Genomic DNA, 72,089 nt, shown 5'->3' with positions numbered 1-72,089 from the left:
CATCTTCAGTCACCATTGCATCTTTGTTGAACCTTGAACACATGCTCCAGTCTCAGGGACTGTGTTCTAGATTCTTACTTTTCTGGAGTGCTCTTCCCATAATATGTCCTTGGCCAACTCCAGGTCTTTCTAGGACGGTCTTCTTCTCAATAAGGCAGCACTTGGGAAAATCAAACTCACCAGCAATACGGGAGGGGAAAGAACTGGTTATCTTTTTCCATTGAAATTACAACCAAAAACACTATAAAGCAAGTCTAATCTGTATCACATCAGACGAAATGGAGTCAAAGCCAACTAACAACAGCAGCAGCAATAGCAAAATCCAGTGAATGTAATGGGCCCATTAGCCACCTAGACTTCCTCAGGTATTGTTAATCTACTATGTCTACTTCGACATAATCTACTTTACCTTAAAAATAAAGCAAACAAAAAAAATTCTTAAAACATTCTAACACACTATACTACTTATTCTTTGTCATATATTGTTTCTCTCTCTTGGAGTGTGCATTTACTTAAAGAAGGGAGTTTAGCCCTTGTCCCTTTGGCCTTCTAGTTTTTCCTCACTCATTACTCGTTATTGTATTACAAGAAAGAATAAAAAATATAAAGTAGGAAAATATGCTTATTCATTTACCCACTGCTTTTTTACTGTGGAACAGTGGTTGCATGTTTGGCTGCTAACTGGAAGGTCAGCCATTTGAAATCACTCACTGGTCCTCAGGAGAAAGAGGAGGCTTTCCACTCCCATAAAGAGTTCCAGTTTCAGAACCCATGAGAGCAGTTCTGCTCTGGCCTCTGGGACAATATGAGTCAGCGTTGACTTATGGCAGGGGAACTTTACAAACAGAAGCCATTGTGGTGTACTAGAAAGTTCAATGTCAGCAGTTCTAAACAACCAGTTACAATTTGTGAGAAAGAGAAGGTGTTCTATTGCCATAAAGAATTCTGGTCTTAGAAATCTGCAAGAGCATTTCTATTTTATCCTACAGAGTTTCTATGAGTCAGAATTGACTCCATGACAGTGGAGTTTTTTTGGTTTTGTTTTTTAAAAAATATTACAAAGCACCCAGAAGAGATAGAGCTAGCCACATAAAAGAACCATGTAAGTGCTCCTTACTGGAACTTTATTGTATATGAAATAAATCTAGAGGAGGGAATACGATGGAAAAGATAGTGGAGGCTCCTTTTTAATCTCCCAACAACTAACCCAATGAAATTGAATAAATCACAGAACTTCAGATGAAACTGAGGTGTCAGAGTCCAGAAGCAGGAGAGGAAGGAAGAATAATGGAATCAGGCATTGCCCTAAACAGAGCATACTGAAAGGGAACCATCTGAGGAAGCTGAACCTGGGCTTCTAAAGGCAGTCCAGACAGTGTGTGGGAGTTTGCAGACCCCCAAATTGAGATGAAGTGAAGGGAGGCCACGGCACTTTGATAGAGCCTTGACGAATCTTGCTGAGGCCTAACGCAGCTGGGCACTAGCATCACAAGGAGTTACAAGGAAGCCAGTGTGAGATGCATAGGTTTGGCAGAAAGCCCAGCAAGAGGGGAGGGATCCTCTCCTACTCATAGTAGGACATGATGGGAACGGTTGTGCTTGAGTGCTCAGGAGAGAGAGACATAGAGAGCCTGCCTAATGGTACTGCTGGCAAACAGCGAACACATCCCACACGGAGACTGGTGCTCATATAAATTGATTGCAAGACCAATCATAGAGAATTTCTGAATCAGCATTTGACAGGAAAATCTAGGGATGAGTGTCCTCTAGTGGTTAGCAACAGAAAAACCTGTCCTTGGGTTGATTCTGACTCTGGGATACTGTGGCTTAGAGTGGGGCTGAGGCTTGACATGTCAGGGCTGTGAGTCTTGGTGGAGGTGTACCACTGCATCTTTTTTCCCCATGGACATTAGTGGGTGTAAAGGCTGGTCTTTGGGATGGAAGATAGAAATTTGGCTGCCGCACCACCAAGATACTCAGTAAGAAAAATTACACACACACAGAATTTTGAAAATGTGAAATAGAAATGAAAGTATATATATTAAAAATGGGCCCGCAGCAACAGAATAGTAAAACACAAAATGACAAGATAAGAAAGGTCATTCATAAATAATACATGAAGAAAGATAATTGATCCAATAGAGAATAGGCTAACATAACAAATGATCATTTTCTTACTATGGGACTAAAAACACTTAAAGAAAGCACATATAGAGAGAAAACAAAAAAGCTGAGATAAGTAAATAAATAGATAACAAAATGAGGTTGAAAAGGACAACCAAAATCATCAAAACAAATGTAGAAGAAAGAAAAGAAAACTATTGAAATTGAGGAGTAAAGTTGCTGAATTTTACAAAGTAAGAAAAATTATCAACAATAGAATCAAACAAAATAAAAAGGAAAAAATGATCAAGAAGACAAAATAACTGAACATACCAAAATTTTTAAAACCAGATCAAACCAAAACAGCAACAAAAATCCCCTCACCAAAACAAAATAACAAACAAAAGTGACCAAACTCAAAAGGAAATACCAGATCAATTAAGAAATCTAACATTGAAATTTCACTGCACAGCAACAACCATAAAGTCAGTGAAACGATTGCCAGGATATAATCTGAAGTACTCTCCCACCTCTAAACAGAGAACACAATGGATCCAGAGTCTCTCCTAAGAATCAGTGTGGATTTCTCTTCAGAAACTCTATGCACCAGATTACAGTGGAGAAACATTTCAAAACCGATTTCCTATGTGAAAAGTGAATGGTATATGTTGTTCATATGTTAAGCATTTTCACACCCAAAATTTTGCAACTTAATATATACACTGCTGTTGTAAAGTGCTCTCCAGTCAGTTCTAACTCAAGCAAACCCATAGACAGCAGAACAAAGCATTACCCAATTCAGGCCATCCTAACCATTTCCCTGTATTTGACACCATCCTTGCAGCCATGGTGCCAATCCATCTCATTAGATGGCGTCTTCCATTCCGCTGACCCCCACTTGTCCAAGCTCGGTGTTCTTACCCAGGACCTGGTCCCATCTGACAACATGTCCAAAGTGGAGCCAACAAATTCTCTCCCAGCTAAACGTTCCAGTTGGGCTTCTGCTAAGACAGATGGTTGATTCTTCCAGAAATCCATGGTTTATTCAATCTTCATTGTCAGCACCATAATAGTAATGCATCAGTTCTTCTTCAGCCTTCTGCATTCATTGAGCAGGTTTTTCACGTAAATGAGGTGATTAAATAGACCATAGCTTGAGGCAAGTGCCCCTTAGTCAACAAAGTGACAACAAATCAAATAAAACCAACAAATCCAATTTGAAAAAGCAGATTGATAAGCTGGATAAACTAACTCTACTAAATATTGAGTCATCCTTTTGTGAGATTTGGCCCCAGAGACAAATGAGTGCTTATGAGTGGCATATGCAACTTAGGAAAATAGAGAAGGTATAAAACGCAGGGCCAACCAGGTGCACATCATCTCGGATAGCATCATAAGAGAGCACCTTTATTTCACTATGAGATTACATAATAGCAAAGTATGCAAGTCTCCCGGGGGCATATACACAATAGAGTGGGCAAAGTGTGAATCTGGGAAGTCCTGGCTTCTTTTAGGAGAACACTTCAAAGGAATTGTCTGGCAGTTGAGTAAACCATTTTATCAAATGTCAATCATTTTTTAAATAATGGCAAATAAAGGCAGTGAAAGATACTCTTAGAGACAAGCATCCTTTTAACAGTGTGTGTGAGAATCCAGGCATTTGTAGGAAGCAACATATCATTCTTGAAGAGGTGAAAGGTGAAGAATCTGTTTCCTGGAGCAGTATACGCCTCTGGTGCTTATCCCTTGTCTGGAGACTTGTGGAGATCTTCCTCAACACTGGTGCCAGTTTTCTCACCACTGTATCCATGAGGGTAGAGAATAGACCATTTACAGCTTCCTCGGTGTCTCGCATCCTTTATCATGCAATCTTTATGTTTGAAATATGTATGTAACATTTACTACTTGAAAATATGATACAAGTATCTAAATACAGTAAAATCCAAATGAGGTGGTTAGTTCAGTTAATAGGCATTCAGGGTATCAATTTGCTGGTTTTGTTATCATGGAACAATATGTTATTATCATTAGCAAAGAGAGATAAGGATTAGAAAGAAACTCACTATATACTTTTTATAGGTAGGAACATTGGGGATAGAAGGGATTGTCTCTACCAAATTCCTAAACTTAACAAATATAAGCTGGCCGTGCCACAATAAAGGGGTTGGAAAGATATCAGGCATACATTACACACCTATGGGGACAATCCATTGTTGGGCATGCTCACACCAAGGTCACCTAGAAACAGGTGGAGGTTGATCTGAGAACATGTTAGGCACCATCAACATCAACATCATATCAGAGGAGAGACTGACCCTACCCACAGAATGACCAATGTCTTCAAGCACACCAACTCAAGTAGGGTAGGAAGGGGTAAAAAGCAGGGACTAAGGGCAGTTGCTTTCTTGTTCTGAGCTCTCATTCCAACGCTCTTCCATGTGGATTTTTGTGCTCCCCTGAAGTGACCATCTTCAGCCTCGAACCCTTGTGTAGTCCCTGGCATGACCTTGTATGCTTTCCAGAGAATAGCTTGTACTACCGAAGACTGTAATACCCCAAACTTCCCTTGCACTCATAAAAATTACTTGGATTTACAAAAGTAACTCTGCTGCATGAATTCTTTCCGAGTTGAGAAGCAAGAGCTTAGGAAACTCATCCAAGAAACCTAACAATTTCAACATTGTCCTAAGAGTCTAAATTCAATTCAGCATAAAATCCATAAGGTATGCAAGCTAGATAGAGAGATACTTAGACTCATCAACAGGTAACTCCTCTTGGGTCATGTATTACTCTTCAGAACTCTACTCATAGCAGACAGACGGTGCTCGGGCCTGTACTGTCCTCACGATCACTAGCACATTTGAGTTTATGAGCAAAGCCCTCGCATTGAGGCTCATTTGTACTCACACTCACCTCTATTTTCTGAAATATGTTATATGATGTAGTCTTTATGAATTGATCCGTCCTCATGATGTCTCCAAAGCAAGTGAGGTGGATGATGTTATGCTGTGATTCATGGGTTTGCACTGGGCAATCTTCAGGAGAACATCATCAGTTCTTTCCTCCTACTCTCTGAATCTGAGAGCTCTGAGGAAAATGTCCACAGAGTGACAGTGCTGGTATTGGAGAGACTGGTGGCACAACTTCTGGCATCACAGCAACACACATTCCACCACATTAAACAAAAACAAATCAAAAACCTGAAAGGGTAATGGAAAACCACAAATGTGGCAGACAGTAGATCAGTGGTCCTGGGTGCCAGGAGAATAGGAAAGCGTTGACCAGAGAGCAGCACACTGGATTTGAGGACACTGGTTGAAATATTACATATCTTCACTGTAGTATTTCAAAAATAAATAAATGCTTAGATTACTTCAAATTATAGAAGTGAAACCCAATAAAGTTGAGCTGCTTAATGTGAAAATTCTTCTTAAATAAATCTGGGAAAATAATATTAAGTCAATCATAGTCTCTAATAGGTGAATCTCCTATAATTAGTTATGCTGAGTTAGCTGAGTTTCATTAAAGTCTGACCAAAATATTAGAACCCAAGTTTAGAATTCCTCAAAAATGAAAAATTTTGAATCCACAAAATTAAAGTAAGTCCCCTAAGTAATTTGAAATTAGACTATATATGTGTGTGTTTGGATGTTGTTCTTAATCTCTATTCCTTGATAGACATGGTAGTTCTTACTACTGAGTACAAAATTTTAGTCGGAACCATAAGACTGTCCACCTGTATTTGAGTGTTTGGTCCTTTTTCATTTAGAAACAATTTATCCAGTGCTTACGGTAAAATATGACAAGTTCTGAGCAGCTACACTGTGCTATAAAATCATATATTTTTCTAAACACGTCAGGATTTTGAAAGCAATAGGTATAGAAGGTATAGAACAAACAACACTCATGGAAACAATTATGTAAAATTTCATCCTGTACAATTGATAATGCCTCCAATCTATTGCTGTCAGTCCCCTCTCAGTGACAGTGTACAAATGCCGACAGTGGATTTACCAGACTGTGAACCTTGACTGGACTCATTAACATAGATGTCGTGGTGATTGCACGATTCTCCTTGATGTGATTGAATGATTGAACAATTCAATTATATGACAGAAAAATTACATGCAAATAAAACTGTTGCCAATAAAGAGATGTTCCGTGAAGCTTCCTTAGTTTTTAAAATAAAATGGAAAACTGAAATGAGGAAATATTTAACTTCATCATTTGCAAGCAAAATTTAAAATATCTAAGTGTATCTTTTTCACTTTCCCTTTAATTATGAGTACAATGTATAAATACAACCTTTAATTACATATAAAAATCACTATTGGGAGATTTTGGAAAATAAAATTACCTCTCCTGCAACTTCTGATTCTTCAGGATAGGGGAGCCTCCAGTATTTTCACTTTTGTTAGTTATTCAAGTAAAACATGTCTATGTCATCTTTAAAATCTTCCCCCTTAGATATCAAACATATGCATGAGACACTACCAGTTGTCTATCAAGAACAATTGAATAAGTACAGCATTTGTTAATATTTTATTGTATGAACTGTTTATTTTACATTAATTTTATATGATTAAATATACAATTAGGTACTAGTTTTTTTAAATTGATATGCAATAATTCAACATAGAGAATAAAAACCTTGAAATTACAGGATCTTAAAGTTAAAAAGCATTCACACATGGTTCATTGAGGGACGCAGTGTCCTGTGGTGGGGCCAGCCCTACAATCCTCCCTGTATGTTGTCTGCTTTGAGCAGGAAAAATGTCCTTGGAGCTCTTTCGGCCAGGATGTCCTCTCCTCCCTCTCCATCCCTTTGCGTTTCTCCCGTGTGCTCTAATCTGACACGCCAGTATACCCAAGTTGTAGCCTTAGTGATGTCTTCTGAAGTGCATTCTTCCGCGGGGAAAGGGTGTGTCCACATAGTCGGGATTGGGGCCGGCCCGCAGACATCTCTTATCATTCCCTGGTACACGATACTGCAGGGGACAGCAATGGAGACATCATGCGGGAATAGTGCACCATCTGGCCCCTTCATGCTGGGGCAAGGCACTGAGTGCATCAGCAGAGCATCAGGGGGAGCAGAGTGATGAAATCCCCGGGGAATACCAAAAATAGGCTTGGGAGACAGACTGCAGCACCCCATCCAACTGGACTGGAAAACACTCATAACGGCCAACAAACAGACCTTGGACTATTCATAGGCTTTTCCATTTTTGTCAGTGGCGTTCTTTTTGTTTTTGTCCTTGTTCTCATCTATTGTTGTTATTGTTTGGTTGGGTTTCACTTCATTGGTTCTTTTATTTGGCGTTGCCTGGTTTTTGCACTTATTAATGTATCTGCGTATCTATCTAGATAAGTTTTCAGGACAAATAATTCGGAGATGAAAAGAACAGGACCAATGGTTCTGGGGGGGTATGGAAGAAGGGAAGGTGGGAGAAAGGAAGGGGGTGGGGGTGGGGACCAACCCAGAGACAAGAGAACAACAAGTGAACTAAAATCAATGGAAGGAAGGTCTTAGGATATCTGGTGGGCCTCAATCAAGGGCAATGTAGCAGCTTTGAATTAGTCAACCCTAAATGAAGGCCAAACATGATGATGGAACAAGAGGGACGTAAAAAGGAAATACAGGAAAGAACCAGGAGGCACAGGACATTTATAGAGGCCTAAATACAGTAATGTACATATGTAAATCTATATATAATGAGAGGGGAATAGAACTATGTACTCATATCTATATGTCAAGAATTAAGGTTGCAGATGGACATTGGGTCTCAATTCAAGTACTCCCTTAACAGAAGAACACTTTGTTCTAACAATCCAAGATTCTGTGGTGCTTATCTTATTGACATAACCGCTGAAGACAACATGGGTGCATAAACAAATGTGGTGAAGAAAGTGGATGGTGCCTGGCTATAACAAGATATAGCGTCTAGGTCTAAAAGCTTTATATTAAACAAGCACGCAAGCTTGTGTGATCATGAGGTGTCAATGGAATCAGGTATCAGGCATCTAAGACCCAGACTAAAACCATACCCAAAGTAATGGGGGTGTGGGTATGGAGTGGAGTCCCAATGCCCATGTGTAGACAATTGGATATCCCCTCACATGGGGATCACAGGGAAGACATGAGCCAGTCAGGATGAGTATAACACTGATGAAACACACAACTTTCTTCTAGCACTTCCCCCCCACTGAATTCTACCTTACAAATCAGATTAGACTAGAGCATGGACACTGCTACAGATAAGAGCCCACAACACAGGGAATCCAGGATAGATAAAATTCTCAGGGCCCACAAGGAGAGTTGAGATACCAGGAGGATTATGGGAGGGTTGGGAAAGAATGGGGGAATCAATCACAAGAATCAAACTAGAACCCCTTCCCAGGGGGACGAATAATGGAAAAGTAGGTGAGGGTCCATGGAGGATGATGTAAGATATGGAAAAATAATCTATAACTTATCAAGGGTTCATGAGGGAGGGCGGAGGAGTGAGAGGGAAGAAATGGGGAACTGATATGAGGGGGTCAAGTGGGAAGAGAATGCTTTGAAAATGAAGATGACAGCTGAGTTAGTTTATTGTGCCAACCTGATAGATAAACACTTGTGGAGTTAATTGAAAGGGGGCGAGATAAATGGCTCAGTGAGCCTCGCCTTTGGAGTTCTCAACTCTCTTGCTTTCTGATGGTTGAACCAGGGGGCAGCTGCCTTAGCCAGTTTCCTACTTTAGCTGGCAAGGCTAACTTCCTGCAAGATATCTTTTGGAGAAGCCACATGGACCTACCCCTATGCAACCCTGGGGGCTAGAACACCCATGTGGAGACCCCTGTCAGTGCTGAGATGCTTATACATTCACTGATCCGCCTTTTTTTTTGCTGTAGTCGGCATCATTGAGTCTGTTTTCTGAGATGGAGGAGGTCTTTGTTGATTGGGGTTGGAAATATGGGTTAATATTGGACTTGTGGGCTTGGACAGCACTGGGTGGGATGTTTTCTTGATGTGCACTTAATGCTTAAATAAAACTCTCTCTTATACATGAGTTTCTGTGGATTTGTTTCTCTAATGTACCCAGACTAACACAGCAGCATATATGCAAATGTGATTGGCACATTGGAGGAATGTATGTATTGTGATAAGAGATGTAAGAGCTGACAAAAAAGTATTTTTTTTAAAAAAAGCATTCAAATAGTCAAGGTGTTTTTCATAGAACTGATCATCTCATCATTTATGATTTTAAGGCATAATTATGAGTAGATATATTTTTTGGTAAAATTACCAACAAAATGGGAGAACAATGAAAGCATTTGATATTCAGCTTCGTTGACATTCAGCATCTACCATACGACTTAAAAGCAAATTTGCGATAACTTGCCCTGTAGAGAGAGAAATAGGAAGAAAGAACGGAGAATAAGTCATTGAAAGAACACACTGAACTCAAAGAAGTGCACAAGTGCTTCTGAATGAATTCGGAATTGAAATTTGGGATAATGATCATACCCCAATAGAGGTTGTGCTCTACAGCTCCAAGTTGCTTGGCCTTCCCTACTTGTACATACACTGTCTGTCCACTATGGAGTCACGTCATTCTTCCTATAGGATTAGAACCGAGGATGCTTTAGAGCAGGTTCAGAGAGAACAATAGAATTTTAAGTGGTAACTTAGTTGTTTTTCTGAATCAGATAGCAATTTTCAGATTAAATTCTTACTTATGCGCCATGAGAGTTAATGGAACAGGGGTGTAGAATCACGCATAGTGTGGCTAAACCTTGCATTGGACTGAAAATTCCTTTAGAACTGTGGTTCTCAATCTTCCTAATTCTGAGACCCATTAATACAGTTCCTCGTGTTGTGGTGACTCTTTAACCATAAAAATGTTTTCGTTGCTACTTCATAACTGTAATTTTGTTACTGTTATGAATCGGGCGACCCCTGTGAAAGGGTAATTCTACCCTAAACGGGTTGCAACCCACAGGTTGAGCATCGCTACTTTGGAGTGAGAGGCAAAAACATAGGCTGGGTGAAAGTTCCTTTGAATCCACTCTAAGGAAGTTTTTTGGAAGGCTGCTGGGGAAGTCAGGGGACACATCTGACCATCTGGGGAGCCCCTGCCTAATGCAGGGTCACTGTTCAGCAGTCAATCAGGTCATCGCTGAATTCTGTCAATTATAGTTGGAATTGGCACTACCTCTGGCTCTCATGGATGTCACAGATATCCACTGAGCATCAGGACCTTCAAATTACCTCATATTAATTCATTTTCATAGTTGCATAATATCTATCCTCATTATCTTGAAAAACAGATCCAATATTAGTTTGAAAAATGAGGCATTACTTAAAGAAATACTTTTATTCTCTGTAGACATTCTGTCTAGGTTATCCATGGTACATGTTTTACTATCATTTTGTAACTGATCATGATTACTTTGGAAGTGTAAATGTTTATTAGAGTGTTCTTACCTCTGTTCAAGGCAGAATTCACAGACATTTTGGTATGTTTTCCAATTTGTTGCACAAACTGGATCATATTGGGCAACACAATAATATGAATTATCATCTTTATATTGATTGCAATTTGGTACCTACATGGGGAGAAAATAAGTAATTAGAATGAAACTTTGAAAGAAATGTTTCTCAGTCAACATCAAATGTCACTTATCAATACAGGGTAAATGTAGTCTATATACAGGTTTAAATCTGAATATCTGTACACCGATACTGATAACCCACTTAGAACATAGCACATAATTGATAACTACTTATAAGCCAATTATCACTTATTTTAGAAGGCCACAGCATAGACTCACTGACCTATTATAAATGAGCCACCACTACCCATTTTTCTTCATACTGAGGACACATATTCCTTTTTCCATAATTTCAAGAAAAAAATCATGAAACTGATTTTCTTAGTTTTTTTTCCCAAGACCTTATATTTCGTTGGGATTGAATACACATATCCTATCATTCCATAGTCAATCACATCAAGGAGAGTTGTGTAAGTGCTACCGTGTAAGTTTCCAAATATTCTTTTCGTACGAGGACTCCTTGACATCGTCTCCCCTTTACCACCACCACTGTTTCCCCTTCCCCCTGACCCTTTATTTTACTTGCTGTTCCTATATGTTCATCAATCCTGGGTTTAATATACTGAAAACTGGAAAGGCCTATAACATAGGGATAATGATCATACCCCAGTAGAGGTTGTGCTCTACAGCTCCAAGTTGCTTGGAGAGGGTGACCTCCAATGTCTTTCTTCATAATTCAAGTTCATATATAGTTATAGACAGATATGTATAAGGTTTCTGAGTGCTGTAAACAGTTTGTGTATAACAGTTCATAGACAAAAGGCTAATAATCTGTTTTCACAAAGGATGACGCTAGGAAAACTCAGCATTCTATAACACACGGGACCATCATCACACGATATCTACTCCTCTGAAAAGGTGGTGAAATAGATGTGTGTAATGTGTGTGCATGTGTGTGTCTATGGGTTTCAAAATTTCATGGAGGGATTCTCTTTTCTTTCTTTTGAATCATTTTGTTAGGGCTCATACAACTCTTATCAAAATAATTAAATACATCCATTTGTCAAGCACAATTGTACATTTATTGTCATGATCATTCTCAAAACATTCTTTCTACTTGAGCCCTTGGTATCGCTCCTCATTTTCCACCTCCCTCCCTCACCTGTCCCCCTCCCTCTCTCATGAACCCTTGATAATTTACAAATTATTATTATTTCTTCATGTCTTACACTGTCTGATGTCTCCCATCCCCCACTTTTCTATTGTTCAACCCCCAGTGAGGGGGTTATGTGGAGATCCTTGTGATGGGTTCCCCCTTTCTCTCTCACCCTCCTAGTATCATTAATCTCATTATTGGTCCTGAGGGGTTTATCTGTCCTGGATTCCCTGTGTTTCCAGCTCTTATCTGTACCAGTGCACATGCTGTGTTATAACTGGATTTGTAAGGCAGAATCGGATTCATGATAGTGGGGGTAAAGAAGCATTAAAGAACTAGAGGGACTTTGTATGTTTTATTGGTGCTACACTGCATTCTGACTGGCTGTTACCTCCCTGTGAGCCTTATGTAAGGTGATATCCAATTGCCTACAGATGGGCTTTGATGTCCACTCTGCACTTCCCCTCATTCACAATGATATGATTCTTTGTTCTTTTATGACTGACATCTGATCCTATCAACACATCAAGATCACACAAGTTGGTGTGTGTCTTTGATGCGGGCTATGGTGCTTTTCGACTAGATGGCCCCTTACCTTTCCATTCAAATTTTCTGTAATCATTTGAAGTTCCTTTATGGATATGTGTGTTTCTGTGGATGTATATTTATGTCTGTGTATACATAAATGTTTATAAGCATATATACCTAAACATTTTTAATGTTGGTAGTTTAAAGGTACTAGGAACCTGCACTTCATATTCTTAAACTATAGATATTTTTCTTTTTCTAATTTTCAATTATGCATCATGTACCACTGTATAAAAACATGAAAATTATAATAATTTTAACAAATTTAAGTGAATATTTGCTGCTAAAATTTATCACAAATATTATAGAGTTTAAATTTTTGCATTCTAAATGAATTATTATTAACTTACTGGTCGTGCAGCTTTTTTTTTACTGAAATTTCCTGCAATCAAATGACAAATATGAGTGAAAAATCAGGAGCATTTAAAATAATGCATTGTTTTAGTTAGGATGTGTCCATTTTACTTATTAAAATAAACCAACTGTCAATGGCTTACTGAAGACCCTGCAAAATCTAGAAACATTGATCATTCCTAAGTTAATCTCTCTGTACAACGTAATTTTATGAATTTTAAGAAATTCCCAACACTGTATCTGAATATAGCATAGCGTTATTTAATTTTAAGGATAATGTGCCCTGATCAGAGAAGGCAATGACTTATAGTTTCAGTTCCTATAAAGAAACAAACCACTACTGAGTTAATTCATACTCTGCTCTAATTATGTGACATACCCTTATCACAGGGTAAACGGGTAGCTAACAAATGCTTTACTTTTGACTATTAGTCTAAGTTATGCTGTGACCAAGTTGAGCGGTGGTTTGGCGGGGAGGCAGTGGGCAGGTGGGGGAAGCTGACAGTCTACTTCTGTAAAGATTGCAGCCGGGAAACTCACTATGTGACGCATGAGGGAGCCGTGCAATGGAACTGACCAGAGAACAACAGGTTTAGTTTTATTCAATATCGGACAGCTCTTAATTCTGAAATGCATGGGGCATTTTCAGATTTAAGAATATATTGCTAACCTGAAAGGTACCCATGAATCCTATCCTTAAACCAAACCTTAACTTAAGGGATGTAGAGATGACAAGTGAGCTTGTCAAGAAATACTAGTTTGGGAAAAATCATTCCTGCTCATACTTAGCATTTATTAACCGTGGCACCTGCCCTCCAAAGAGGGCAAAACGTAATCCAGGTAGCACTCTTTATGTGGACGAAGATTGCGCCAAGTTCTACTGCCCATGCCAACCCACCACTCTCTCCTGGGCCCCTCTCAAAGGGGGGAAGTGCGAAAATAATAGCCAGCGATGCCAATCTTGGAAGGTCAATACAGCGTGCCCTCTTCATTTACCGCTTAAGGAATCACTTACTCTCCCCAGTACTCCCAGCATATGGTTTCCAGAATCCTTAAAGTGTTTCCTCTGGGATTGGGAAGTTTACTCACCAGAATAAAAGGGCAATGCCAACACAATGATGCAGATAAGTCTGAGCCATGATGAGCAGAAAAACATTTTATCAGATCTGTTGGAGAAACCCTTGCGAATGAATAAGAAGAGTTACTGGTGAAAACACAATCCATCTTGAAGTGAGAATTCCTGACTGACAAAGAATTTGCTCTGCCTTCTTTCTGGAGGTTAGATATCATCTTGAAGGTTCCAGCACATAGTAAACGCATATACAGTTGAACAACCTGTTGCTGCACTTGTACCAGTTGTGCAGGCACAATGTCAATGCATCTGGTTTAGGGTTGTCTTCCCTTCCACAGACCTTTCTCCTTGCCAGGCAGCACCCCACCTCCACTAGAGACAGCTCCCGGGGCTTCCAGGAAAGGCAGCGGAGCCCAGCACGCACCATCCTGGATCCTAAGGAGCATTCTGAATGAACTTTCAACAAAGAATTGTGGATGGATCTACTGCCTGGATTCGAACTAACAAAGAAAGCTCTTTTTATTTCTCTTTCCTCAATCCCAGAGATTAAACATGACAAAGCACATAACCACACGACCCATCCATGAAAGGGAAACCCTGGAATGAAATAAGGAGCTGCCTATTCTCCCAATTTAGGGGTCAGCCTTCTGATTTAACAAAACGTGTACAATTATTCCTAAGTAATGCTTCCCTCTATAACTAGAAGTAGCTATTTTTGGGAGTCCTATCGTGTGCTACTCACCAGAGCTACCTACCCAAATTCCTTATTTGATCTATTTCACGCAGAGGGCCAAGCAGAATCTGGTGGATCGCTCTGAGACTGTCTCTCTTATATATCGTTTCTCCTCGGCCACTTCACCAATTGAGGAATTATTTTATTCTTTACTCCATGAGGAAACGTGAGGCCCATTGGGGGTAAAATAGATGGCCCAGGGCAGATAGGATACAGACGTAATTTTTGTTCTTCTGGCAGATTTTGAAGTAGCTCATGAATGTGCTTTAGAAAGTATCTTTAAAAGAACTTTTATCAGCAGGAAATTGGATACCATTTCATCTGATTAACCTATAACTATAGGAGGAGAGTAAGCATAAGAATAATTACTGATTCTAAGATTAAGAAGACATGTGAAAATTTTGCAAACAAGTGATTACAAAGAGTCAAGAAAACAAGAGGAGAAAATAAAAACCTATTTCTTCAATGTAAATTTATGGTTTTTGGTCCAATGACTGTGTATTTCTTCTATCATATTTTTATGTTTTCCTCACAACTCAGTATTTTTTTTATAATATCCTTCAGCTTGAAACCTGAATTTAAAAAATCATTATTGGGGATTCTTACATATACTATAACCATTTTTGGATGATCTTCAATGAAATTATACTTGCAGATGATATTAATGACATTGTTTTATAATTCAAACATTCTGTTGGATCACTTTTCTTTGGAATGAGTTCAAATATGGATCTCTCTGAGTCAGGTAGTCAAGTCGATGTCTTTCAAATTTCCTGCCATAGACCAGTGCATGCTGCCAGCGCTTCATCAGCTGGTTGAAACACTTTTGTCGATATTCCTTCAATTCCTGGTGCCTTTTAGTGCATCTTTAACTTCTTCCTTCAGCAATATTGGTTCCTGCTCATAGGCTACCTCCTGAAATGGTAGAATGTTGACTAGTTCTTTTTAGTACAATGACTCTGTCTATTCTTTCCATCATCATTGGATGTATCTTGCATCAATAATTGTCTTTCAAAATGACCCCTGGAGGCTTGACGTTTTTCTGGATATTTTTCTGTGAGATATGCTGAGCAAGTTGGTCCTTTTTGGTTTTATAACTCTAGGTCTTCCTACATTTCACTATAATATTTGACTATCTTCTCCTGCTCCCTATTGGAATTTTCTGTTCAGTGCTTTGCGTTCATCATTTCTTCCACTTAGCTTAGCTACTTTATGATTAAGAGCAAATTTCAGAGTCTCCCCTGACATCCATTATTATCTTTGCTTTTTCTTGCCTATATAATGACCTCTTACTTTTTTCACGGGTGATATTCTTGAAATCCTCTCACACCTTATTGGGTCTCTGTCATTAGAGTTCCAATGAGTCAATTATCTTCTTAAGATTTTCTTGAAATTCAGGTGGGTTAGTGTCAAGATCATATTTGGGCTGCTGTGCACTTGTTTTAATTTCCTTCAAATTTGACCTGAATTTACACATGAGCAGTTGAGGATCTGTTCCACACTCAGCTCTGATTAACTGACATTTTAGCTGTTGACATTGAATTTCTTAATGGTCTCCTCCCATACGTGTCGTCAATTTGATTTCTCTATATTTCATCTGGAGAAGTCCAAATATATAGCCACCATTTGTGTTGTTGAAAAATGTGTTTTGTATGAAGCTGTCATCTTGTAAATTCAATCATTCGTTCTCCAGGATTATTTCTACTACTAAGTCCACACTGTGCAATTACTGTCATTCCTCTTTGTTTCTGACTTTAGCATTTCAATGGTAAATAATTATCACCGTATATTAATTGGTGGATTGATCCATCTCAGAATGAAGATGTGGGGAACTCACTGACTTTGAGTTAATTCTGACTCTTCACTGCGGGTGATTACACCAGCTATCCCGCATCAAGCTGCATCTGAACTGAGGCGAGCGGATGAAAGAAAAAGAAAGAGATATATACAAAGTATGGGATTGGGAGAACTTCAATCTGATGGACTGAAGTACCAAGTACATTCAAAGCTTCTTACACAAGGGAATGGTTACAGAATAAACATCAAAGAATTTGCTTTAAAAAAAACATTTTGAATCTCTTATCTATGCATGTGTTACTTAACTAGGCACACTTTCTAAACACTTGAATAATAACAGCACTGTATTCTAAGATATGTACTAGGACATGCAAGGTTCAAAAGAATCTCAGAGAGGTCTTAAAGAACTGAGTTATCTCACACTGCTTTTAGCTTCAAGGTCATAAAGAAGTGAGTTACTTTGCAATGCTTTTAGCTACAAGGTAAACAGAGGCACAGAGGACTAATTAGTCACCCAGCAAGACACACCTTGACCAGCAGACCTCCTACATCTCCCCCTTCTTTATTACTAGAAATGAGCAAAGCGGGACTGCGCCTGTCTTAGGTTTGGAGAGGTTCTGAGCATCTTACCCATCATTGGGTCTCCTGTTATTTAAAAACAGTTCCTTGTCTTAGGTTGATGCATCTGAACTCAATCCTCTTTCCTGTCATTGACTGCCAGTCCTTCAGACTTTGCGGAGGGTGGGGGGGGTAACTCCACGAACTCGATTCAATTCAAGGCTGTTCAGATGAACTTGTGCCATAATTCATGCGACCATGGTTTGAAGATATTGCAGATAACAAGGTAATAAAATGCAAAAATTTTTTCCTAAAAGTTAATAATAATAATAATATATTCCTTATATCCATGCAGAAACAACCCAGTGTTAATTATCTTATTGTTAAGCAAGCACAGTTGATACACATAGCAACTCTATGTTTTATCAAGATAGACATTTTTGAGAAAATTAAACAAGCTGTTTTTCCAGACCTTGCGTACTTTTTTGTTCTTGACAGTCTGTTCAAAATGTAGAGTCACAGAAGAAATCAGCAAACACTGACACATAGGTCATGAGAATTTTCAGCTGTTTTAAGGCTGAGTCTTATTGGCCTTCAATATCTTTCCCCCTTTTTTAATTTACTGAGACGTCTTTACTCAAAACGTCGGCATATGACTGTGTCTGTCTTAGGTTGTCGAGTCCTGAAATCGCCCTTACCCGTCATCAGTCATAGTCCTCCAGGCAACTATGACCTGTCTTAGGTTGAGAGACTCAGACACGATCTTACTTGTCTTTGACTAACCAACCTCTGCCTTACATCCCTGTTTGGGGAGGGGGCGAAGTGCGCAGGTGCACTTCATGAAGCTTGGTTCTTAAGGCCAATAATTCAACCATAACCTTGTGCAGTATCATAGGAAATATGCATAAGATCAACAATGCACACACTTCTGCTGTGACCATGTCATAAAAAGCATTAACTTTTTGTTCTAACTTTCTGTCTATATTTTCTTAAGTACCCAACACATTAGTCATATTTTTGGATAATTCATTTACAGTGGGCAGTTTGTAATCCACTGGCAGCATAATAAAAGAAGATTGACACAAAATTGCAATGACAATACCTTCAGGGGTCTAGGTAATACAAATAGACAAATTACAATTATTACAAGACATATTAAACTTACAATCATCATGATCTATAGTAATATTCCCTGACAAAAGTACATAAGGCGATGGTACGCAGGGAGTAATGTGTCCTTGCAGTTTCGAGGAAGGGTCCATAAGTTTCACATCACCCAAAGTAGTCTCTATTTCCCACTTGGCAGTATTTTTTGAGTATCATCCTGGTTGCCGGACCAATCGATGATCTATCTCTCTTTGGTGATGTTATATTGCATGGGCTTGTTCATGAAACATGATCTCCACAATATAGTTTTATTATTCTTTCAAGTCTCTAGTCCACAAGAAGAAAAGGACTGCTGAGCAGATATTACATTTTCTTCACCTTGTTCAGGGAAGATGTGAGTCATTAACCCGCACCGTGATTTCCAGAGCTTCCCAGACAACAGGATGTAAGAGTGGTGGATCAGGAACATAACCCTAGTACTGCTCACTGTACAATGTCTCCAGAAGCATTCCAAGGCAAAATTACCACCTGCATGGTTTGAAAACTGCACCAACCATTCTGACAGTCACCTTACTCCATCAGCATCCTGTGGGAAAAACCCAAACATGCCCTCGTCCCCAAATCAGGATAGAAGCTGGCTCTTGCCATTGTCCATTAAGTGGATTTTTCCATTTTACATATGCTTTGTCTTTATGTTTGGGGATCTTTTTACAAAGGTGGTCAGCAGCAGACTGACCGTTTACATACAAATTCAAAAATTTTTAAATAAAAAAGTATGATTAATTAAACTTTGAGGGGTAGAAGGGCATATCTCCCCCTTTTTTGTTTTATCTAATTGTCACTTAATAGTCCCATTGGCACATTGCACAATACCTTGACTTTGAGGATTTTAAGGGATTCCAGTTATATGTTTAATTCAAAACATGATGCAAAATTGAGCAACTGATTTACTAATATAAATGGATCGATTATCTGTCTTTAAGCATTTAGGTATACCAATTATAGCAAAACAACGTAACATGTGTTGGATAACTAAAGATGTTTTTTCTCCAGTCATAGGCGTGGCCACAATAAATCCAGAATAAGTGTCCACCGTAACATGAAAATAACCTAATTTACCAAAGGAAGGAATGTGAGTAACATCCATCTGCCAAAGATGTCCCAGGAGCAGTCCTCTGGGATTAACACCTAAATGAGGAACTGGTAAATCAGTTGCACAATGGGGACAAGGCTTTACTATGTCCCCAGCTGCTTCTTGAGATATGTTATATTGATGTTTTAAAGCCTGGCTATTTTGGTGATGTAGTTGATGAGAATGCCGGGCTAAAGTAATTTGATCTTCAGGTAAACTGGCAAATGCTGCTGCAGCTTGAGTTGCGCAACCAGCTAAATTGTTGCTTCTGCCAAAGCCTCAGGTAGGGAAGAATGAACTCTGATATGTGCTGCAAAGTAAGGATATTTGCGGTTCCAAATTAATTGCTGTAATTCACCAAATAAACCCAAAATAGGTTCCTTTGCTGTATTTCCTTGCAAAGTGGCTGCTATAGCAAGGTCCTAAGGAAAGAAAGGTTCAATGTCTGAGCACAGTCTGATATAATGGGACAGGTTGCCCTCTTTTCTAAAAGGTCAGAAAGGGGAGATATAAGGGGAATGAATTACATTTGCATACAGAAAGACATAAGCTTAAGAGAGTAAATGTAAAACTGACCCTATGAGTAGGTGGTAGCAGAAAAGAAAGTCACTGACTACGGAGCAGGCTTAGAGTCCACAAACCCGGGTGAAGAAAGGCAACATGCAATAAGGTGCAGAGGGCGGCACTACATGACAAAGGCAAAGGGACACAAGGAGAGTCACACAGAGTAAAACACAATACGTGCAAATACCATTGTACGCGTGCATTGCCAGGAATAGCACTGTGCAGATGTGTGCATAGCTAGATTTGCCAGCTGAACAGGTGTGGGAGGAAAATGGAAGTTTGCAAAGGCTTCGAAGCTTTTACATATATTTGTATGAGCTCTAAGTCTGAGACCAAAAGAGAAGAACACACTCCGAAGACCTTAAACTGAAAGAATTACAGAAGAACTCAAGCCTGTAAGTGCAAGTTTGAAAGTCTGTGTGAAAGTCTGGAACGATGCAAGAGGCCCTAAAAGAAGATGGAAAGAATAGGCAGTCCCTGTAGAAAAATAACGAGTTGACCTTGCTCTCGATCAGGAGGAAGCATATGAGCAAGCACACATGCTACTGACGGAAGAAGTTAAATCTGAATGGAAGGCATTAAGCAAAATCAAGGATCCAGCAATTGGCGGGCTATCAATGGAAATGTTTAAACAAGCTGATAAAGCACCAGGAGCACTTACTTAGGCAGATAGTCACTTGGCCAAATGATGGTAAGAGATCTAGCTTTATTCTGATTCCAACGAACAGTGACCCAGCATCATGCTCAGAATACAGAACAATATCAGTTATATCACATGCAAGGAAAATTTTGCCTAATATAAAGCAACAGCGGTTGCAGCAATACATTGCCAGAGAGCTGCCGAATGTTCAGGCTGGATTCAGAAGAGGACGCCTGAATAGGGATATCCCTGCTGGTTTCAGGGAAGTCTTCCCTGAAAGCAGAAATACCAGAAAGATATTGACTAGCGTTTTATTGTCCATGCCAAGCCATTTGATTGTGTGGATCATAACAAAGCATAAATGGAAAAGAATGGGAATTACATAACACTTTATTGTGCTCATGTGGAATTTGTATATGGATAAGAAGCTGATGTGTGACCAGAACACGGACATAAAATCAGGAAAGGTGTGTGTCGGGATCGTATATTCTCCGCATACTTACTCAATCTGCATGCTGAGCAAATCACTAGGGAAGCTGAATTATACGATGAACGTCAAATCAGGATTGGAGAAAGGCTTAGTAGCAATTTGCAACGTTCAAATAACCCAATCTTGCTCGCTGAAAGTGAGAGGACTGGAAGCATTTGTTGATAAAGCTCAAAGATTGCAGCCTTCAGTGTGGATTTTAACAGAATGGAAGGAAGACCCAAATCCTCCCAACTGGACCAATAAGCAGCATCATGACAAACAAGGGTTAAAGGAGTCAAGTGTTTTGTCTTGTTTGAATCTGCAACCAAATGCGCCTGGAAGCAGCAGTCAAGAGATTTAAAGGCAAGTTGTATCAGGTAAATCTGCTGCACAAATCTTCGTTAGCGTATTGAAAAATAATGATCCTATTTGATCAGTAATATGCACTTGACCCAAGCCATGCTGTTTTCCATTTTGTCATATGCACATGAAAGTTGGACAATGATTAAGGAAGATAGAAGAAAAATCAATTCATATGAATTGCAGGTCTGTTGAAGCATATTCCAAGCCATGGGCTGCCTAAAGGACAAGTAAAATTTTCTTGGAAGAAATATGGTCAGAGTGCTCCTTAGAGATAAGAATGGTAAAACTTACTTATATACTTTGAAGAGGTTGTCAGGACAGACCAGGGCCTGGAGAAGGACACAGTGCTTGGTAAAGTGGAGGGCCAGCAGAAAAGAGGACGGCCCTCAATAATAGGTTGACAGAGGGGTATAGTATTGAGCTCAAGGATAGGAACAATTGTGTGAATGGTTCAGGAGCAAGCACGGTTTGTGTTTTTGTGTGTATGTTTGCTATGGGTCAGAACCGACTCGGTGGCATCTAACAGCAGCAACAACTAACTAAATCCATGTACACAGCCGAGTGCGCAAGGATCAAATTATGTACACTTCTGATCCCTCAACAGGAACCTTGAGAGGGAGCCACTGGGCTGGGGAACCTGGTCACGTACAGGGTCTCACCATGGGCTTAACCACAAGCTATCTAGTTAGAAACCACCGGCTATTGCATTGCTCAGTTTTTTTCATGTTGCTGTGAGGTGCTGGTAAGTCAGTTCTGACTCCTAACAACTTTAGTAGCAACAGAACTACCAACTGCCCAGTCCTGCATCATCCTCACAGCTGATCCTTTCTTTTAAGCCATTGTTCCAGCCACCGTGTCAATCCATCTGGCCAAGGGTCTTGAAAGTTTTCCTCTCATTCCACAAACACTCATGTTGTCCTTTTCAGGTACTGGTGCTTTTTCAGGCATTGGTCTTTCCTAAGAGCATGACCCAAATCTCTGAGATGAACTCCTGCCGCACTTTCTCCTAAGAAGCATTCAGAGTGCACTTCTTCCAAGACAGCTTGGCTCATTCTTTGGCAGTCCATGATACGTTCTTCCCCAGTGGCATAATTGGAATAGACAGATTCTGCTTCCATCTTCCTGATGTAATACCCAACTTTCACGTGCATCTGAGGGGTCCAAAAATAGCAGGACTTGGGCCAGGTGTACCTGATTCCTCAAAGTAAAATCTTTCATTAAAAAAAAACACGATAAAGAGATTTTGTGCAACAGATTTACCCAATACAATGTGTCCTTTCATCTGTCTGCAGCTTCCATGAACATTGTTTGTGGGTGTAATCAAGATGAAATCCTTGACAACTTCAAACTTTGCTGTGTTTACCATGATTTAATCAACTGGACCAGTTGTGAAGATTCTGGCTTTGTTTGCATAGAGCTATAATTCATATGGAAGGTAAAATTCTGAATCTTCATCAACAAGTGCTCTAAGGTCAGCAAGCACGGCTATGATACTTGCATGTCAAAGGTTTTAAATAAATTTTCTCCAACCCTGATGTGACATTCTTCTTCAAATAATCCAGTGTCTCTGATGATTTGGTCAGCATACAGACTGAGTAAGTATGGTGAGAGGATTTAACCCTGTCATACATCCTTTTTTGATTTTAAACCATGCAGTGTTCCCTTGATCTGTTCCCACAACTCCCTCTTGACTCATCTACCAGTTTCCCAAGAGCACAATGAGATGTTCTGAAATTCCCATTATTCTCATGGCTATTCATAATTTATTATGTCCCATAAAAATAATTTTTTGCATTAGTCACTAATAAAAAACGTAGTCAACATCTTTCTGGTATTGGCTGCTTTCAGCTAAGCTCCATCTGATAACAGCAATGACATCCTTTGTTCCACGTAGTCTGAAACTGGTCACAATTGGCAGCTCCCTGTCAATGTACTGCTGCTAGGATTGTTAACTGATCTTCATCAAAATTTTACTTACATGTTATATCAATGATATTTTTCTGTAATTTCTGAACTCTGTCGAATCACCTTTCTTTGGAATAAGTACAGATATGAATCCCTTCCAGTCAATTGGTCAGGTAGCCCTCCTTCAAAATTCTTGGCAGAGACAAGTTGTTTCCAGCACTTTATCAGCCTGTTGCAATGCATCAGTTGCGATCCCATCAATTCCTGGAGCCGTGTTCTTACGAATGCTTCCAGTACAGCGAGTGCTTCCTCCTTCAGTGATGCTGGTCCTTGTTCACATGCTCGCTTCTGGAACAGGACGGTGTCGACTTGTTCTTTTTGGTACATTGATTCTGTGTTCTCTTTTCTTTTGATGTTTCTTTGAATCATTCTGTAACTTACCACCTCCGACCCTAAATCTCTTCATACTAGAGTTTGAATTTTGTTTTAGTTCTCTCCACTGAAGGTATGCTGAGAGCATTCTTCCTATTTTGGTTTTCTAGCTCCAGGTCTTCTCCATTTCATTTTTATATTTCACTTTGTCTTCTCCAGCTGGCCTCTGACATTTTCTATTCAGGTTTTTTTACTGCATTTTTTCATTTTTCTTAGGAAATGATCAAGAGCAGGTTTCAGAGACACTTCTGACATCTAATTTTTTCAAATCATTTATTGTAGCTCATACATATCACAATCCATACATATATCAATTGTGTAAAGCGCACTTATACATTCGTTGCCCTCATCATTCTCAAAATTCACTTTCAACTTGGGTTCCTGGAATTAGTTCCTCATTATCCTTTTTCCCTGCCCCTCCCTCTCTGCCCCCCCTCCCTTGTGAACCCTAAGTAATTTATAAATTTTCGTTTTTAAATTTTTTAAACATTTTATTAGGGGCTCAGACAACTCTTATCACAATCCATACATATACACACATCAATTGTATAAAGCACATCTGTACATTGCTTACCCTAATCATTCTCAAAGCATTTGCTCTCCACTTAAGCCCACTGCATCAGGTCCTCTAATTTCCCCCTCCCTCCCGCTCCCTCCTCCCTCATGAGCCCTTGATAATTTATAGATTATTATTTTGTCATATCTTGCCCTATCCGGCGGTGCCCTTCTGTGTTGTCCGTCCCCCAGGGAGTAGGTCACTTGCAGATCCTTGTAATCAGTTCCCCCTTTCCCACCCACTCACCCTCCACTCTCCCAGCATCGCCCCTCACACCCCTGGTCCTGAAGGTATCCACCCTAGATTCCTTGTGCCTCCAGCTCCCATATGCACCAGTGTACAACCTCTACTCTATCCAGTCCTGCAGTGTAGAACTCGGATCATGGTAGTTGGGGGGCAGGAAGCATCCAGGATCTGGGGGAAAGCTGTATTCCTCATCGGTGCTGCATCGCACCCTGACTGACTCATCACCTCCCCTAGACCCCTCTGTGAGGTGATCTCCCTTGACCGACAAATGGACTTTGGGTCTCCACTCTGCACTTCCCCCTTCATTCACTATGGTAAGATATTTTTTTTCTGATAATACCTTATCCTCAGCGATCATATCATGGAGGTGTGCAGCCAATGATATGAGTATTTGTTCTTTGATGCCTGATAACTAATCCCTTCTGGACCACGTGATCGCACAGGCTGGTGTGTTCTTCCATGAAGGCTTTTTTGCTCCTGAGTCAGATGGCCACTTGTTTATCTTCAAGCCTGTAAGACCCCAAACACTATATTTTTGATAGCCGGGCACCATCAGCTTTCTTCACCACTTTTACTTCTTCACCCACCTTGGCTTCAGCAGTTGTGTCAGGAGGGTGAGCATTAGAGAAATGCAAATAAAAACAACAATGAGGTACCACTGGACACCCTCAAAGGACACCCTCAATTCAAAAAAATCAGAAAGCAACAAGTGTTGGAGGGGTTGTGGGGAGACAGGAGCTCTCATCCACTGCTGGTGAGCCTGTAAGTACGTACAGCTACTATGGAAATCAATGTGATGATTGATTTCCGCTTCCCCCTCCCTCATGAACCCTTAATAATTTGTAAGTTATTATTTTATTTTATTTTACACTACCCGACATCTCCCTTCATCCACTTTTCTGTTGCCCATCCCCCAGAGAGGATGTTATATGTAGATCTTTGTGATTGATTCCCCCTTTCGATCCCACCTCTCTCCTGGTATCACCACTCTCACCACTGGTCCTGAGGAGTTCATCTGTCCTAGATTCTCTGTGTTTCCAGTTCCCATCTCTGACATCTACCTTTATCTGTTATTTCTTTTAAATAACATTTTATTTTCTTCATGTATGATGTTTTTTATATTATCCCACAGCTTATCACATGTTCTATCATGAATGCTCAATGACTTAAATCTTCCATGGGATGTTCTAAAAATTCAGGTGGAACCTACTCAAGTTTGTTTTTTGGCTCTTGGGCAGTTGCTTATATTTTCTTTCACTTCGACCTGTACTTACTAAGGAGTAATGGACGGTCTGTTCCTCAGATGGCCCCTGGCTGGTTTTCCACATTCTCAACCCAGAAATGTGGATGATTTGTTTTCTACATAGTCTAGATTTCTAGAGAAATCCATGTATATTGTTCTTTGTATATTTTTGAAAAACATTATTTGTCACGAAGAATTCACTAGTCTTGAAAATTCTATTGTCCAATCTCCAGCTTAGTTTCTATCGCCAAGGCCATATTTTTGATGTACTGTTCCTTTCTCTTTGTTTCCAATGTTTATATTCCAATCTCAATTAATTATCACAGAATCCTTATTGCATATTTGATCCATTTAAGACCAAAGACATTGGTAAGACTCTTTAGTTTCCTAATCATTAGCTTAGTGGTTGGTACATAAACTTGAATCATAGTCATGTTGACTGGATTTCTTTGTATAGTGACAGATATTAGTCTATGTCAGTCAGCATTGTACTTCAAGATAGAGCTTGAAAGGTTCTTTTTGATGATGAATGCCATGTCATTCCTCTTGAAATTATTTTTCCAGACATTGTGAACCTCATGACTTTCTGATTCAAAATGACTAATACCAATCAATTTCTGCTCACAGTGCCTCTCTTATCAATATTTATATTATCAATTTCATTTTTACACCTGTATATTTTCCTAACTCCATAATTCATCCATTCAAGTTTCAATTACTAATATGTGTTTCAAGTCATGCTCCATCTAAAGAACAGAAGTGATTCCCCATATCTTTCCTGCATCCCTGTTACGCTGCTTCATTCTACGCTGAGAAGCTCTTCCGCAGGCAGATTCTGAGTGCTTTTCAACCTAAACGGCTCCACTTCCTGCACCACATCTGCCAGTGCTCTTCTGATATCTATGAGGTTTTCATCGACTGTCATAGTAAATGTGATTTTAGTTAGAGTTTAAGAGCTTATGATTTAATTTGTCATTTCTAACAGGACTCCAAGCAAGATGTCCAAGTCAGGAGAAGGTTTCTTGTAGAGTTTCAAACTCCCTTGGTGAGCTAGCTGGAAGCACTGTTGATGGTGCTGCAAACAGGGACTTAAGAAAAGGGTAGCTCTAAGCATAATGGGGTTGGTTCCAAGGGCAAAGCCTCACTGAGGAGATAACATTGGAGCAAGCAGAAGAAAGCTGAGATCGTGCAAAACAGCTCGATGTGCACAGAAGTTACTCACAACTAGAAGCACATTGCTGCCTTGAATTTCAAGCTTTAGAAACAAGAAGCTCAGTGTTCTTGAAAATGGGAGGATGAAGGCCTGCATGATGACGTGCTCACGAAATCCTCCCAGTTTCGTTTATGTAAGAGACAGTGAGGGTTGTCCGTAACTCCCAGAAATGAACCTGTAATTAATTCTCACGTGTGTGGGAGGGTTCAAAGACTCAGTGGGTACTAATAAGAGAGTATTTATGATGTCTTCTCAAGTCTATCAACTTCCAAAGCATTACACACCCAACAAAGCTATCACATATAATGAGGTAGGTTTCCTTTGGTGGTACAGTAGTGTATGCAGAAAAAACCTAAGGAATCTATGTTAAAATGTAACCTACCTATGAACCATCACATCATTCAGGTGACTGCCAGTGTTGCTGTGATCGGGGAATTTTGTGGTGCTTCCAGCAATGACCTTGCTCCTTTTCCAGAGTTGCAGTAGCAGCTCAGTGGCTTAGAGTCCGCACTGTTCTTTCTGCATTCACCTTCGTGTCTTCACTCCAATCCTGAAATTTTTGAAAATGTGGGAAATTCTGTCATGTTCTCTTGTACATTTGCTAATATGTGTGTAAGAAATCATTTATTAAAATATGATAATATGTTTTCTTAGTGGTAAAAGCTGACTTTCTAATGTAGCAGTTATAGGGATAAAATCCACTTTATTGATCTTCTGTTCCATGTTTTGTTATTATAGTTTTTCTTTGGGAAATGCACTCAGCTTGATGGTCACGGCACTTCTTATCTCTTCTGAATACTTTCAATCAGCTGCTTTGCACAGATAAGGACTCTGAAACCTTTGTTATTAATCTTATTCCAGTCTGTATGACCATTCTCGTGTGTCAGTTATGGTCGATCGTCATGAGACTGTTCCTGTGATGCAGGCGTCTGTGCCAGGGATCCACACAGCAGCATTGTTCTTCCGACAGAGGACTTCTAGCAGGGCTTCTGGACAAAGACAGACATCAATGAAAGCATAGAGGGCTATGTCAGCCGTAAGTGAAAAAGACCATAGAAGTTTCTACTTTCATACAGAAGTTCTGTATGCAAAAGATATAGAGTGATCATTTTCAAGTAAATGTTATTGGTGCTATGGAAAACATAAAATCAAACATTCTATATAAAATTTGAGTGGCAAATTACTTATGAGCTAAATTGGCAGGAATAAAAATGTCTGTGGTGGGATCTTAGGAACCGATTGAAGTGGACAAGGAAATGAAATACTCATAAAGTCACGAATGTCATGTCACAATTTTCATGTCTCCATTTACCCACAAGGCAATGTCTGGCCAGTACTCTTCAGCAATTGAAGATGTAGAATACTTGAGGCATAAGCATCTTGGTGGAAAGCGAATATTTTCCAGGTTCTTTAAACTCTATTTGTAGATATGGACATATGGTACTGAGAAAGGAACTAAGAGAGTTCCGGAACTGGTTCTATTATAATCTGGAGGAATGTCTGCACAGTATTACCACATGGAACTGCTTTCTTTATTTGGCTGTCTATATTGTTTTGTATGAAATAGTCGTTCTGAGCCTAGGATCAACTCTTTGCAGACCACCGGTGGCATTTTGAAATGACCAGAGTCAGATAGTAGAGTAGAAACGACTGGCATCGAGTATGTAGAGACCACAGATATTGCACAGGGTCATCACTCAAAAAATAAACAACAATCTATCTGACCCAGAATGTTAATTGTGCCCAAGCTGGAAAAGTTTGATATAGAATAAATTCATTATTCTATGGGCCATTACAATGGAAAATAATCTTAGATAAGCTACCTTAATATCTTGGTTTTATTATAGATATACCGAAATCTAGAAAACATAGTTATTTTCAATGAGGATTAGAACCATTTTGTTCTGTACAATTAAGGCATATCTTGGTGTTCATTTCTGGAAGAGAACTAAAAGGCAAAGGTTTTAGCCAGGTTTGCAATTCAGAGCTCCATGCCCAGATACATATGAAAACAACTCCTTGTTTTGTCCCTCTCTTCTCTTCCAGAGCACTGGGTTCAATGTGAAAGTCTAAAGGCTGTCTTGTACTTAAAAACCCTGTCTCTATTTAAATGCATTATTTATCTTGGTCAAACTCTTATGTTAAGTTTTTCCTGGAATTTTATTTCCTTTGGAAATATAGATGTTACAAGTGGCTTTATATCCCTTTCAAAAGAGAAGTGCATATTTAGGTACAGTTCATAGTTAGGTATAGCTGGAACATCAGCTGAATACCAGAGGGCTACTCAAAATGGACACCAGAAGATGCCTAGAGCATCAATGATCAGAATGCAACCCTGACTTCTCAGTTTAAATACCTGAAAACCACTGCTAATCCGTTCTCTCCAGTGACTTCTATGAGGCACATACCTGTGCTTTACTATCTGCACTATTTTAGAATACAGTTATTGTGAAGCACAAAGAATGACTTCATTGAAATAAAATAGGCTAAGTGGATACTCTTCTTTTATGGTGTTAGGTATATATATTATACCTATATCATATTAAAGCAGAGGACATCTGTTCTGCCTGCTTTTCCTTAATATATCTGAGAATTCACATGCACCAACTCCGGCAGAAAAAAGTCAAAAAATAGTATTTCACATATATATCCAATGTTGGTTAACTAGCTCCACTGATAGTAGATTTTCAGGCTAAAACTATAGTTACAGAATAAAGAGTACATATTAGATTATTAGAATTTATGGCAGATACAAATAATCTTTATTTATCTCCCTAAGCCTTTCACCGAATATTAAATTATTTCATATGTGATATCCCCAAAATAATAGAACAATTCCTTTTAATACAACAGTTACATTAACATCAAATTACTATGCTTTGAGATTTTAAGAAGATGGGACTGATAGATAATAATCTTGTGATAATTAATCATCCTGCATTTAAATTCAGACTTCGTTATACTGACTCTATGTTCATGAAAAAGACATTCACTCTTCTGCATGTCAGATTCTTCTTTTTCAAAAGAAAGCTACAACTTTGAAATCAGTGCTAAATGTGATGTATGAATGCTTGACACACAGCGTAAGACGTTTCAGGTAAATAGACTGATTAGCCTCCTTCATTCTGAGTTATTTCAGTTCTTTCTTAGTTAAAATTTCTTTGGATTAAAAATAACACATGCCCTTTTGCATGTGTGTGTTTCCCTGTGTATGTGTGTATATATATACACTTGTGCATTCCGTTTCAGATGGACATTGTCATAGAAAGACCCCTAGCAATCCTGTCGCTAGTGCAGCACACCATCTCTGCTATGAAGTTATCTTTGTAAAGTCAGAAATGGAGAAGAGCTCCAAGAACTTTGCTATAATTTATGTAAAAAACAAACAAACAAACAAAAAAAAACCAACCCTGATGGTAGTTAATAGTTACAGGTTTGGTATGATTCGATGTGCCCATGGCCACTAGAAGGTTATGATGATAGATATGAGCTTCATGAAATAGATGATCATTTTATGCTTTGGAGCACAGAGTACAAATCATACTTGAAAGAACATGTCCTGATCTCTGTTATCACAGAATGGAGAACATATTGAAATCAACTAATGATATTAAGGTCTTTAAAAACACTTTTCAAAAATAAAATGAAAAGATGTTGGAAGTGTTCACACAGCTTACTGAAGTGTAGTCTCTTTTTGTTTGTTTCTTAACATGCCTTCTTTCTATCTCCAAAGAATAACTCAAAAGTACATAAAATGAGGTGTTTAAAAGATTAGGTGGAGTGAATCCTGAAATACATAGGTAAGCATTAAGAGGAAGATAAGCATGAGGCAAGAATGTGTTGAAAGAAGAAGGTGGCCCAAGAAACATGCCAGGCAGGATATCTCAGAGTGGTAAAAAGGCACCTTTTTGTGATGCAATTTGAGGGGTGAGGCGTGGAATGGAGATCCAAAGCTCATCTGTAGACAGTGGAACATCCCTCACAGAAGGATCAGTCACAAGGAAGGGTCAAGTCAGCCAGGGTTCAGTATAGCACTGAGCAAACGTACAACATTTCTCTAGTTCTTAAATGTTTCTTCCCCCACTGTTCTGCTCCCCCTCCTGTCCCCCCACCATGACCCCAATTCTAGTTTACAAATCTGGCTAGACCAGAGCATGCACCCTGGTACAGATAATAACCCTTGACACACGGAATGCAGGAGAGATACCCCCTCAGGAACAATAAAGGGAATAGCAGTACCATGGTGGGGGATAAAAAGAGGACTGATAACAATGATCGACATATAAATTACCACCACCAACACCACCAACACCACCACAACCACCACAGGGTGACAAACAACAGAAACATGGGTGAAGGGAGTCAGTGGACGGTGTATAATATGAAAACAATAATTTTAATTTTATCAAGGGTTCAGGAGAGTGGGAGGGTGGGGGTGAAAAATGGGAACTGATACCAAGGGCTCAAGTAGAAAGAAAATATTTTGAAAAGAATGATGGCAACATATGTACAAATGTGCCTGACACAGTGGATGTATGGATGTAAGAGCCCCCAATAAAATGATTTATTAAAGGAAATAAAAAAAAAACAATTGTATGGTATAGCGTATAGGAAACTGGCTTGGACGAAGAGATTGTTTTAACAGAGAAGGGGAGAAGGCGCAGGTGATATTTTCAAATATGTATAATGACTAAGTGTGACAGTCTGGGTATTTTAGAGAAACAAATCCACAAAAACTCATATATATGAGAAAGTTTTATATGAAGGTTAAGTGCACATCAAGAACACATTCCAACCCAGTGTTGTCCCAGTCCACAACTCCAACATTAACCAATTAACCCATATGTCCAACACCAATCCACAAAGTCATCCTCCATCTCACAAAACAGACATAGTGATGCCGACTGCAGGAGGAAAGCCCAGTCAGTGAATGTGTAAGCATCTCAGCACTGGCAGGGGTCTCCACACGGGTGATCCAGTACACAGAGCTGCATCGGGGTAGGTCCATGTGACTTCTACTCAGAGATGTCTTGCAGGAAGTGAGCCTTGCCAGCTGAAGTAGGAACTGAGTAAAGGTAGCTGCACCATGGACCAACCATCACAAAGCAAGAGACCCGAGAACTAGAAAGGCGAGACTAACTGAGCCGTTTATCCCCCGCCTTCAATTGACCTCACATATGTTTATCCGCCAGGTTGGCACCATGACCTAACTAACCCACTAAGTTACCAAACTTTCCATAAAATTTTACATGTATACATTAGACAGAAAAGAGAGTTTCATTCCCACTGGAGAATACTGGGTAGAAAAAAGAGCTAGTTATCCTACTGAACAGGTAATTAACAGACAGAGAAGACTCTGGGTGGGAGGGGGAGTAAATAAACAGACAATAGCAAAAAATATCACACCACACTTTTAATGATTTCCAAGAATTCTAAAAGAATATAAGATATTCTGGAAAGTATAAAAATACAGAAAAGAAAGAGAGAAATACCCTGGTCAGTAGAGACAGTGTAATGCTGAAAGTCATGACAAAACACAGCAGGAAAGGGTACTGAGCTCTGAGGTGTCATGGGTTCGGCCTGAAACAGTTCATTCAATCTTCATACTTATATTCAAATTTTTAAAATTTTTCACTTGAGGAAATCAAGATAAAAGAAGCCAAATAAAGTGTCTAAAGTCACATAGCTTTTGAGAAATCTATGGCTCAAATGTTGGTCCCCATGACTCTATGACCCATTCTTTCTTTCATCATTGTGTTGATGTGGTCTTTTTCTCCAGCAAAGGAATGATCTTTCAGTATGGTGGAGTATGTTTTTCCCTAGCATAACCACAACCAACCTTTCACTCTTTACCCAAACAGTACTCGCACCCTCTACTTTGACGAGCTCTTCAACTATCTACATGAAAGAGTCCATCTGCATCTGCCACACGATAGCTGAGAGTTTAAAATCAGACATAATATTTAAAAATGAATAATTACAAACACAATTTATACATCAGGGTAAAAGCTAACTTTAAAGCAATGGTAAAATATCTTTTCATAATTTGACTTCCTTATTCTTCTCTCAAGGTATCACTTATTGTTTGTCCATTCAGTCATCTTCAGTCATCATTGCCTCTTTGTTGAACCTTGAACACATGCTCCAGTCTCAGGGACTGTGTTCTAGATTCTTACTTTTCTGGACTGCTCTTCCCATAATATGTCCTTGGCCAACTCCAGGTCTTTCTAGGACGGTCTTCTCAATAAGGCAGCACTTGGGAAAATCAAACTCACCAGCAATACGAGAGGGGAAAGAACTTGTGATCTTTTCCATTGAAATTACAACCAAAACACCCTATAGAGCAAGTCTAATCTGTATCACATCAGACGAAATGGAGTCAAAGCCAACTAACAACAGCAGCAGCAATAGCAAAATCCAGTGAATGTAATGGGCCCATTAGCCACCTAGACCTCCTCAGGTATTGTTAATCTACTATGTCTACTTTACCTTAAAAATAAAGCAAACAAAAAAAACCTCTTAAAACATTCTAACACACTATACTACTTATTCTTTGTCATATATTGTTTCTCTCTCTTGGAGTGTGCATTCACTTTAAGAAGGGAGTTTAGCCCTTGTCCCTTTGGCCTTCTTCTAGTTTTTCCTCACTCATTACTCATTATTGTATTACAAGAAAGAATAAAAAATATAAAGTAGGAAAATATGCTTATTCATTTACCCACTGCTTTTTTACTGTGGAAGAGTGGTTGCATGTTTGGCTGCTAACTGGAAGGTCAGCCATTTGAAATCACTCGCTGGTCCTCAGGAGAAAGAGGAGACTTTCCACTCCCATAAAGAGTTCCAGTTTCAGAACCCATGAGAGCAGTTCTGCTCTGGCCTCTGGGACAATATGAGTCAGGATTGACTTATGGCAGGGGAACATTACAAACAGAAGCCATTGTGGTGTACTAGAAAGTTCAATGTCAGCAGTTCAAAACAACCAGTTACAATTTGTGAGAAAGAGAAGGTGTTCTATTGCCATAAAGAATTCTGGTCTTAGAAATCTGCAAGAGCATTTCTATTTTATCCTACAGAGTTTCTATGAGTCAGAATTGACTCCATGACAGTGGAGTTTTTTTGGTTTTGTTTTTTAAAAAATATTACAAAGCACCCAGAAGAGATAGAGCTAGCCACATAAAAGAACCAAGTAAGTGCTCCTTACTGGAACTTTATTGTATATGAAATAAATCTAGAGGAGAGAATATGATGGAAAAGATAGTGGAGGCTCCTTTTTAATCTCCCAACAACTGACCCAATGAAATTGAATAAATCACAGAACTTCAGATGAAACTGAGGTGTCAGAGTCCAGAAGCAGGAGAGGAAGGAAGAATAATGGAATCAGGCATTGCCCTAAACAGAGCATACTGAAAGGGAACCATCTGAGGAAGCTGAACCTGGGCTTCTAAAGGCAGTCCAGACAGTCTGTGGGAGTTTGCAGACCCCCAAATTGAGATGAAGTGAAGGGAGGCCACGGCACTTTGATAGAGCCTTGACGAATCTTGCTGAGGCCTAACGCAGCTGGGCACTAGCATCACAAGGAGCTACAAGGAAGCCAGTGTGAGATGCATACTTTTGGCAGAAATCCCAGCAAGAGGGGAGGGATCCTCTCCTACTCATAGTAGCACATGATGGGAACGGTTGTGCTTGAGTGCTCAGGAGAGAGAGACATGGAGAGCCTGCCTAATGGTACTGCTGGCAAACAGCGAACACATCCCACACGGAGACTGATGCACAAAAAAATCAAATTCAAGACTAACAATATAGAATTTCTGAATCAGCATTGGACAGAAAAATCTAGGGATAAGAGTGTCCTCTAGTGGTTATCGACAGAAAAGACTGTCGTTGGTTTGATTCTGACTTGGAGACTGTGGCTTAGTGTGGGGCCCACCAATGGGATGTCAGGCTGGGTCTTGGTGGAGGTGAATTGCTTCATCTTTCTTCCACAGGGACATTAGTGGGCGTAAAGGCTGGCCTTTGGGATGGGAGATAAAAATTTGGCTGCTGCATCACCAAGATACTCAGTAAGAAAAATTATACACACACAGAATTTTGAAAATGTGAAATAAAATTGAAAGTATATATATATATTAAAAATGGGCCAGCAGCAGAATAGTAAAACACAAAATCACAAGAGAAGAAAGGCTATTCATAAATAGTACACGAAAAGAAGATAATTGATCCAATAGAGGATAGGCTAACACAACAAATGATTGTTTTCCGGCTGTGGGACTAAAACCACTTAAAGAAAGCAAACACAGAGCGAAAACAAAGCAGCTGAGAGAAGTAAATAAATGGATAACAAAATGAGAGACTCAAAAAGAAAACTAAAATCATCAAAACAAATGTATAAGAAAGAGAAGGAAAACTGTTGAAACTCAGGAGTAAAACAACTTAATTTTATAAAGCAAGAAAATACTCAACAATAGAATCAAACAAAGGAACATGGGAAAATGAACAAGAAGACAAAATAATTGAACATACCAAAATTTTAAAACCAAAAGAAAACAGCAAGAACAAACCCTCACCAAAACAAAATAACAAACCAAAGTGACCAAACTCAAAAGGAAATACCAGATCAATTAAGAAATCTAACCTTGAAATTCCACTGCACCATAACAATCATAAAGTCAATGAAGCCAGGACATAATCTGAAGCACTCTCCCACCTCTGAATGGAGAACACAATGGATCCAGAGTCTTTCCTAAGAATCAGTGTGGACTCTATGCACCAGATTACAAAACATTTCAAAACCCATTTCCTATGTGAAAAGTGAATGGTATATGTTGTTCATATGTTAAGCATTTTCACACCCGAAATTGTGCAACTTAATATATACATTGCTGTTGTAAAGTGCTCTCCAGTCAGTTCTAACTCAAACAAACCCACAGACAGCAGAACAAAGCATTACCCAATTCAGGGCCATCCTAACCATTTTCCTATGTTTGAGCCCATCCTTGCCATTGTGCCAATCCATCTAATTAGATGGTGTCTTCTTTTCCGCTGACCCCCACTTGTCCAAGTTCGGTGGTCTTACCCAGGACCTGGTCCCATCTGACAACATGTCCAAAGTGGGACCAACAAATTCTCTCCCCCTAAACGTTCCAGTGTACTTCTTCTAAGGCAGATGGTTGATTCTCCAGAAATCCATGGTCTATTCAATCTTCATTGTCAGCACCATAATAGTAATGCATCAGTTCTTCTTCAGGCTTCTGCATTCAGCAGGTTTTTCACGTAAATGAGGTGACTGAATACACCATAGCTTGAGGCAGGTGCACCTTTGTCATCAAAGTGATATCTTCATTCTTTAACACTTTTTTTCCATTACAGAGAATCTTTATTTGTAAGTTAGGATTACCATGACACATCAATGACAAGTAACAGCTCTTATGTGTTAACATCCAGTCGTTTCTGTAAACTAAAAGCCGCCCAAACTAGAGGAGTGCAGGTATTCCCTAGCTTTTCCTAAGTTCGAGTTCCGCCACTTTGCATTTCTCAAAGGCCTCCGTTTGGGCCTGCTTCCGCTCACGGAGAGAAACCCACGGGGTTCTGTTTGTGTGAGAAAAGGCGCACAGAAGAAGGAGCTTTCGGTGTCTTGCAGCGTGCACCCCAATCAGCAAAGCGGCCTCCCTGAGCTCTTGGCCGGAGGCCCCTCCCTCAGCATCAAGCGGGTGGTTTGGACCCATGCCTGTGAACACCGGGAATGAATACTGGTTTGTGTGTTATTTGGTATGACTCGGTGGGTTCGTTTTCTGGAAAGCTCAAAGCAACTCCCTCCATAAATTAACATGAAATACTTCTCCACTTTAAGTCTACTCAGCTTGCAAAAGCCTTCCCGGGAAAGCTGCACTTTTGGACAGGGGGAAGCCTGTACTCATTGTTCTGACCCTTAAACACAGGGTTATTTTAAGGCTGGCTGCGGTCTACACAGGTTACAAAATAGCTACTCACTACTTTTTTTAATTGATAAAGCCCCTGACCTTCAAAGAAAGCTTTAGGGAAATGAAATATTTAACCCATTTCTTTCTTCAAAGAATATTTTTTGTACTAGATATCTAAGAAAGAAAAGTTTTGCTGTTTCAGCTAAAAAGCACAAGAAAACAGTGAAGACCATTAAATTTATAAGAAATCTGAGGTAAAAAGATAAAAGCTTTCGATAACTATAAGGCTACCCAAAGTACTTGGTTTGCTGCTCTGCAGAGAAGGAGCTATCCCATAATATACAGAAATCATGTAATGCGGTTTTGCAATAGCGCTCTAGCCCTGCGACAGCTTCTTGTTCCACGGCAGCACCTGCATTGCCAGTGCTTGGAACAGGCTCACTCGCCCTTCCTCCCTAGCCGTTGATGCGGTAGTTTTCGTGGATTTCTGGGTGGATGTCACAGATGAATTTCAGGAGGGAATCCAAGACATCATCCCTGTTCTGCGGGAAGTAGGGCTGGAGGAGAGTCATCTTCTCCTCGGTCTCCTTCTCCACCTCCGTGCTGCAACTGCCATGGGATCCCAGAGCCGCAGCTTCTTTGGCCTTGAACTCTTCTTTCTCCCTTTGTAGGCAGTACTGTTCAATTTCAGCCAGAGCTTCTTTGGCCTGCTTCAACCTCTGGTTCTTTCGCTTGCGGGCCTCGGACACCTTCTCCACCGCCCGCTTCTCCGCTTGCAGCAGCTGCTGGATGCCCTGAGACTGGCTGGCCATGGCGGCGAGGCCAGCGACTCACACGCCGAGGCGAACTGCCTCAATCCATTCTTTAACACTTTAAAATATACCTTTTATAGCTGGTTTTCCCAATGGAATATGCCATTTCTTGACTGCTCCTTCCATTGGCATTGGTTATGGATCAGGGTCAATTGAAATCTTTGATGACATCAATCTTTTTCTGTCTATTTTGATCTTAATATTCATTAGCCCACTTGTAAGAATTTCTTTTTACTTTACAATGAAGTGTAATTCCTACTGAAGTGTGTAACATTTGATTTGCTTCAGTGGGTGATCAAAATCCTCTCTACTTTGATCAAGCAAGGTTTTTCCATCCACATATTGCAGGTTACTAGAGGTTGCCTCTGATCCTGATGCCTGACTTTTCTTCTTGTAGGCCACATTCTTTAATTATTTTCTCAGCATACAGATTGAATAAATATGATGAAAGGATACAAACCATACACACACGTCTTAATTTTTATATTAATAATTCATTTTATTGGGCGGGGTCCCTCCAGCTCTTGTAACAATTTATACATCAGTAGAATTAAACACATCTGTACATATGCTGTCATAGATTTCAAAGCATTTTCTTTATGTCTCAGCCCTTGCTATAAGATCCTCGTTTTCCACACCTTCCACCACCCTCCCGCCCTCATGGATCCTTGATAAATTATAAATTATTATTATTTTCATATCTTACACTGTCAGCTGTCTCCCTTCACCCATGTTTCTGTTTCATCTCCCTTGGGGGGTGGTAAATGTTGATCATTATAGTTCGCTCCCCATTTTTCCCCCTAATCCCTCGATTTTCCCCCTACCCTCATGGCGTCTCTACTCCCATTACTGTGAGTTACAACTGGGGTCATGATAATGGCGTGGATGAAGCATTAAAGAACTAGAGGAATCTTGTGTGCTCTGTGGAACATGATAGTGGGACATGAGGAAAGGAAAAAGAAATAGCGTAAAGAACTAGGAGGCAAAACCCATTTATAGAGGTATAAATATAGGCATGCACATAAGTAAATATATTAATATATAATGATAGAGATATAGGTAAGTATTAAGGTAGCAGGCATGCATTGGGTCTCTACTCAAGGACTTCCTCAATGCAAGAACACATACTAATAAGCTGGCATTTTGTGATGCTCACCTTCCCGACATGATCACTGGAGTCAAAATGGAAGCCTAAGCAAATGTGGTGAAGAAAGCTGATGGTGTCGGGATATTAAAAAATATTGCATCTGGGGTCTTAAAGGCTTGAAGTTAAATAAGCGACCATCTAGCAGGGAAGCAACAAAGATCACATCAATGAAGCATACTAATGTGGGGGATCATGAGATGTTGATGGCATCAAAAGACCCCAAACAAAGAAATAAACTGATGCAAATGATGGGGGTCAAAGTGGAGCCCCAAAGCCCAACTGTAGCCAATGGGACATGTCTATTTTAAACCATTTACAACCCTTGTTTTATACAGCAGAGGTCACATCAGAAGGACTTGACGTGGAAACCCCACTGAGTGAATTGGGTTTGCTTCAAACTCACCTGGTAACCCTTGGACATCCAATAAAATCCAAACCCAAAGGAGAGACAAGTATCAGAGTTAAAATTGTGACCGCCCAGTGTGCAAAAGACGATGGAAGAGAGTAGAGCCCAAAATCCGTTTTCAGGATCCACACGTGGATTAAACCTCTGGTGAATCCCCTCTGACCACAGACCAGGGGTTCCAGTTGCCATGCTATATCATGCAGAGTGCAGTGGAAATCAAATAATTGCAGGTGCAACTAAGTCTTTCTAGTTTTTAATATTTTATGCTTTCCGTTCATTTGAAAATTTTCCGTGTTCTAATTTAAAATTGTTGTTATGTTGCATGTTTTTCTTTCTTTGTATAAAAGCCAGGATATGCAAATCTGCAGAGACAGTAACTGTGGCTATGTAATAGCTTTCTGTGCAGTGTGACTGCAGAGGTTAGAGGGAAATGAGGATATGATAGCAATGAGTATATGAAGAAAATGTTCTAACAAGATGATTGTATAACCCCCTTCAATATGATTGAATTATTGATTTATATAATATGTGAATTATATTCCAATAAAACTATCAAAAATAAAACCTTTATTTTGTTTCAATGAATGTCTGGAATTACCATCCTCCCTTTGCAAAAATTATTCATAGATTAGGATAACCACTAACAAATAACCAAGACAAAGCATTCATTAAAAAAGAAAAAGAAAGCAAACAGGCTTATCGTAAGAAATTAGCCAAATAAAAGCAAAAAAATCCAGAAAAATCAAAATTAGACAATTAACATATAAAATGTTCAACAAACAAAACAGAATAAGTGAGGTGGATACTTTATCTTCATTGATAACTTTAAATGTAAATGGTTTAAAAACTCCATTCAAAACTCAGAAGGTGGCTTGTCAAAACATGATAAAAACATAATGCACTAATTTGCTGTCTACCAGAAACACGCCTTGAGGGTGTGGGGAAATTAGAATTGTGTTGGTGGGATTATAAAATGGTACAGATCCTGGGGAAAACAGGTAGGTAGTTCTTCAAAAGCTAAATTTAGACTTAGCACATGAACTGGCAGTTCCACTCCTATTAAAATATCAACACGAACTGAAATCGGGTTCACCAGAGACACTTTTATCCAAATGTTTGTTGTAGCCCTAATTACAGTAACCAAAAGTCATCCAAAAATCTCCAGCCTTGTTTCTAGCAACAACACCATATTTTTCAACTATTGTTAGTTTCCCAGTTGGAAAACTCTTTGTTTTCAAATTTGCATTCCAATCAGCAATAAATATCAATATATCCTGATTTCATGTTTGATCAGTTTCTGACTGCAGATATTGGTAGAATTCTTCAAATTCTTCACCACTAACTTTAGTGGTTGGCGCATAAATTTGAATAGTGTTCTTTTTGACTGGATTTCATCATCTGGGGATAAATATTAACCTATCAAAGATAGTTTTATACTTCACCTTAGACCTTGACATATACCTTTTGAATATGACATTCCTTTTGAATTCTTCATCACAATACCCAATTTTCAACAAACTGCAATGACGCATGCAGACTTTCCATATGGAATACATACACAGAAATCACATTAACTACATCTTTGGAAAGACAATACAGACGCACAACACCAGGAGACAAAATGAGGTTAGGAACTAGCTTTGGAATGGACCATCCATTGCTCATATGTACAAGCTGAAATGGAGGAAAATTAAAGCAAGTCTGTAAATATATGGTCTTGAGTATACCCTACCTTAATGTGGGCAATATATCAATAATAGAGTTGACTAATTGAACATGATGACAAAAAACTTGATGAGATGTGGAATAACATCAAAACATTTCACATGAAGACAGCAAATGGTTATCAAAAAGACAGGAAAGAAAGAAAAGATAAAGTGGATGTGTGAAAAGACTGAAACTGTACTCTTGATCACGCAGAAGCTAAAGCAAATGGAAGAAAGGAGGGCGTGAAGGAAATGAACGACAACAAAAACAACAAATTTAAAGGTCAGCTCTAAAAGATAAAATAAAATACTATAATAAAACAGGAAAAGACCTGGGATTCGATAACAAAAAATGAGGAACGCACTTGGTTTATCTTAAGCTGAAAGATCTGAAGAAAAAGTCAAGCCTCAAGTTGCAGTATATAAGGAGTCTATGAGCGAAATATAGAATGATGCAGAAAGCATCAAAGGAAGATGGAAAGAAGACGGAGTCTCTGTACCGACAAGATCTGGTTGATATGCAACCATTTCAAGAGACAGCAGATGATCAAGAAAAAAATGGTACTGAAGGAAGAAGTCCAAGCAGCACTGAAGGAATTAGTGAAAAACAAGAGTCCAGAAATTGACAGAATAGCAATTTAAATATTTCAACAAACTGATGAAGCCCAGGAAGCACTTACATGACTATGCCAAGAAAGTTGAAAGACCAAATGATGAGAGGAGGTACATATTTATGCCCATTTCAAGAAAAGTGACCTGACAGAATACACAAATTCTAGAGCAATATAACTAACACCACATGCAAATAAAATTTGGCTGAAGATTATTTAACAGCAGTTGCAGCATTACATTGACAAGGAGTTGCCAGAGATTTAGGCTGGATTAAGAAGGTCACGTGGAACAAGGGATATCGTAGCTGATGTCATGTAGATCTTTGCTGAGAGCAAAGATTATCAGAAACATGTTTACTTGTGTTTTATCAACTATCCAAGCCCTTTGACTGTGTGAATCATAACAAACTACTGGTAGCCTTGAAAGAAGGGGAATTCTAGAAAACCATTTGCTCATGTCAAAACTGTACATGCACCAAGAGGCAGCTGTTCGAACAGAACAAGGGACTATTGCATGGTTTTAACATCAATAAAGGTGTGTGTCAGGGTTGTGTCCTCTCAAAATTCTTAATCTATATGCTGAGTACATTATTGGAGAAACTGGATTATATGAAGAAGAATGTCGTATCAGGATTGGAGGCAGGCTTATTAACAAGCTGTGAAGGAGCCTGATGATGTCATGATTATGAGTTGTATGGCAGTTCCCCTTGTTGGTGGTTCAAAAACACCACTAGCTTTGCAGGAGAAAGACCAGACTTTCTTCTCCCATAACCAGTTACACGCAGGGAAACCACAGGGGGTCCATGTCAACGAGGTTTTTTTGTTTTTTGGAAACAACGTAAGCTTGCTTGCTGAAAGTGAGGAGAACACGAAGCACTTGCTAAGGAAGATCCAAGATTGCAGCCTTTAATACAGATTACAACTCATTGTAAAGACAGTCAAAGTCTTCATATCTGGACCAGAAGGTAATATCTTCAGAAGCAGAGAAAATATTGAGGTTTTTATGGATCTAATCTTACTTAGATCCATAATTGCTGCTCGTTGAAAAATCAGTCAAGAAATTAAATGTTGTGTTGCACTCAGTAAATCTGTGCAAGACATCTTGAACGTGTTGAAAAATAAGAATATTACTTTTAAGTATTAAGGTGTGCTTGACTCAATTATGAATTAAGGTGTGCCCGACTCAAGCTATGGTATTTTCAAAAGCCTCATATACATGAGAAAATTAGACTTTGAATAAGGAAGAACCAAGAAGGATCAATACATTTGAATTACGATGATGGTAAAGAAAATTGAAAGTACCATTAATGGTTAGGAGAACAAACAAATCTGCCTGAAGTGTAGGCAGAATGTTTCTTAAAAGAAGGATCCAGAGATGTTAGCCTAAGATCACAAGACCATTTCATCAGGAGGGACCAGTCCCTGGAGAAGTGCATCATGCTGAGCAAAGAAGAGGAGAAAGAGGAAGATCCTTGATGAGATGGATTGGCCCAGACTCTGCAACTAGGTATTTAAACATAGCAATGATTGTGAGCCTCTCCCGGGATCTGGAAACACTTTGTTCTAGTCTACATCAGATCAGTGTGAGTTGCAAACAACTCAGTAACATCGAACAGCAACAACAGCCACATGATGCCCTGGTTGACTTGCTTGACTGATTATGAAAGGTTCTTCAGACCCATCAGCCTCTCTGTGGTAGGCTTAAATAAAGATTTCTCACTCACTTCCTTCAAGTAGATTCCAACTTAATCCCTGGAAATCATATTGGACCATTCTACTCTGATCTATAGTGTTACTGTGAGTTAATGTTGAGTTAACTGTAGTGGGTTTGTTTTGGATTGTGTACCTAAGAGTAATGGACCAGAATGCATGAAATAAATACTGCATATATCAAAGGAAATATAAACAACTCCACACACCACTTTCAATTATAGACAGAACATGCAAAAAGTAGATCACTAAGGATATTTTAAACTCACATTAAAAATCAAATAGATTTAATAAACACATATAAAACACTCTACTCAGCATCAGAAGAATAATACAGATTCTTTATCATCATACACAGCATATTCTCTGACCAGCAGAGTATGTAGCTAGCAATCAGCAAGAGAAAACATAAGGAAATATCAAATGAGTATGTGGAAATGAAATTAAATGTAACTTTTTAAAAGTATTGAATTGTAGAAGAAACCAAAAGTAAATTTTCAAAACTTCATAAAATCAAACCAAAATGAAAGTATATTACATCAAAACCACTGTGACATAGCAAAAGCAGTCCTTAGAGGAGCATTCACCGCCTCCAAGGCCTACAAAGAAGAAAATATCTCCAAAATCATTCACTTAAACCGTTAACTTGACCAAATAGGAAAGGAAGAGGTAACGAAACAAAAGACAACCAGAAAAAGGAAACAATTAATGAAGTAGAAAGCTAAAAAATAATAGAAATAATCAACAAAATCAGAGATTCTTTGAATGTATCAATAAAGTGAACAAGCTTGATAAGATTAAAACTTACTCATGAAGATCGGAGACCAAAGACTACAGGCTCCATTATGAATTACAATTCAATGATGTAATTAAAAAAACAAATACGATTTCACAGCTAGAGCAATAGTCAATAGCATGATAAATCAAGAGAAAACTGAAGTTTTCAAGAATTTAATTTTACATCAGTACATAATCAACACTTATGGAAACAGCACCTGAGAAATCAAATGGCGTATCACACTGAGCAAATGTACCACATAAGGACCTCTCTCAAATGTTGAGGAGTAAGAATGTCACTTTGCAGAGTGAAGTGTATCTGACCAAGTGTATCATTCACCTCATCTGCATGTTAACGCTGGACAAGGAATAAGGAAAACTGAGACATCGTGCATTTGTATTATGGTGCTGATTAAGAATATTGAAAATACTATCTGCCACCAGAAGAATAAATAAATCCGTGTGGAGAAATTAAAGCCAGAATGCGTGATAGAGGTGAGGATGTTTAGACTTCATCTTAGACATGTTATAAAGAGAGACTAATCCTTGTAAAAGGCTATCCTGGGCTGTGAAGGTTCGCTGCAAAAGAAGGTTCTCAATGAAATGAATTAACACAGTGGCTGCTAGCAGTCACGAGGAGGCCCCGGGACATGAAGGTTTTTCCTTCTGCTGTACATGGCTCATGATGAGTTGAAATCTCCTAGATGGTACATAAAAACCATATGACACTTAGGGAGGGTCAAATAATGCATGTGTTTACATATGTAATTCAAATTCCCAATGGCAAAGAGGTAATGGACTACAGTATTGTGGGGATGATTTTCGTACATCAAATAAATTTCTGGAAATTGGAAAGAAACTGCCTCTCGTAATCTAAGACTTAAATACATGTATTTCTAGTTGACCAAAAGCATCATGCTTCTGCAATGTTTTATTATCTATTCTGATACCCTTATAAGAAGGAGGAAGGGAATCCCCTGAAGATGTGGAGTATCATCTGTCTGGATGGCCGAGTTACATATGAAAAGCAGGTCTCTAATCTGTTTTAAATCAGGTCAATTACTTCATGTCATATCTGTATCTCTATTGATACTAAAATAAACACACAATCCATTCCTCTTAAGAATTAACTTTATTGGCAAGCAAGTCAAATGCATAGACACACATCAAACTTCCCCGAACCATGGCAGAAAACAGAGTAGAAGGTATATGTTTACAAGCTTAGGGAATCTGTTGGAGAAACGTGAAGGAGCAGGAGAAAACAGCTGGTAAGCCAGCCCAACGCACTGGCTATCATTTCAGCATTTCCCATGGTGCTTTAAGCTGATCTTCCCACTGCTTTTCCTATGAAAGAGAAAAACAAGCGCACAATCAGAGAAAAGTCAGAACTATCAACCGCAACTTTGAAAGACAGGATCAGCAACAATGGGGTCCATTGGATCCTTTGATTTTACAGATAATTGTGCCTGGATTTGGAAATTAATGAAATGGCATCAAAGTTGGCATCTGGCCAGATTTGGGACAAATAAAGTCTAAGACATTTTGTGGCAAGCTGCTCATTTTCCTGGTGTAAACGGCAGAGGTGCACGAGCAAGATAGGGACAGAAAGATCAAGTAGTGCCGTAGCTCGGTCCTTCACTAAAGACATAAAAACGGAACCAGTAATATTCAGGAATTTGGCATTTTATCAGGGACCATGTATGTAATGTGTACACTAATACAAATTTCAGTTTTCCCTATGGACTCTTTTGGAGAAAATTTTGTTCTTAATTAGTCATATACATTGTACATACACATACATGAATTTGTTATTTATTGAGTCAATATGTCTTAATTTCATTCTACTTTCTGGATCCTATGATTTTTTGCTATGGAGCTATATCGTCTCTTTGCTTCCAATTTTGTGGGAAAATTGAGGAAAATTAAGATACTAAGGAAAGAAACTCCAGTCTAAGAAAAAATATGGCAGTTGAGGAAGGGAATGCATTTTCATTTGCTTTAACCAAGGATTAGACTTTTCTTGCTTTTATGATAGACTAGAAGATTGATGGATGGAGTGATGATTAAGAAAACAATACCAATTAACAAATAATGATATGCTAGATGTTAGACTAAAGAGCATTGGTAGTATAGTGCTTTGGGTTGGTAATAAGAAGGTCAGCACTTGAAAACCATGAGAGAAATATGAAACTTTTTCCTTCCATAAAGGACTTGCAGGCCAGTGCGGTTCCACTCTGCCCTCTAGGTTGCTGTAAGTTTGAGCTCAGTGATAGAAGTGAGTTTGAGTTTTGAGAAGCTGGGCTACTACGCAAAAGATCAGTGGTTAAAACCCACCAGCTGCTTCATGGGGAGAAGAGGAGGTTGTTTGTGCCGATAAAGATCCACAGTCTCAGAGACTGTAAATAAGGTTTATATGAGTCTGAGTCAGGTTGAGGCAGTGAATTTGGGTTGTTGGTCTAGACCAGGGGTGAGCAAATGTTTGAGATGTAAGATCCAATTCCATCTTGAGATGGAAGAGCTCACAACAATTCAAAAATTATTCAAGAGGCATAAGTATATGTTTACAAACAAATGAAATCACCATTATCTGAATAATATCCTTTACTTTTTATTCCCCAATTTTACTTGTAAGTCCTGAAAGAGCTACATGTGGCTGGCAAGTTACACAATTTGCTGACCAGGGTTGTGTACACAGGAAGCTTAACCTATGTGCTAAGGTCTATTGACTCCTAGCAGAATTTTTGCATGTGCTATCTTTAAGATTTTGAATAGTCGGAGAACCATTTATGATTATCGATTGTCTGCCAACCAAATTTTATTGATCGTATACTTAATAAGGAATCCTCATGGGGCTTGTAGATAAAATTCATGCTTCAAGAATGCTTTAAAATAAATTGGATTAAGTAATGGATATTGATGAATTTTACAAATATGCTCACTACTTTTTAAGAAATGCATTTCTAATTTTAATGAACTTTCATTTTTCACTGCATTTCTAGAAATGTCTCCTCCTTTTCAAAGTTAATAATGATAACAAGGACAAAACAAATATAAGCGCATAAAAATAGGTTAGTTTTATTGGAGAAAATTTTAAATTAAGATGTACTAAAAGTCTTAACGATTTATATGTAATTTTTAAAAAATTACATAAAATAAATCAAATAGTAAAAATACCCAAGTAAAATAGCAAATTTCATGTTTCAAAGATAATTTTTAAATCTCTGGAGAGGCACATTTGTTCCAACTCATTTGGAGCTATTTCTTCAGCTCTATGGGTGGCTCTTAATAGAAATTTCTAGAAAACATAAAAAAAAATCATCTTTGATCTTGGGAGTTCATGATGACAAGATCTGGGTAGTGAGTGAAATACTTACGCGACTGCCTTGCAGAAAGCACATTTGTTGCCATAAGTCTGGCCGTCAGAGCCACAGTGGGGGTTAGACTCTCGAGTGCAGTAGACCTTGGGGTCCCGGAACTCACCACAGTCAACCTATCAAAGGAAGCACAATGGCAGAGGAATGAGTATGTTCCATCTAAGCCAAAGACGTTTTGTAGAATAAAGTTTATGAATGTTGTATAATTAACACATAACGGAGAAGGTGTGAGGAGGAGAGGAGGGAGGGGCAACCGGCTGCAATAATCTACACATAATCCCACCTCCCACCCCCGAGGGGAATGAACAACAGAAACGTGGGTGAAGGGAGACAGTGGTCAGTGCAAGACATGAAAACAATCATAATTTATAATTTATCAAGGGGTCACGAGGAAGGGAGGGGGAGGGAGGGAAAAAGAGGAAAATTTTAATTTAAAATTTTATATATTTAAGTTGTAAGCATTTCTGAAAATTTGTAAAGCTTTTTTGTTGAGTGCAGTGTTTTAAGATCTAGTCAATGTATTGCCATCGTTACTCTATTCCTAATTAAACTAATAAGGTTTTCAAATACAAAATGTCTCCAACTGACGATATTTTTGCTTTTACGTGGCTTTTGTTTACATGTTTGCTCATTCTATTTACTACAGTACTGAACCTAATAGCACTCCTTCAGCATTGCTATGAAGACACAGATGATATTGGTAAGGATTTCCCAGAGACTACCTAACGGCTTGTTAATTTATTTGAATTTGATGATTCTGGTATTTAGTACTTCTGGAATTAAAAAATATATATATCTTTATACTAATGATTTAATGTCTCAAAGTCTATTTGAACCTTTGCATTAACTAAAATAGTTTAGTAATGTTTGCCCAAACTTCAGAGTTTAGAAGGATTATGTTTCTCACCAAGTCTAGGTAAATCCCTACCTATACCATACTCACTGCCAGAGAGTCAGTTGCAACTCATAATAACCTTCTACACGGTTTTGTGGCTATAAATCTTTATGGGACAAGATATAATTATTTCCCCCGTGAACATGAATAGGGATATTTTATTTTATACTTACCCTACTCTCATCAGCATAGCATTCCTGTCACTTGCTTAATAATACTGAAACTCTTGGTGTGCCTTACTTCAAAGGAGCCTTGCAATATTCCTGAGAGGACTATCGAACAAGTCTAGCCAGGCTACAAGTGAGAATACAGATTCCCAGAAAATTTGTATACTTTACCAAGCACTACACACCCAGAAAGCAGCATGAAGAGCAGGCTTGAACATATTTCTTATTATTGATGCAGAATTTTCAAAAATCTACCCTTTCCATTTTCAATGGAAAAAATGAAAGAAAAGCTGCCACTATGTGTTCTTGTGCACAGGTTATACTTATTAAGTATTCTTGAGAAAAATGTATCATGAAGGTAGAAGGTGTCACTTATTCAAAATGTTAGCAAACCATTGCATGAGGACAACACTTTCTCAAAGTTTCCATGGGTAAATGGTCAGAAACAGTGTCCTGAAGTCAGGTTTAAAAAGTCTAACCACGCATATCAGCTTCAATACATCTAAAATTATTAAAGATTTGTTTTTGTTGAAATTTGCCACTTGTGCTACTGAGGCTAGGTAGTTTGATGCTTACCAGAGATCTTTTTAGTTTTTAGATGGTGAATAGTTAAGTTCCCTATTGTGCCATTGCAAGTAGTGCTGATAGTCCAGTGGTTTACGTTTGGGACTGCTGACTGCAATGTCAACTAGTCAACCCTGCCAGTCTTCCTGTGGGAAAAGATGAGGCTGTCTGCTCCCATAACCAGTTACAGTGTTGCAAAACACATTCAGAGGTTCTACTATTTCCTGTAGGGTCACTGCGAGTTTGAATTAACTTGACAGCTGTGTGTATAGGCCCAACTACAGGTAATAACCATTTACCCACTTCCCTGACTGACTGTAGCCTCCCACACCATCCCTTAGGCAGTACTGTTTCCATTCGTTCCTGTACCTGCAAAGGAGACTGGAAATTTATAGGGTACCCTTAGCCACAGGACACTTTTCACAGGAGCTAGTGTTCTTTGTAGTTAAGACATTCATTTATTATATATTCATACAAATGAGTCAGGAAAAAATAGACAGCTGCAGAATCATCCTTGAGACTTTCAGTTCATTTCACAAACAGTGAAGGACTAATTTCTGGAAGATTGGAACATAGAGGACTAGGTTCTGATAAAAACAAAGAGAAATCAGCTATAAGTGATAACCCAATGCGATCACTGCCTTATCTGTATTAGAGGATCAGAGAGAAGCAGAGAGATTTAAAACAATGTATGTCAATGAAGAACACAGGCAGTGTAGAAACTGCGGAAAGATCATCACAATCTGAAAGAACTGTCTCTGCACTCAGGACAGGACTTTTTTTTAAAAAGGAAAGTCTCTTACTTGAAAGAGACGCCGTCTTAAGACACCTTTCCCTGGCCATTGTACCTCTCGTCTTGTGGTCCAGTCTCTTTTTTCCTTTAGAAAGTAGACATGGAATTGGTACCTGGGAAGGGCATTCACTCTGAAAGTTACTGGATCCCACCACCCTCCTCAAACTCAATTATCCTCTTCTGCTCTCCTCTGCAGAGACTAAAAAGAGTAAAGGTGTTTGATTAAGAAAATATGTATCAATCAAATGTCATGTGAACAAATTCTTACAGAACACAGATACATTTCATACTTTAAAATCCTGAAGGCCTTGCATGATTCTTGAAGTAAGATGAAGAATCATATTATAAAACTTGTCCACCATTATTCAAGAACATTCTCTTAGGCAAAATACTCAGTATTTGGGACTAAGTTTTCTTAACTAAAAATAACAATAACAGTTCATGTATCTCATTCCCAGAATCACTATAAAGATCAAATGCAGTCAAATGTATGAAATATAAGAAGTCAGAGGAGAAATAGGACGTAGGCCTTATCCAAGGAGTTAAAAAAAGTTTGTTTAACATAAGCCTACCCTTACAATAGCCTTCATAATATTCTGAACAGTGTCTGTAACTCATATAAAGACGTTAACTAACTAACTAACTAACTAACTAACTAACTAACTAACGTTGGACATTATCCTTTAAGAACACTTACATTTTTTATGGACAGAGGCTAATTAGTCAATTCAGTAGGTAAATGGCCTAAACAGTGCTATAAATCTTTAGTTCTTTAGTTGAGTGTGTGTGTATGGGGAGCGGGGACAGCAACTCTTATCCAAACATATTCTCTTGCCACATACATGTAGATGCCGTCCGCATTTAATATGTGGGATGTTCTAACACGGTAGCTGGGCTACAAAAAGGGCCACTCTGCTTTCCAGAGTGATCAGAGAAGGTAAAGAACGTGTCGGTAGCGTCAGCCAGAAGTTCCGACTGTGAGGGAAATAAGCGGGGAAGTTCGGGGTTATAAATAGGAAGAGTCCACAGCACGTACACTTTGACAAAGCCCAAACAACCAAACCCACTGCCATCAAGTCAATTCGGACTCGCAGTGACTCCATAGGACAGGGACAAACAAGCGGCCCTATTGGCTTACCGGATGGGAGCTCTCTATGGGAGCTCTTCATGCGCCGTGTTTTCTCCTGCGGTGAGCCTGGTGCTTCCAGGCTGCAGCCCTTCAGAGAGCAGCTGACTCTAGATGTCATGATTTTCCCTGAAATAAATGAGCTCTCCTCTTTTATATTTTTGTCTATTTTGCTTTGCTTTGCTTTGCTCCTTTAGATCAAAATCAAATAATTGGCTTCTGAGTAGACATCAAAGCAAATCTAGACAGGGGTGGAGGGATTATCTTGCCTTGCTAAAGCTTTCTCCAAGCATCATGGAGGAGCTCCAGGAAAGCTGAAATCCTCTTGATCTACATTACATGCCCAAGACCGCTGCAATGTTGGGGGACTGTTCTTTAGAATTCACCGACCTACCCCGCTGTATGACTTTACACAAAGATTTGACTGTTCTCAGTTGAAATTTCTTCATCTTCTGGGGTGGATGCAATGATTCCCAGTGCCGGTGAGTCCATGTTGACTCGTAGCCACCTTATGGGATGGGGTAGAACTGCCTATGTGGGTTTCTGAGACTGTCAGCCTCATCTTTCTCCCACAGAGCTGCTGGTGGTTTTGAACTGCTGCCCTGTGGCTAGCAGCCCAAGGCTCCTTTTGTAATGATGACTACTGTGAAAATCTTACATGAAGTAAGATAGATGATGTAAAAGATTGCTACCATAAGCAGTAGCAGCATATATTATCCTTAGGCATTTTATAGCTCCTAATGCTTGTTCTACTTCAGTGCCATTCGTGTGTTCTGTGTCCTCCTTTATACACAGCGGCTGCAGCAAGGGGCTCCAGTGTAAGAGCCCTGGTGAGGATGGCCAGGACCAGACAGTGTTTCCTTCCGTCGCACATAGCAGGGCCCCGACGACAGAGCCAACTTGATGGCACCTCACAACGGCCGGGCTTTCTACTCGACAGGGAACTGTGCTATTCTCCTAAGATATCCCACCTAGACACTGCCTTTAGGTACGTAAGCAGCATTGTTCAGTACTATCCTGGAACCTTGGGGTTCTTCAAAGAACTTCATCTTCTCAAGCATTCTGGTGATTTTTGTCCCAGGTGATTCATCTTTCCTAATGATAACTACAAAATCCCTTCATTCAACCACTGAGTGAATGAAACAAACAGACAAAATCTAAACTTACTGCAATGGAATTGATATCAGCTCATAGCAACCCGGCAGGAAGGGAAGAACTGCCCCTGTGAGTTTTCAGTACTAACTCTTTGTGGGAGTGGAGAGCCCTCTCTTTCTCCTGCTGAGCCCCGGTGCTTCCAAAGGCTGGCCTTGCAGTTAGCAGTTCAATGCACGCACCACTACGTCAACAGTGAATTACAAACATTGTGTATTTGTTGTTTTGTTGCCATTATTTTAGATCCAAGACTGAAGTTGAGGGTCAGCCAGAGAAGAAGAAGGCCCTTGAAGTGATGGATTGACACTGTGGCTGCAACTTTGGGCTCAGGCAAAGGAGCAATCGTAAGGTTGGCACAGGACTATGACGCGTCTTGTTCTGTTGTGCAGTGTCCCAATGGGTGGGAACCAATTCTACTGAACCTAACAACAACAACACAACCAGAGAAAAGCCAATGAAAATGTATAATCACACACACGCACACTGAACTAACCTGTAGGAATGTATTTAAACAACCTTTGTCTTTACCAGCCCAGTGTTCTTTACCCCTCCCTTCTTTGGATTCCACTCTCCTTGCCTTCTTTCTTTTTTTACCCCAAACCATTTTATTAAGACACAGTCCAGCCATCATACCACTCAGAGGTTCAGTCCTATCAAGCAGAGTTGTGCAATTGCTGCCACAATCACTTTCACAACATTTTCTTTGTTCTTGTGCTTGCTGACATCAGCTGTCCATTCCCACCCCTCCGCACCTGTAACCCAGAAACTCTTATCCAAGTTAGTGTCTGTAGAGTCTTTCAATCTGGATGTCATGCACAGAACAACAAAGAAAGATACAGAAAGAGAGTCAAGAAGGCCCTCAACAATAACAAAATGCAACAGAGATAAGCCCCGATTTGAAAAAAACAAAACTGTAAAATGTTAAAAATTAGACCAAGCTCAAAGCGTATCAAAAGACCAGGTTTTAAACCATTCAAATCAGATTTACCATTTTAATCCACTACAATCACCTCTCAAACACTCTGTCTGACACCTGGGTTATTCCCATCCCTCAATTACGGTCAAGCAAGGCTTCACCGGAGGTTTATTCTATGTTAGATCCTGTGGATTTATGTTTGGGCATCCACTGCGACCCCTAGCCTTCTGAAAACCAGGATTTCACAAGCTAAGCTCTGACATCATCCCCTATATTGTCTCATCCCTTCCTTTCTACCTGAAAGATTCCGAGGTGACTCAGACAGCTAAGTGAATGTTGAAAAGCGAGTGGTTCAAACAATCCCAGTAGCGCTGTGGAGAAAGGCGGGGTGATTGGCTGCTAGAAACATTGCAGCTGAGAACCCAGTCAACTCAATTGCACTCGGCTTGTAGTAGCAGGTTGGGTTTGTTTGGTTGGCTGGCTGTTGTGTTCTGTTTTGTTTCTTTGGCTTTCCATCCTAATGAAACTACTTTTAAAAAATGACCACTTTCAGACTATGTCTACTGATTAGTATAACACTTGCATGATTCCTTCATGATACTTGGAAACTTGATCCTCATCACGCCCACCAGTGTGAAATGTTTTTGTGACTTCTGTAATATTTCAATATCCCCGTTTCCAACAATCTCTTCTCTAGCATTTTATTATCTTTCCTCTTTTCCTTGCAAGTATTAATTTTACTATTTACACAATACTTTCACATTTTTGTATATTTAGTCTTCTTTTCTCTACACACATCTACCTTTCCAGATAATATTGATGAGTTCTACGTTTTCCACAAAGCCTTCATAATGTATCAGTCTAATGCTTAATTTTCAGAAATCAAGAATTTACTTTTAGTCAACAGTTTGATTAATTCATCAGATTCATTTGTTTTTATAATATGACTTTTTACTTCCTTACCAAACTAAGTTTACAACTTTTTCTAATAACACCATTCTTCAAATCCCTGAACCTGGCCTCCACTTGAGCCGTTGTCACTTCCTTCCCTTGCAAGTGTTGTCATGTGTATGTGTGTTTGTGTTGTGTCCAAGGCCTCTTCTCCAAAGTTACCACTTTCCCACCCCCTTTATAACTCTTGCTTAAACCAACGCTATATATTTTTCTCTCTGACTTTTCATTTGTCTCCCACTTTTGTATCCACCCAACATGTGGAAACAGGTATCTAATTTTAAATTATTGTTTTCATCATATCAGATCTTTAATCAAGAGATGAGAAGAGTAAATTCTCCTTTTCAGTCTATAAAATGAGACTGTCTATAATATTTTATGTACATTATGAATGACCTTAAGTGATATTCACACAATTGACAATATTATGAAAATGACAGTTTAAATATTTTTGAAAGGAAATATGGGAGCCATGGAAATAACATTGGCTTATACAGCTTTATTGCTGCAGTAACCTTAAGCTAGTCAGTTTTTCTTCCTGGGGCTTGAGTTTTCCTATTTGTAGATGATTGTGTTTGACAGGTGTAAGTATTCTTTCTATATTCGGACTGCTTGTGAATAATAAGAAATATCAAGACCACTTAGTGGAGGCACAAAACTCACTGTAGTCATAAGAGCCTTGTTTTAATAACGGCTAAAGTGCCCCATTTCTTCAATAAATTTAAAATGCAAACAAAAACGACTATCCAAAAAATAATGCAATACAAAAGAATAGCCCAGCATTGATTTTGAGAGATTTATTATAAATATTACAAATCAAACTATTCATTTCACAATGCTTTTAAAAATATGCTCCCCAAATATAAAGCCTATAGTAAAATGACAAATTAGATGCACTGTAGTGAATTAATTTGAAAAGTTTTTCAGTTATTTCGAACTGAAATTTATTTAAATAAATAATGTATTAAGTTCAAAGAACCATTCTTATTCTGAAATTATGCATTTAAAATATTTTAGTGTTATACAATTATTTCTATTTTTATTGTATCAATAACAATTTAAAAGTTGTGGTTCTTATTTTTATGTTAATGTCCTCACTTGTCAAGTAAAACTTACAGCACGTTATTTGCTGCTCAGATTTATAGGACAACTTATACATATATAATTCAAAGAATTAAAATGATTCATGCCTCCTGTTATAACCCCCACCAGATGTTTTACCGTGGAGAGACCTAACCTTAGGAGAAGAACGGCTGGAGCCTCAAGAGTCACCTTCTTCTTCTGTTCTGGCTGAAGCAGTTTTGAGCAGGTTCTCGAAAAATTCATTTCCATTTCTCACTTGCATGTTATTGGGAGTGTAACACTCCTCTCAGGCACATGAGAGAGAAATGGTGGTGTTCCAGCCTCACTGCTTTTAATATTTGAGCAGACAGGAAAAATAGCCCTCCAGGAAATATTTGGTTTCATAGTAATCGAAATGCTGAAGGCATTAAGGAGCTTTAGAGATCATCAAATCCAAATCTCTATCTTACAGATGGAGAAACAACGGTGCCGAAAGGGGGAAAACTTTCCCCAAGTTGCATTACCAGCAAGTATTTTAATTAAGACTCCTATATGTCATCTATCATGTCCAAAACCACTGATTCCTAGTGCATCTTGCTTCCAATTACCTACCCCAAAAACTCTTCAACTTTATTGGTTGCAAATCACTTATGGTATTCAATAATTCGAGTGTGGTGGTGTGGGGTCTGGTGGGATAATCATCCAAAGTTATACTAAATCAAGCAGGCTGTGTACTATAAGACTTGGGTCCAGGTGAAAGAATAGAATCATGAATAGGTGATATTAAATAAAGTTCAGAAAAACATACCAAATAAACTCAGATATGGGAAATGACTGATGTGTTTATGAGAAAATGGAGACTAAACCCCTATCTTTCAAATCTATGTGTAATGGTCTCCTCAGCATGCTTTACTGCCTAAAGGGATATGGCTGGGTTTTATGTCCTTTCCTCTTTGTTTGTTTTTAACGTCAACATAGGATATATGGTACTATCTAAATAAAAGAGGATATCAATTTAAAGATGTGCAATTTTATATACCATATACAATATATACTAATACATATATATACTTCATATCATATATTTTAAGTACTATGTAAGTATACATAATTTTATATGCTCTATACACAATAATGAATACCAATAAAAATAGATATGGGTGTTTACAAATGGACAGTAAACACACGTGACATGTACACATGCACAACTTGCACACACAGTGGCAGTTTATTACAAGTCAACACCAATTGTAAGACACAATCCATTTCTGAGATGCTAATACATGTATAATATATAGTGTTTGTGTTTACAATATAGTAGGTATATTAGTGTTGGAAAACATGTTTCACCTGCATTGATATCTTTAATCAATTAGAAATAGTATACGAAATTTTTGGTGCCAAGGGTTTGTGGGCACAACAAGGCTAGACAGAGCTCGTGTCAAGGCGAATGCAACTGTTCAGTATGGTTTCTGCAGTGTGATTGGCAGAGAAAGCACCAGCTACTTGTCATCTTTTGACAGAACTAAAATCTGTAAAAGAAGTTGGTGAATATATTTAGATACAAAATCAGTAAAGCAATAAAAACGATTTTTGCCTATCCAGATTTTTGAACCCAAATAGTATTTAACTTCTCACAAACGAGATGAGTATAAAGAACCTTAAGTAATTTTTCTATCTGCTTTTAGTTTAGTCTGGTTTTAGTTTCTAAAAATGAAATCATGCCCATGTACATTCCTACAAAGACTCTTAACTATTAATCAATATGAAGAACTTTCATCTAGTGCCTGTAATTTTAATTTCTTTACAGTTCTAAGAAGTAAAATTAATAGTTCAAAAATGTGAAGTAACTTGTCTATGATGTTCAATGAGATTAGTGCTAGCGCATGGCCTTTACACAGGCCATCTCGGTTTATTTGTCCACTGCTCATAGAGGAATGAATGTCCTTTCTCTTACTTTATTTTTGCTGTTCTTTACACCGCAGAACACACACCACATTCAAGTTTCTACTTGTCAGTGATATTGATTGCATTCTTGAACTTTTGAACCGTATTTCAACTCGCCACTTCTTCCCGTGAACATATATATTCCTAAATTTTCAATTAGTAGCTGTCCATTTCATTCCATATTGTTAGTTCTTCAAAGGGTGTAATTCTTAAGGCAGAAATATAATAATACTTTAATTAAACTATTGTTTGCTTTTAAGGAAACTAAAGCCATGCTTTGGGCTTAAGGTTTAAAGACCCTCACAGAGCAGTAGTTTCAGAGGTTCATTCAGTCATCATAGTTCCAGAAAGTCTGAAATCCATGTAAATGTTTTCTATCTTTTCTGGTTTAGTTTAATGAAAAAATGTACATTCCTAAAAGGAGTGCAGTTAGAACGCTAATTATGTCTTTTTGTTTCTGCCTTTGGCCTGTTTGCCCACTGCTTGGACTCTCATGGCCAGAGGCAAACCTTTTCCTGGCTCAGAGAATGCCAGCCAAGCACCACCCAGATCTGAAGACTAGAAATAAATGGCACTGACCTGTTCTTGACTGAAGACACCTGTGAAGAAGGGAAAGCACAAAGTCAAATAGCTGTGATTTCCAAATGTGCAAAAGGTAGGATTTACAAAGCTAAGCAAACCCATGTGGATTATTTTTATATCAAACATTTTGCTATTTCAGGAAGTCAGAGCATGAGTACTTCATTTTTTTTAGCACTGCCCTCTTAGGGAAGCTGAGGATCTCGCTGTAAGTGATGTAAGGGCAGGGAGCTTGAGAGGGCACTGTGTGGGGAGGACAAGGGGGATTGGGAGAAAGTAGGTTCAGGACATGGAGATTCATGTTCTAGGCCAGACTCATCACTAATCTACTGCAAGAATGACTTCACTGTCCCAGATGTGGCTTTGGCGAAGCTGCATTGAAGACAACGACTTCTAACTTTCATATTGCCCAGTCCAATGCAGTCAGTCTCTCCCCAAAGCCCTTGGTCCCAGTTTTTGGAGAAGCACTTGACTTGTTGTGTATGCTTTGAACTCAAAATTATTCTTCTTTCTTGTATATTTATCTGTAAAGGTATGGTCCTAATATAGACTGTCATGGGTATGCTTCTTCCTATATAATTCATATCTCCTGATGTGTCTCTCTAAATTCCTTACAGAGAAAAAAGAAATCCTATTGGCCATCTGTCATCTTTTTCTTTCCTTGCGCTTACGTTTGAATGAATGATGCTCTGTTGTGGATAATTAGCTCAGTGGATTAAAATAATGACACAATAAAAGTCATAGTTCTCATCCTGATATGAGCTCCTGACTGTTGATCTTTGCATTCCCAGCAATCCTTCTCACGTGCAAGTCCAAAGGAACCTCAAAGAGAGGTGAGCACAACCCTCCTTCCTCAATGGCCTGCATATATGAGAGGAGAAAAAAAATCAACTACCTCACCATAGATTCTTCACCAATGGTGGTAAGGAAATCGTTATTGCTCATCTACCATAGTGATTTCCACACTAACTGATACATAAATAGTCTATTGGGTGATTATTTAAAAATACAAACTAAGGCCAATCTCTAAAAACATTATGCTTATGTTTTTGTCCTCATTCCAGATGAATAACTTGTATGACCAAGGAACAGATTTACTCTAGCAACTTCTGCATTTCTCCACTATGTCAAGCTGTGATCAGAAGTGAAGAGAATTTATCTAGCAGATTATGAAAGCCTACTAAAGCAGGATTAACATTCAGATGCCTGAGTCCAATGTGGAACCTGTTTTATTAAACGTAACAATGATGATGCTGATAATGGTAGTATTAGAAATGATTGGTTGGACATTTACTTTCTCTCGGCCAATTTGTTAAGAGCTTTAACTGCATTTCACGTAATTCCCACATGGGGTAGCACTTTTATCCAAATTTACAGGTGAGGAAAATGATATCCAGAAGGTTATAGTGCTATAAAATAGATGTGCCAGGACTAAAGTTTATTCATCTCTATCTCAACATTAATGCTCTTAGACACCGTGTCTACCTAGTTCTCAAAAGACTCGTAGGAACAAATGTTTGATAAGCTATGTGTATTTATCAATCAGACACATTAAATTGGTCCACTCTGTAAAGTGACTCAATAAGAAATTAGTAATCTATATGATGTCGGGCAGATTAAGATTCAAATTCTAGACCTCCCTTTTTTAGTTGTAAGTCTTTAACATCCCTGTACCACTTTTTCTTACATATAAATTAGGACTATGAATACCTTGTGTATGTGTACTGGAAATAATATGTATAAATCCTTAACACAATGCCTAGAACATAGAGTAGGCTCCATAAGTGAACAGGCACTTATGTCATCGTCACCATTATCTTCCTCATTATCCTGATCATGATCTTTCTGAAACAGTATTTTATATCTAAATGTTTAGAATTTTTTAAAATGGTGCATAGAAACTATTGTCATTTCCAGTTTGGTATAAGCATGTTCGTTTTAAAAGAGACACTCACCTGAGAAGAAACAGAACAGAGCCAGAGAGAGGAGCAGGAAGACACCTGACGTGTTCATGGTGCCACTTCGCTCACTCCGTTCAAGGCTGCTTTGTCCAACTAGGGTTCTCTGTCAAGACGCCTTCCAGAAAGCACTAAAACACACACGCATATATATAGAGACACGACAGAGGGAGTTGAGCTCTCCACCTCAATTATAAAATCACATTCTAGAGCCATATGCAGTCCTACACACTTCAGGTATTTATTGGGCCTGTCACCAACTTAAAGAAATGCTTCATGTTACACATTAATCTAAGAAATTAGGACAATTATGTGAGTCATACTTCAGATCTTATTAATAGAGGATGTCATTTTCCACCACTACTTTACATTTTCCTAACCACCAATACACCCTCCCTGTTCTTCCTTTCATGTTGTCACTGCATTAAAGTGATGAGTCATTAATGAAGTTTTCCTTCATCCCGAGTCTCTTTCAGACAGGTCCTACATGTCTGGTGCAGATGAGTCACCACAGGGGAATGGAATCCTGGGCGTCACGTGCATTTTCTGAGTCAGAGTAGCCCAGGTGTGCCTACAGGAAGCAGGGAGTCTATCTGCTCTGAAACTGCATGAGAACAAACAGTTTCTGGGCACAAATCCGTTGATTTTATTTTTAATCATGACTTCAGTCAAGTGATTTTTAGTTTTCAAATTTAGATGATCAAATATTCGCTATATTTTTTGGTAAATTTGTAAAAAAATAAATTTCACTCATGCTTACTAATAGATTTGAAATAAGGGATGTTTAAACTTTTCAATATTTTTTTGCAAAGCAGAAAGTGTAACTATAGTAAAGTTCACTATATTTTAGTTCCTGAAAAGGAAACATTTCACATACACTTGATGAAACTCATACATTTTCTTTTTTTTTTTTTGAAACTCATACATTTTCACAGCCAATTAAATTTTAAAATAGATAAAAAAAGAGGTGGAATGGCATCCTTCCTTTGTAGCAGCAGAGAAGATAAAGAATGCCTATAGTGATAAGGAGAACGTCTTTCGTAATTCTTTAACAGCTACATAAATACTATGTTGTCACTTTGAAGAAAATATATGAATATTCCGACATGATTTATTTTATCTCAGAAGATTTCTTTCCTTTCTGGAAAATGCACATGTAAATAAAGGCTAATTTGATCCAACTCAGTATGTAGGATAATTTTGTTGTCTTTGGAAACTGTAAATAAAGATTATTGAGTTGGTCACCCAAAAATATAGAGGTTTATGATTTCCAAAGGATCATGACTATGATGTGGAAAAAATGATTTTCTTTTGCTTCTAAAACGATTCTAAAAAACCTGAATTTGAAGAGAAGAAAATAACTCAGAAGAAGCGAAAGGAATAAAAGGGGAGGAGAAGCTACACTTGCTTTAAAAGCAGTTTCCTTCTCAAGTGGTGTGAACACACACACACACACACACACACACACACCACACACACACACACACACACACACACACATATACATAATCTTACAATTCTTTCCAGAAAATTGTCAGTCAGATATTAGGCTCTAACACTTGCAGAAAGTTTTCCTGAACACTTTGTGAGGAGTCTGAGGGTATTTATAAAATTATAATAAAAATGTTAAATTGCTTAAGGAAAGTCATGGTGTTTTATAATGATAGATGTGAAATTTTGTCTACCTGTTAAGCTATTAAAATCCCTTTGCCTTGTTACATGAGATAATGTTCCAGCAATGCTTTGAAACTTTAGAACACATCATGGACACTTAGGTTTCGGTGTTCCTGCTAGTTTTCTTCTTTCTTCCCATCCCACTCTCAAGACTTCCTCCTCTCTTTGACCTTCTCCCCTTCTTCGCCATCATTGGAAATGTATAGAGCTGATCTATGCATAGAATGGCATCTGCTCATAAGCATTAACAATGAAAAATAATATAGTTGTAGTCAGTGTTTGTTGAATCCTAAATTCGTTGGTAGCCTTTTGAAAATATCTGTTTAATTCTGCTGTCATCCCAAAATTTTTATGGCCCTTGCTTCTCAAACTTGACTCTAAGTCATTAACAAATTTCACCTAAATATTGGCCTTGTCTTATTCATCATCTTGTTTATCCTTGTCAGCCTCTGACAAGCTTCACGTACTTTTCTTCAGTAAAGGATTTTTTTTTTGCGCTTTCTTGTATAGAATGAGTACCCTCTTTTCTGAAAATTTTTGATTCTGCATTTTCAACATTTACTTTACTCATCACAATGAAGCACTGGAGCAGAAAGGCATGAGAATTAAATCCTCAGTGATGTAGGGGATAGTATAAGATATTCACAAATGTATATATGTGTATATACACATATGTAAATGTATAGATACAAACTGTTTAAGAGAAAAATGATTTGCTGTATAAATCATCACCCTATCCTCAATAAGTATATATTAATATATTATACATACATATAAATTTTTAATCAAGAATTAGATTACAATTTTCAGAGCAAATCTGTTTTCTTTTAAAAATCATTTTATTGGGAATTCATACATCTCTTATCACAATCCATACATACATCCATTGCTTCAAGCACATTTGTTGCCATCATCATTCTCAGACATTTTCTTCCTACTTCATTCCTTGGTATCAGTCCCTGATATTTTCCCTTCCCTCCCTTCCCCACCTCCCTCATGAACCCTTGATTAATTATTATTATTTTGTCATGTCTTACACTGTCCGATGTCTCCCTTCACCCACTTTTTGTTGTCCATCCTCTAGAGAGGGGGTTATGTGTAGATCCTTGTGATTGGTTCCCCCTTTCTAGCCCACCTTTCCCTGACCCTCCTGCTATGGCTACTCTCATTATTGGTCCTGAGGGGTTCATCTATCCTGGATTCCCTCTGTTTCCACATCTTATCTGTACCAGTATACATGCTCTAGTCTAGTGGATTTGTAAGGTAGAATTGGGATCATGATAGTGTAGGGGAAGAAGCATTAAAGAATTAGAGGAAAGTTGTATGTTTCATTGTTGCTATACTGCACCCTGACTGGCTCGTCACCTCCCTGAGACCCTTCCGAAAGGGGATGTTCAGTTGCCTATAGATGGGCTTTGAGTCCCCACTCCACACTCCCCCTCATTCACAATGATATGAATTTTTGTTCTTTGATGCCTGATACCTAATCCATCTACACCTTGTGATCATAGGCTGGTGTGTTTCTTCCATGTGGGCTTTGTTGCTTCTGAGCTAAATGACCGCTTGTTCATCTTCAAGCCATTAAAACCCCAGAAACTATATCTTTTGATAAACAGGAACCACCAGCTTTCTTCACCACATTTGCTTCTGCACCCATTTTGTCTTCATTGATTATGTGAGGAAGATGAAAATCAGGGAATGTCAGTTTAATAGATCAAAATGATCTTGCATTGAGGAAGTACTAGAGTAAAGGCCCAATGTCCATCTACTACCTTAATTCTAAACCTACAAGTATATTCACATAGATCTATTTCCCCATCATCATATATAAATATATTTACATATATACATGTCTGTATTTGGTCCTCTATAAATATCATTTGTCTCCTAGTTCTTTCCTCTATTTCCTTTTATTTCATTTCCTCTTATCCCACTATCATTCTGAGCCTTCATTTGGGTTTCAGTAATTCCTCTTGGTTACATTGCTCATGGCCATGCCCCACCAGGCCTCCTACACCCTCCTCGCCATTGATTTTGGATCACTTTTTGTTCCCTTGTCCCTAGGGTTTGTTAACACCCATTTCCTTTCTGCAATTGGTACACATTTTGCTTCATGTCATTGATTGCAATCCCACGATATGAAATCACTTATTCTGCTTCCTTCCTGTGTTCCCCAGTTCCATTACTGCCCAATGTTTGACTGAGAATTGAGATAACTAGGAGAACCAAGCTCTAGACCTGAAACATGACTAAGAGTTTTACTGGCCCATATTCAGCAGTAACCCTGGGGTGTTTTAAGATCTACAGTGGCACTCCACAGGTTCGCTCTGTGGACCTTCTAATGCGATCCCTTTCAGAGGTATTGGTCGTGGAATCTGGGTGCCACTACTCTTTCTGGTTTGGGGATCCTGCAGTTTTTGCTTCATATGATCCATAGTATATAGGTTAATTATTTCCATCTATCTTAGATTTTCTTCACACTTTTTTGCTTCTGATGGAGAGAGGACAACAGCTGTACCTTAGCTCATGAGATTCTAGTTGCTACTCACTTAAGTAGGATGTAAACTATTATCCTGTAGACTCTATTGTGCCAATTGACAACTGTATCTTTAGACTGTAGTCCTAAAACATGAAGCCTAGTGACTCATACCTTCAAAGTGTTTGGTTATGTTGCAGTTGTTAGGTGGCATCAAGTTGGTTCCAACCAACTCCACCTTATGCATAACAGAACAAAACAATGCTCTGTCCCAGTCCATCCTTACAGCTGTTTATATGCTTGAACCCATTGTTCTAGTCATTGACTCAATCCATTTTGTTGAGGGCCTTCCTCTTTCTCACCATCCCTCTACTTTACCAAGCTTGATGTCCTTCTCCAGGGACTGATCTTTCCTGACAACATATCGAAACTATGTAAGATGAAATCTCCCCATACTGGCCTGTAAGGACCACTCCAGCTGCACTTCTTCCAAAACATCCGTTTGTCTTTGAGCGGACCATGGTACTTTAGATATTCTTCTCCAGCACCACAGTCAAATGCATAGATTCTTCCTCAGTCTTCCTTATTCCATGTCCAACTTTCACATGCATATGAGGCAAATGAAAATATCATGGCTTGGGTCAGGCACATCTTAGTTTTCAAAGTAATGTACCTGATTTGCCATATTCAAAGTCTTGTGCAGCAGAATCACCTTTGCAACCATATTTTGTTTTTGACTGTTTCTTCTATGAACTTTAATTGGGGATCCAAGACAAAATCTTTGACAACTTTAACCTTTTCTCCATTTATCCTAATGTGACCTATTGGGCAATTGTGAGGAATTTGGTCTTTTGAGTTGTAACACTTACTTAAAATTTTATAATGCTACATGAAAGTTTTAGTATACTTATGGATATATTTGAAGCATAGGTAAATAGATACACACAAATATCCTATTATATTTATGAGTAAAATTTCAGCCGTCTTCCCCTATCTGTTCAGTTTACATGTGTATCTCGGCATCCACTCATAGATTAGTGCTACTGCAAGGTTGTGTGCATAACAGTATATACCTCTGTTGACTTTAACTCGAGGACTCCTCCCAGGGTCTTCCTTTGCCTTCATCATTTTAATTTCTAAAGTAATCACTTATTTTCTAATTGCCTTCTTCTGTTTCACCAAAGCTATTATATTACTACCTTATGATTAATGATTTGTCCTCCTTTCCCTTCCATCTCAGGTAACCATCAAAAAATGGCTTTTTTTACTTTTTTTTCAGAAATGTTTGGTGACCTATTATAATAGTGATCTCTTATAATATTTGTCCTTTTGTGACAGACTTACTTTAATTAGCATAATGTCCTCAGACTCAACGATATTATGAGATTTTTCACAAATTCATCATTTTTTACATTGAAAAGTATTTTATTGTGAACATATAGATTTTTATGTTAGAATGAATAATACATTTGCTGAATTTTGAGGCAATGGAAAAGTTAATTTTTTTCCTTCCTTTTTATCCCGTTTTTAGGATAAGGTAAGGAGCACTCTCTGATGGATCATTTAATTAGCTCTTTAATACAATAATGTGATAAAAATAATAAAATAATATAAAATGATTAATATGTAGCAAAATATACAATGTCTCTATTCCTAAGTTCCTTGAATATGTTCAAAATTTACCATAGATCATGAGGTAAAGGTATAATGACACGGAAGAACTAGAAGCATTTTGATAAAATCATTGCTCACTACTGAAGCATGAAGTGGTCATTTTAAGGTGCTTACATATATGATTGGAGCCCTGGTGGTGTAGTGGTTATGGGTTGAGCTGTGATCCTCAAGGTCTGGAATCCACCAGTCTCTCATTGAGAGAAGGATGGGACTTTCTAGTCCCACAGAGCTAAAGTCTCCCTTTCAAGTTAAAGTCTCCCGACCTCACAGGGGCCATTACACCATGTCATATAGGTTCACCATTAGTCAAAATCAACTCGGTGGCAGTGAGTTAGGTTTCTTGTTTGTTTGTTTTTAGCCATATGATATAGTAGAAGTTGCTCTAGGAGCACTATGAATTAGAATCCAATTCAGGGCAATGAGTATTCACTGGAGGGCACAGCTCACACCCCACCCAGAGATGTCTAGGCCACAGACCTGGTAGTGTGCTTGTATGGAGCAGTTCCACTGTGCTCTATGGGTAGCTAGGCGTGGGAATCAATTCAATAGCCACAGAAAGGTCCTAACTTGATGTAAAATCCCTAGCTTGTGGGGAAGGAGAATGAAGATATAAAATCTAAAATTGAAATAGAATTAACAAAGTGGCAGTAAGAAGATGTCTAGATATTTGAATTTGAGAGACAGCTTCTGTGATCTCTCATGCTTTAATGAAGATCAGAAAAAGCAGCAAAAATTCAAAATACCAGATTAAGTAAGTACTTAAAGAATTGATGAACTGGCAAAGTTTTGACCTGAGAGAGACCGTGTGTGTCTCCTGTCTCCAAGGAGGAAATTTAGGAATTCCCAGAATTCTCAGGAGAAGGCCATGCCTACACAGAGGCCTCATTGGTTATATTCCAATTGACAGCTAGATTCCACCCCTACACTCTTAATCCTCAAATTGACACCAGATTATGTTAGTACCCCACCTGTCTTAAAGGTTTACTATGCATCAGAGTCAACTGGATGGCAGGAAGTTTTGTTGAGCAAAGTAGAGGTAATAAATTGTGCATGTTAAATAAATTATATGGAAAAAGAATTCTCACTCAATCTGAACAACAATTTGAAAAATGCAAATTCTGACTCCAAATTATATGTTGTTTCAGTCCACTTGTTTGAGAATCAGCACAAGACGCTCGTTTACAGGCAGAGGGGGTTTCTGAAGAGACAAACCATGCTCCAAAATATGCGTTAGGAAACAAAAATGAAATGAGTGGTGGGAAACTAGAGATAAGCCAATGTGGTAGATACATAATTTCTTGTCAACTTGGAGATATAAAAATGTAGCCTGTCAATCAGGTCACAGACTGATGGTAACGCCTGGTGGGCATGGCCCTCTCCTAAGGAGGATCCTGGGAGCGTCCTCTCTCACTCTGCTCCACCTCCCTGTTGATGAGCCACTTTAAGCTATGCTGATGGAAGTGAGAGCCCTGGAGATCCATCCATCACCATTGGATCTACCAGACCTTGCAACCACCAGCCTGTGATCTTCCTGCTTTCTGAATCATTGCATGTGGCTGCATGAGTCTGAATAGGGGTTTATGAGCTAGTTTCAGACTTATGTAGTAGATAAGTATGTAGTAGATAAGTAGTAGACCTATGGACTTTATCTGGGCTGGGATTTTTGCTTGATATATATTTGCTTCTTGATATAAATCTCTCTTTTACACATAAGAGAGTATTAAAAAAATAGAAAAAAAAAGCTTTGGCGGGTGAAGTTTACGTATCATGCTTTTTTCTGACTAGGCAAACATCAAGCAAATTGCTCTGAGTTAGTGCACCCAGTGGCCTAGCCGGGGAAAGTTCTCTCTGGTCACAGTGAATATTTTCGTAAAAGCAGTTTCATTCAAAACTCAATTTTTGTGATAGCTGATTTAAAAGAACAGCGGCTGCTGTGAAATTTTGCTTCCTGCTCAGGAAAAATGCCACTGAAACTGTTGTGATGTTGAACACAGCTTGCAAGGAGAGCGCTATGGGAAAAACTCAAGTGAATGAGTGGTTTTCTCATTTCAAAAAAGGTGAATATCAATCGATGAAAAATGTCGTTCTGGACATCTGGCAACTTTCCGAAAGGACGGAAATGCTACTTGTAGTGCACTTGAGGTTTGTTCCACCAGGTCAGATTGATAATCAAGCTTTCTACTTAGAGGTTCTGAAGAGATTACACAATAGTGTGCAATAAAAAAAGGCCTAATTTGTGACAGACAAGAAACTGGTTTTGCCGCCACGACAATACACCTACTCACAGAGCCATATCAGTGTGCCATTTTTCTTTGTTTCGTTTTTCGGAGTTATTTTTGGCAAAAAAAAAAGAAAAAAAGAGCATGCCTCTCTTGCTCCGTGCACCTAACTCACCTGACCTCACTCTGTTAGACTTATTATTTTTTGTGTGTGAATAAAGAGGGACATGGAAGGACAGAGATTTGATGACATGAAAGAGGTGAAGGAAAAAATGAGGGAGGTGTCAGCCAGTCAAACATATGAGTTTGAAAAATGTTTCCAAGAATTGAATTACGTATTTGACAAATGTGTTAAGTGTAATGGAGATTATTTTGAAGGTAATAAGGTTGTTTGTAAAAAATTTAAACACTTAGCTTTGAAAAAAATTCCATTTCTTGTAGGGGAGGGGAGTGTGTACTCCTTCGTACACGAGTGTCCCTGAATTTGCTTCTCTAGTGAAGCAAGCCGAACACAGCCAATAGCTACGTGTTTTAAAAATGTAAGGGATAAATTTTGTAATATGTTGAGGAAAGTGTTTACTATTGCTCTCTGAGAAACATGTGATAATTACTTAAAATCTGTATTTTCATTACATTTTGGTGTAATGAGTTTTAAATACTCTCTGCTAATTTTGAGAATTAACTATTAAATAGTGAGCATAAAACACTTGTGTCAGCATCGATGGGAAGACTTTGACTATGTGGCTTTTAACAAACTATGGTTAGCATTGCAAAGGATGGGAATTTAGAACACTTAATTGCCCTCAGGTACAGCAAATGCGTGGATACAGGAACAGTTATTCCACCATAACATGAGAGATAATGCAGGGTCAAAAGTTGAGAAATGTGTGCTGCAAGGTGATTTTTCCCCATTCTTTGTTCCATCTGCATGTTTGACAAGTAATCTGAGGAGCTAGTCTATTCTAAGATGGATGTGGCATCAAGGCTGGAGGAAGACTCATGAACTCTCTGTGATATGTAGAAGACACTACCTTCTTACAAAATAATGAAGAGAGCCTAAAGGATTTATATCTGAAGATCAAAAACTACAGCTCCGTCAGTACTACCCCTGAGCTGGATGAGAACAAATGTTTTCATGACAGGACTGATCAAGAAGGTCATAATTGGTAAATTAGAGAGTCAGTGAACTAAAAAAAAAAGACCTTCAATGAGATCAAGGACATAGTGGCTGCAACAATGGGCCCCAACGGCATGCGACCAAGCCCTGCTCTGTTCTGTTGTACGGGCCGCCGTGAGCTGAGACCACCCCGTGGACACCTACTAAGATGACAATGGTGTTTAACTCTCAAGAAATAAGTTTTATTTCTTCATGTAACGGTTCCCATCTGGATTTCCTAGTAATAGGAGTAAGAGTTTACATGTCCAAGTAAAGGCTTTCAATATGTTATTCAAAATATTTTATTGAACAATTATTCGTTTTAAAGCATGATTGAAAATACAGAGGATCATTCTCAAGGCATTTGCTCTCCACTTAAGCCCCTTGCATCAGGTCCTCTTTTTTTTCCCCCTCCCTCCCCTTTCCCCCCTCCCTCATGTGCCCTTGGTAATTTATACATCGTTATTTTGTCATATCTTGCCCTATCCGGAGTCTCCCTTCCCCCCTTCTCTGCTGTCCCTCTCCCAGGGAGGAGGTCACATGTGGATCCTTGTAATCAGTTCCCCCTTTCCAACCCACTCACCCTCCACTCTCCCAGCATCGCCCCTCACACCCTTGGTCCTGGAGGTATCATCCACCCTGGATTCCCTGTGCCTCCAGCCCTCATATGTACCAGTGTACAACCTCTGCCCTATCCAGCCCTGCAAGGTAGAATTCGGATCATGGTAGTTAGGGGGAGGAAGCATCCAGGATCTGGGGGAAAGCTGTGTTCTTCATCGGTACTACCTCGCACCCTAATTAACCCATCTCCTCTCCTAAACCCCTCTATGAGGGGATCTCCATTGGCCGACACTTGGGCCTTGTGTCTCCACTCTGCACTTCCCCCTTCATTTAATATGGTATATACATACATATATACATATACATATATATACACACATATACACATACATTCACACACTTATATCTTTTTTTTTTGCATGATGCCTTATACCTGGTACCTTGGCACCTCGTGATCGCACTGGCCGGTGTGCTTCTTCCATGTGGGCTTTTTTGCTACTGAGCTAGATGGCTGCTTGTTCACCTTCAAGCCTTTAAGACTCCAGACACTATCTCTTTTGATAGCCGGGCACCATCAGCTTTCTTCACCACATTTGCTTATGCACCCATTTGTCTTCAGCGATCCTATCATGGAGGTGTGCAGTCAATGATATGATTTTTTGTTCTTTGATGCCTGGTAACTGATCCCTTTGGGACCACTCGATCACACAGGCTGGTGTGTTCTTCCATGTGGACTTTGTTGCTTCTGAGCTAGATGGCCGCTTGTTTATCTTCAGGGGCAGGGAATGTATGGATGTGCTTTATAAAATTGATATATGTATATGTATGGATTGTGATAAGAGTTGTATGAGTCCCTAATAAAATGTAAAAAAAGAAAAGAGGAGAAAAAAATGATTAGGGCAAAGACTGTACAGATGTGCTTTATACAATTGATGTATGTATATGTATGAACTGTGATAAGAATTGTATGAGCTCCAATAAATTGTTTAAAAAAAGAAAATACAGAGGATATTACATTGAGCAGAATCAACAAAACTTTTCCCCTTAAGGATGTCAATCTTTATTAAGTTTATATGCTTTCCTGATTCTCTCTTTTAATTCATTCTCTTCTTTCCTCATGCAGGAAAATTCTCAATGTGGTACATGAACCTAGGAAAAACTTTCCCAAGTTAATGACATCGGCAAAGCAGGGTTTTATTTTTTTCTATTTATCACTATATAGTCTCTGGGTCATGTTGTGATTGTTTTCTTTATATTGAGTAGCAATCCATACCGATAGCTTTAATTTTCATTAGCAAATGTTTCAAATCCTCTTCATATGCATAAATCAAGATGAACTCATCCACATATACCAAACTCCAACTCACTGCCATTGAGTCAAGTCTGACACAGAGTGGTCCTATCGTTCTAACTCTAAGTGCCCATGTGGACTGCTTTAATGAGAAGAAATTGGTCATTTTGAGCTGCTGAACATACCAACATATAAACATGTTACCATACCAACATGTAACCCACTACATCACCACAGCTTCTAGCAGTGTGTTAATAAGCCTTCCTTCAGAAAGCATCTGCTTAATATAGAGATTAAGTAGGTATGGTGGATGTTATATGACATTCATTTTTCCTGATTTTAAGCCATGCCACAACCCCTTTTTCTGTTCAACCAACTACCTCTTGGTCTGTGTGCAAGAGTTGCAGCCTTCAATATGGATTACAACTCAAAATCCTCACAATTGAGCTAGTAGATAATATCATGATAATGGAGAAAAGGTTGAAGTTGTATATTTTGTGGGGCTTTCACAATCAATGCTCGTGGAAGCAGCAGATGAGAGATTAAAAGATGTGTTTTAATTGGTAAATCTGCTAAACAAGGTCTCTGTAGTATTGAAAGGCAAGGCTATTACTTTTAGGACTAAGATGTTTCTGACACAAGCCATGGTATTTTCAAATGCCTCAATGCATGCAAACGTTGGGCAGTGAATAAGGAAGACCAAAGAAGAGTCTATGAATTTGAATTGTGGTCCTGGAGAAGACTATTGAACGTACTTGGACTGCTAAGGCGATGAACTGATCCTCTTGGAAGAAGTATAGCCAGAGGCAAGGATGGCAAGATTTGTCTTACACACTTTGAACATGTTAGCAGACACCGGTTCCCAGAGAAGGATACCATGCTTGCTGAAGTGAGGGGCAGCAAGAAGAGGGAGACCTTCAGTTAGATGTTTGTCACAGTAGCTACAACCATAGAAACAACGGAGGGAAGGAGTGTTATTTACATCAGAGGTAATAGAATGATACAGCCTTTTGAAAAACAAAGTTATACATTTGGGAAATCTTCAACTTCAGATCAATTGGGACCAATCTTGTAATAACGCATCAAAAATAAATTATTTTTGCAAATATGCAATGATCTTGTATTGTGGGTCATAATAAATCCCGGATACTATCCAGTCTGTATTGTTTGTGTACAGGACAGGAACGATGTTTGTGTGAGAATTATGGGTATTTCTCCATGGATTTCTAGAACAAACAAATCTGTTTTGGAAGGAATACAGTCAAAATGTTCTCTAGAGTGAGGTTGGTAAAGTCTAGTCTCTTTTACTTTTGATATGTAAGCTGAATAGGGACATCGCGTTTGGAACAGTAGAGGATCAGCAAAAAAGAAAGATCCTAAATGAGATGGATTGACACAGTAGCTCCAAGAATTGACTCTAATGTGGGAACAATTCTGAGTAAGATAAAGAACTGTGCTATACTTTGTTTTGTCCTGTAGAGGGACGGTGTATGAACAAACACTATTACATCTTTCAACACTTTTTGTATTGATTTCTTAAAGTTGAATTTTTATTTGTGGTTTTATATTAAGGTCCTTTAAATCTCTTATTTTAAAATTTGAATTTTGAATCACAACATTATTTAAGCTAAGGTTTAAGAGGGTATCACTAAACTTTATGCAAGAAATTCAATGGAAAGAAGTCAAAATCTATAAGTATCAA

General features: G+C 38.7%; 1 protein-coding gene and 1 pseudogene across 1 annotated transcript; both read right to left on the bottom strand.

Annotated features, from left to right (window-relative positions):
• Nucleotides 1–37,130: 37,130 nt before the first annotated feature.
• LOC142441055 (V-type proton ATPase subunit G 1 pseudogene) lies at nucleotides 37,131–37,524 on the bottom strand (annotated as a pseudogene).
• Nucleotides 37,525–45,150: 7,626 nt separating this feature from the next.
• On the bottom strand, nucleotides 45,151–59,391 carry SPINK6 (serine peptidase inhibitor Kazal type 6). The gene is made up of 4 exons (XM_075542706.1): nucleotides 59,334–59,391; nucleotides 57,379–57,398; nucleotides 47,227–47,342; nucleotides 45,151–45,196 (listed from the first exon to the last, which is right to left on the bottom strand). Exons 1-4 carry the CDS (start codon nucleotides 59,389–59,391, stop codon nucleotides 45,151–45,153), a joined length of 240 nt encoding a protein of 79 aa, XP_075398821.1.
• Nucleotides 59,392–72,089: the final 12,698 nt, after the last annotated feature.

This window comes from Tenrec ecaudatus, chromosome 2, assembly GCF_050624435.1.
Source record: "Tenrec ecaudatus isolate mTenEca1 chromosome 2, mTenEca1.hap1, whole genome shotgun sequence".
In the NCBI taxonomy this organism is placed as follows: domain Eukaryota; kingdom Metazoa; phylum Chordata; class Mammalia; order Afrosoricida; family Tenrecidae; genus Tenrec; species Tenrec ecaudatus.
Note: the sequence above shows the minus strand (reverse complement) of the source record. Positions and strands in the feature narration are given on the sequence as shown.

Excerpts from the sequence above, each read along its gene's own strand:
- SPINK6 (XM_075542706.1), bottom strand. The coding sequence starts at position 59,391 with ATGAACACGTCAGGTGTCTTCCTGCTCCTCTCTCTGGCTCTGTTCTGT. Across the intron at positions 57,399-59,333 it reads TCTGTTCTGTTTCTTCTCAG|GTGTCTTCAGTCAAGAACAG; the intron begins GTGAGTGTCTCT and ends CCTTCTTCACAG. Across the intron at positions 47,343-57,378 it reads GTGTCTTCAGTCAAGAACAG|GTTGACTGTGGTGAGTTCCG; the intron begins GTCAGTGCCATT and ends TTCCTTTGATAG.